Here is a 72,089-nt window from a genome sequence, read left to right as displayed (position 1 = left end):
TACCTCTGGGAAAGGAGAAAGTTGGGTGAAGCTTCATTTATCCCTGGGGCAATGAGGGCAGCTTGAGCCACCACAGTTTATAGCACCAATTATATCTTTGGCTTCTACTGCAGAACCAGCAAGGGAGAAAGGGCAGGAAGCCCTAAACTAAAGAGAAAAACTGCACCCAGAATAAATACTCTAGTAAGCCAGATGCCAAGACACCAACCAAAAATTACCATCCACACCAAGAAACAGGAGGCTATGGCCCAGTTAAAGGAACAAAATAAGCCTCCAGATGACATAAAGGAGTTGAGGCTACTAATCATAGATGTTCAAACAAATCTCCTTAATAAATTCAATGAGATGACTAAAGAGATTAAGGATATTAAGAAGACATTGGATGAGCACAAAGAAGAATTTGAAAGCATACATAGAAAAATAGCAGATCTTATGGGATTGAAAGATGCAATAAATGAAATTTTAAAAAACATTGAAATCATATAATAGCAGATTTAAGGAGGCAGAAGAAAGGATTGATGAGCTTCAAAAAATGACTTCTGAAAGTGAACATACTAAAAAACAGATGAAGAAAAGAATGGAAAAAACTGAACAAGGTCTCAGAGAACTAAACAACAGCCAGAGATGTGCAAACATACATGTCATGGGTGTCCCAGAAGGAGAAGAGAAGGGAAAAGGGGCAGAAGGAATATTTAAAGAAATAATGGTAGAAAATTTCCCAACCCTATTGAAGGACATAGATATCCATGTCCAAGAAGCACAACGTACTCCCATCTGAACAAAAACCAAATACACCAAGTCTGAGACACATACTAATCAGAATGTCAAATGCTAAAGACAGAGAATTCTGAAAACAGCAAGAGAAAAGCAATGTATAACATATAAGGGATACCCAATATGATTAAGCGCTGATTTCTCACGAGAAACCATGGAGGCAAGAAGACAGTGGTCTGATATATTTAAGATGCTATGAGAGAAAAAAATTCCCACCAAGAATTTTATGAATTGAAGATTATATCAATAAAATTATCAAAAAGTATCAAAAGAATGGTGAAAATAAAATATGACAGATAAAACTCAAGTAGTCAAGAAAAAACTTAACAAATGATGTAAAGCACTTATATTAAGAAAACTGAAATACAATGTTAAAAGAAATTTTAAAAGTCCTAGATAACTGGAAGAACAGTCCATGCTCATGGATTGGAAGACTAAATATAATTAAGATGTTAATTCTACTCAAATTGATATACAAATTCAATGCAACCCTGATAAAAATTCCACCAGCATTAAAAAAAAAATTGAAAACACAATTAGCAAATTTATTTGGAAGGATAAGGGGTCCTGAATAGCCAGAAATATTGTAAAACAAAAAGTGAACCCTCATCTCTGGACTTTAAATCATGCCACCAAGCTATAGTGGTAAAAACAGCATGGTACTGGCATAAAGACAGATACATAGACAAATGGAACCAAATTGATGTCTCAGAAACAGACCCTCACAAGTATGGTCAAGTGATTTTTGACTAGCCAGTCAAACCCACATAGCTCGAGCAGAATAGTTCATTTAGCAAAATGGTGCTGAAAGAACTAGATATCTATAACCAAAAGAAGGAAAGAAAACCTCAATCTCACACTATATCCAAAAATTTACTCAAAATAGATCAAAAACCTAAAAATAAAAGCAAGAAGATATTGTGGGAAAATATCTTCAAGACCTGGTGGTAGGTGGTGGATTCTTAATGGAGATAAGAGAAGGACTGAGATGGACTACTGGTGTTTAATGTATGTAGAAGTTGTAATTAGCTTTACTGTAAAAGTGTGGAAATGTATAGAAAGGATGGTAAAAATAGTAATAGCTAGTTTATATATAAGAATGTGGCTGAAGATGATAGTCTAGGGATGTGAATTCCAATTGACAGAATGCTAGAGAATAATATAGAAACTGAATAGCACAGTAAACCAAGAGGTGGATGAGAATTGTGGTTGATGGGACAGATGTAAGAGTGTCCTTTGTGAGCTAGAGCAAATGTATATCACTACTGCAGGGTGTTGGAAACGAATGGGAAAAATACAAGTGGAACGACCTATGGACTGTTGTTAGCAGTAATATTATAATATTCTTGCATCTATCCCAAAGTTGTACTGTGTTGATAATGGGGCAGTATGGAAAATGTGAGCAAAATGTATATTACGGACATGGTAACAATCAGATGATATTATCTTATCTGTAACAAATGTTCCACCACAGTGTGGTGTGTTGATAGAGGGGTGTTGCTTTGGAATTCTGCACATGTGCATGACTGTGTTATAAGTTTACAACTTCTGTCATAAAAAATATATTTAAAAAATAATAATAAGGTGTGTTGGGGGAAAAACACACCAAATGTAAGATAAGGACTATAATTAGTAGTAAGATTTTGAAAATATTCTTTCATAATTTGTAACAAATATCTCATGACAATTCAAGATGTTGGTGGAGGGTGGATGTATGGAACCCCTGTATGATGTTATGCATACTTGCTTTGTAAGTTTACAACTTTTACTATACACTTAATTGTTTATATATGTTCATATATAAATGACATAAAGATAATAAAAATAGGGAGGGTTGGGGAAAATACTTTGGTTAGTAGTAATACTTTGACAATCCTCTTTAATCATTAGTTAAAAAGGTTTAACAGCAATGTAAGGTGTTGGTGGTAGGGTGAGTTATGAAAGTCCTATATGATGTTATGTATGTTTGTTTTGTAAGTTCACAACTATTATATATACTTATTGTTTATGTATATTTGTGTGGGGGTGATATATTTCAATAATTAATTAGCAAATTTAAAAAAAATTTAAGTTAAATTTAGGATTACCACATGACCCAGCAATTCTACTTCTAGGTGCATTCTCAAAAGAATTTAAAGCTGAGACTCAAACAGCTATTTGTACAACCATGTTTATAGTGTTATTATTAAAATTGCTAAAAGATGTAACAAAAGTGTCCAACTACAGATGAATGGATACACAAAATGTGATATATACATACAATGTTGTATTATTCAGCTATGAAAAGGAAGCTTCCATAGGTGCGGCAACAGGGGTGAAACTTGATGATGTTAAGTTGAGTGAAAGTCACAAAAGGAAATATATGATCTCACTGGAATAATTAGAAGAAACAAGTTCACAAATCAGAAACTGAAATATAGGTTACAAGGGGCTAGAGTGGGGATAGGGGATGGGAGATAATGCTTAAATTGTACAAAATTTCTGTATAGGTTGATGGAAAAGTTTTGATAGTGGATGGTGATGGTGGTAGCACAGTACTGTGAATATAATTATCACATACTGGTTATATATTTGAATATGGATAAAGCAGGAAAAATTAAATAGTAAATATGTAATCAGAATAATTTTTTAAAACCATACAACTCTACAACAGAAGCAATGAACTCTAATGTAAACTATGAACTATAATTAAAAGTACAAAAAAATCAATTTAAAAATAAAGCACCCAACAATAACAACAAAAATAATTATATTCTCTTTGGAAAATAGTATATTATGTCCTATGCATTAGAATCTTCCCTCTCAACATGAGAGGGCAGGAAATCAGAAAAATTTTAGAAGTATATTGAACTGAAATAATAGTGATACTGAAAACAAAAGCTGAGAAGTGTCACAAAAAGGCATCCTAACTATCAAGTAGTCCAACACCTTCATTTTACAAGTTGGGAAAATGAGGACCAGAGGTGGGAAAGAAGCAGCTGAGCTTCTCTGGAGGGGCTTAGCTTGAGATAACAGAGTGTGGTCTGGCACACTTCCCTTCAATCTCACGTCTTCACAATTCAACCGATAGTGAGGTGACCTCAAGTATAGCTTTGCAGACATCAATCAGTTCAGTCAAAAACACACCATATATTTTCAAAAATTGAGAGAGCTGAGATCCAAGAGCGGTGCTCTGCCTTAAGCTGTTTGATTCTTCCACATTTCAACCTTCATTTGTATAAGCAAATGTGCAAATTCCTGCTAAAGCTGTGGCTTAGAGGATGCATCCTTATTATACATCTCTTGAGTGTCATACCAAATACTCTCTTCCACAGGGAAAGAGTCATAAGAGAAACTGCCTTGTTTTGTAAGAACTTCTACCCTCAACCCACCCTTTCCCCTACAACTGCCTCAAACTTCCCTGACAATATTGTATATATACCAGCAGCAGCTCTGCATACTATACCAAACCCAAAAACTGAACCTTGTTCCTTCACTGGTTACAGCTTACTAATTATTTTAAAGAGTATCATACATTAAGCAACCACATATGAGGAAGCAAATCCTTCATCTTTAGAAGAACAAATACACTGAGAATTTTCTTAACCTTTAAAACATGTCAAGGGCATGAATCAAAATATACCAAATTGCCTCCAGGTGAAAAGAACACTTCTTTAACACAAATGCCTTGGCAATTCCATAAGTAAGAGGTCATTTTCTTCAAAAATGTTCAGAATGGGTTGATTTTCTTTAAAGTGTTTTACAAAAAAACACATACACACATTTCATGCTGGTTAGATGACAATTCAAGGTCTGAGAGAAACAAAATATAAAGGAAACAAGGAAAAGGTTATTTTAAGAGATTTCAACAAGGGTAAAAAAGAAAAGTCACAGTGCATTCCCAGAACATTTGGAGCATTAAACATCACCTTGCACTTAGGAGGTTGCTGGATTTTCTTTTTCATCTTCTGAATTTGTAGGTACTTTTATAGTGGTTTAAAATATTACTCATTAATGCCTCACAATTCTTTAAGTTCAAAGTTCAGATGGGCTTGGCTAAGTTCTCTGCTTAGCGTCTCACAAAACTGAAATGAAGGTATAGGCCAGGCTGCCCTCTTACCTGGAGACTCTGGAGAAAAAGCAGCTTCGAAGTTAATTTAGATTGTTGGCAGAATTCAGTTCCTTGGGTATGTAAGACTGCAGTTCCCATTTCCTCACTGGAATATGCTGCTCTCAGGCCCTAGAGGCTGCCCACATGTCACACAGTCCCCTCCAGCTTCAAGCCAGCAAAAATGTCCCATGAACCGTCCTCATTATCGGGATCTCTGAGACTTCCCATTTTGCAACCAGCCATAGAAAACTCTTTGATCTTAAAGGGCTTGCATGATTAGATCAAACCCATCCTGATAATCTGTCCTGATGAATCCAAAGTCAACAGATTAGTAACCTTAATTATATCTTCGCAATACATCATGAGGGCATGACATATCAGCATATTCATAGTTCTGAGGGGACTGAGGAAGGAAATATTATGGGAGGGGAAAACTTTTTTTTTTGTTTTTCCCTACCACCTATGATAACTTGGGCTCAATAAAATGAGAAGTAATGTAAAGTTCATCTGGTTCATTTACAGACTTTGTAGATAGGAAGAACTGGATTCAAATCCTAATTCTGCCCATGGACAAATAATACTTTACATCCCAGAATTGTGGAGATGAAATCACCTGTGAAATCTACTGTTTATTTTTAAAAGTCTTTGAAACCAAACAGTCATTAAGTAGTTGGTAATATCAGTAGTCTTTAGACTAAATACTGGGGGTTTTAGAAACTTTTGACAGCAGTTGCTGCCTCTGAAATTCATGAAGACCACCTATCTCTTCTAAAACAGAGATAAAGATATATTCACCTAAAGTCCTCACATTTTAGATGAGGCAATTAAAGCTTAGAAAGGTGAAAACATTTGACTCAGGTCATGACCTTGGCTAGCTAAAGATCCCACACTAGGATGTTTTGATGCCCAGTGGGGTGGTCTTTTCACCATCATCATCTGAGTACTATGTTTTTAAAATTATCCTTATAAACGAGGGCAAACCCTTCTCATTTTTGGGACATAATTTACTTTTCTTTTTCCTTTCATTTCCTTTTAATTTTTTATCTCTTTCAGAAAATGGTTCATAAAAAATTTCCTCTCTGACATCCAGGATTCTTGAATAGATTTTGCTACAATTTTATTTTTAAAAATGAAGAAGAAGAAGAAGAAAGAAAATTACCTTGAGGGAAAAAAATACATTTAAACTAAGAGGAATTGTATAGGAATGATGGAAAATAAAATGAATACATATAACTACAAATTTCCTGCAATAAAACTCTCTAAGAGTCAAATGGCAGTTTCTTCAAAGCATGGTTTATTATAAAGACAAAATCTCATCCCAAATAGCTTTCAGATTCAGCCACAGAGCAGAGACCTTCTGAGTTAATAAAGGACAGTTGAGGTTGAATGTATTTAAATTGCCTCAGAATGCAGAAAGTGGTATATCAAGCTCATTAGCTCTTAGGGAAAAAATGGTTAAGGTAGTTCCATAAAGGAAGACAATCTATATGTGAAATAAAAAATGATTAAATGGTATCTCTAAGTCAGACATTAAAATATGGTACTGCTGTGAGTATTACTTTTAGGAGGTGGCAGTGATATGTGATAACTCAAGATGTTCCAAGCAATGACTTTTTGTGCCTTTGGACCCTTGTGCAAGGTTTTCTAGTTAATTCAGTCAGGATTTTATTGGAATCAGTTCTCAGGTGGGAAAAGAAAGAGGCCATTTCTACCTACTGTTCCATTCCAAGAGGTATCTTACTTCAAACTATCTTTAGTGGAAATCTGAAAATTTTAAGATTGCATCTTTATCTAAATGAGCCTAAAACTAAAGAGAGTGAAATATGAATAACAGTAGCTAATAGTACAAGTATAAGTACAAGAATGTTCTTTTATGGGTTGTAGCAAATGTGCAAAAAAAATACAAGGTGTTAATAATTGAGTGGCATATGGGGAAAAATACACTGAATGTAAACTACTGACAGCAGTTAATAGTACTATTTTAATAATCTTTCATCAATTATAACAAAGGTAACCACTGTTAAAAAAATAGTACGATTATGAAAAAGTGCTATTATCAAGTGTAACAAATGTTCCACACCAGTGCAAGGTGCTGATGGTAGAGCAGTATATGGGAATCCTGTATTTTATGTATGATTGTTGTATAAATACACAACTTCTCTAATTTAAAAAAATTCCCTTTAAATATCTAGGTAACTGAAGCATTTTCTATTTCACTTGGCTGTGCAGACAAGCCACATTAACTTAATGGACTTTGCAAATATTTTAATATTCTAATATGCATGCATGTCCTAGCAACAATCTTTAAAACTTTGACCACCCTTGAAACATTCAAGCATGTTCTTAACTCATGAAAGGGGTTAAGATGCTCTGAAAAGATCACTGTAGCCAAGTATCAATAGCCCAAGTTCTTGTTTTGGCTCGGCTACAGTTAGCTCTGTGATGGATTCATCTGTCTTTACATCATTATGCTACAATAACACATAATCTCCAAATCTCAGAGAGGTACAACCACAAAGGTTTCCTTTTGCTCATATTTCATGTTACACATTAACTGCAGCTCTGCTCCATGTGTTCTTCATTCCAAGACCCAGGCTCAAGGAGCAGCCCCTGTCTGGAATATGCTCTTCTTGTGAGGGTGGGAAAAGAGGGCAATTTAAGCAAGTCACATGCCTAAGCTTGACCTCAAAGGAGTAGAATGTATAGGTCTCTCACAGGGAGAGCAGCAGACAATTAAAAAAAAAAAAAAGATAATACAACCTATCCCAGGACACACTCTTGGGCACTAATACACACTTCTTTCCCTTTTGTCCCCCAAATACATTTATTCTCCCTTTTAAAAAGTCATGAAAGTCTCATAATAATTACAGCATAAGATGCAAAGCCCAGAATGCTGAGTATTCTATAACATCATCTGGATGTGACTTCTCCTGATTTGTACCAGTACACTAAAAAGACAATTAATTTGCCACTCTTACACCCAGCAGACAATGATAGAAGAGGGTTAGGATAACCGCAATCACCAATCCCCTGCAGAAAGGGGAAGGATGAGAGGCACCAGATGTCAACGGTCTATATCAATTCTGAAATCCCACGGGGCAGATGCTGCAAGGGCCCCCATTACCCTTGGGCTGGGGAATGATCTCTGATTCAGGCCAGTTGTTGTTCTTGGCTGCTCAGTCTGGGAGTACCTTCCTTCACATATATCCTCCTTGACCCCATATGAAAAGAACATTGAAGAATGTGCCATCTTAAGAGTCTGAAAAGCTTTCTCGGTGTGCTCCCTAGTTGCAGAAATTTGAAACTCTACAGATAATATTAAGTCTTGAACATTCGTAATCTCTTTTTTAAAACACATTTTTACTTTATTTTTTAAGATACTTTAGATTGCCTAAATGTTACATAAAAAATATAGGGAATTCTCATATGCCCCACTCCCTACCCCTCCCACATTTGTCCGCATTAACATCATCATTCATTAGTGTGGTATATTTATTACAATTGATGAGCACATTAAAGCATTGCCAATAACCATGGATTATAGTTTACATTATAGTTTCTACTCTGTCCCACAAAATTTTGGAAGTTATGACAAAATATATAATGGCCTCTATCCATCATTGTAAAGTCATGCAGGCAATTCCAATGTTCTGAAAATGCCCCCTATATTAGTCAGTCAAAGGGGTGATGACACAAAATACCATTGATGTTTATAAAGGGTATTTATTTGGGGTAGGAGTTTACAGTTACCAGGCCATAAAGCGTAAGTTACTTCCCTCACCAAAGCCTTTTTTCATGTTGAAGCAAGATGGCTGCCGACATCTGCGAGGGTTCAGACTTCCTGGGTTCCTCTGGGCTCAGCTCCTCGTTTTCTCCACAAGGTCAGCTGTAGACTATCAAGTGCATGGCTCTGTCTCTTTCCCCGGAACTTCAGTTTAAGACTTCAGCATCGAACTCCAATATCAAAAACTCTCAACTCTGTCCTTTGCCATGCCTTTTATCTGTGAGTCCCTACCCACCAAAGGCTGGGGACACAACACACTAATGACATGGCCCAATCAAAGCCCTAATCATAACTTATTCACACCCAGGTACAGACCAGATTACAAACATAATCCAATATCTATTTTGGAATTCATAACCATATCAAATTGCTACACTCCACCCTCTGAATTCCAAAAAGACATTATGATATTTGAAAAAACCTTAAATCAGTAACAGTGCAAGTACTAAATCATGTCACAATCAATTTAAAGAAATAGAGTTTGTCCTGGGGCAAAGTCTTGTCTGCTATAGACCTCTGAAACTTAAAAAACAATTTATCTGTCTCCAAAACACAAATGGACAAAGGATAAACATTTTCATTACAATAATGAGAAATTGGGAAAGAAACATGTGTCATGGGTCCTTTATATTTACAGTTCAGTAAACCTGCAAGGCATCCTCCATTCAATTTCAAAGGCTGAAAGTCATTCTTAAGATGATGGTTTCTTCTCCTTGAGGCCTTATGGGAACCCACCTTTTCCACATGCTTGACCAATGGTCATTTTCTGGGTTCCACCCTCATCAAGCATCTGAGTGTTGACCAAGGTCCTGACCTCACCCTCCAAGAGTGTTGGGGTGATTGCCACACCTTACCTAAACTTTGGGTTAGAGTCTTAACACCCCTAGTACAGTGATGTGAAGACAACATTCCCCCTAACCTTTGGCAAACAGGCTCAACCTACTCAGAGCAATAAGTTCACCACCTGGCCTTTCCTAACCTTTGGCATACAGGCTCAACCATCTCAGAGCAATGAGTTGGCCACCTGGCTTTCCCTAATCCATGGGGGATAGGTCTACTCCTCTCAGGCCTGGGGGGTGCTGACCTTAACTGCCATAATCCTTGCAGAATGTGCTCTACCCTCTCTGTACCCTGGGGCAGCAAAACTCTCCCAGAACATTGGGTGGGAACATCCACCCTCTTCAACTGCTGGTGCAAACTCACCCTCTCTGTACACATAGGTGGGGTTCTTCTCTTAGCCCAATTCCAGATCTCAGCTTCCCTGGGTTTCCTCTTAAAATTGTTTCTCCTTCAATCTCTCCTTTCTATGTCCTTTATTTCAGGCTGACAGTGGTTTTGTTCATACTGCTCTCTCAAAAAGTTTGTTGGTTTATCATGCAAGGAGCAGGGGTCCAAGTCATCAGACAGTAAGACTTTCTACAAGTCTTTCTGAGATAACTGCATCTTCAACCCAGATTTACAAGTTCCAAGTTTAGCTAAATCCTCCACTGGGGTACTTTTATCTGGGATCTTGATTTCCAGAAGTTTGGAATTTCCAGAATTTGCTTCTATTTTCTTTGTGCCTGACAGTTAAGTCCTCAGCATCTCTCTCTCATCTAGCATTTTGCTATAAGCTGCAAGCAGAAGCCAAGCCGCATTCTCTGGGTTTACTTTGAAAGTTCTTCAGCTAAATGTCCAGGCTCTCCATTTTCAAATTCTGCCTTCCATAAAACAACAAAAGTTAATCTTGCTAAGTTCTCTGCAACTTTAAAACCCAGATTACCTTTCCTCCAGTTTCCAATAATAGTTTCATTATTTACTTCTAAGGCATCATAAAAAGTCTCTTTAGCATCCATATTGCTATCAACAGTCTCTTCAAAGCACTGTAGGTCTCTTCTTCCAAGCATCTCACAATTCCTCCAAAAATTACCCCTTATCCATTTATAAAATTGTTCTAGCATTTTGATAATTGCAAAAGCACTTCCCTACTCCTTGATACCAAATTCTGTATTAGTCAAACTCCAGCATAAAAATGCCTCAACTCTGTCCTTTGCCATGCCTTTTACCTTTGAGTCCCCACCCACCCTAATGACGTGGCCCAATCAAAACCCTAATCATAACTTAATCATGCCTAGATACAGACCAGATTACAAACATAATCCAAGATGTATTTTTGGAATTCATAACCATATCAAATTGCTACACTCCCATATTATAACTATTTTTCCCTCTTCCTCCCTCTGAAACTCTGGTGGCCACTGCCTCCACATTAATGATAAAAATTTTCCACTGCTACTAATATTAATAGAATAACAATAAGTCTATAGTAGAATAACAGTAAATTTAGGACATCATTCATTCCCCAATCCTGAGGATTCTGGGATGGACATGCCCACTCTGCCTCTAATTGAGAGGGGGCTTACATTCCATAGTGTAGATGGATGGGACTATCTTACTTGAAGTTGCACTCTCTCTGTTCCTTAGGATGTGTGTTGTCCATCTTCATCTCCTTGTTAGTTATCCTAGGGAGTCCAGTGAACTGGAGGGTAGGTGTTGCAACTCTGATGAGATTCAGGGTTTAACTGGTACATGGACAGACCAAAGATTTAAGTCTCTTGGACATACAATTATCAAGTATAGTATTAACTATAAGTTCAAATAGAAGGCGCAGAAGAGCCACGTGTAGGGAAATCATGACTGAGTCCAATTCTGTCACACTGTGGAGCAAAAATTCCAAAGTAAGGCCCACTGGCAGGGTACCAAACTACTGAGCTGTTTGCCCTTCCTATCATGTCTGGATGTCTCTGGAGCCCTCAGGAGCCCCACTATTTGAGGCAATATTTACTGTGGCAATCAATGAGATCCTGCTGAGATGTGTATAAGCATAACTTCTGGAATGACCTACTGACTCACTTTGAAGTCTCTTTACCATAAAAACTCATTTGTATTTACCCTTTCACCCTTTTGGTCAAGGTCTTTTTCCAAGTGCATTACTAGTTGGTCCTTGGTAATAATCCCTCAGTGCCAGGGAGGCTTATCCCTGGGAGTCATGTCCCACACCGAGGGGAAGGTAGTGTGCATACATGCTGAGTCTGGCTTAGAGAGAGTCCACATTTGAGCAACAAGGAGGCCCTTGGGATAACTTTTAGGCAACATATAATACTAGGCTAAATTTCAATTTCAAAAGAAAAGGTTCATAAGTACAATTATCAATATCAAGGTCCCATCCCAATGGTCCATCCTCCTTCACTAGGCACTGTCCCTGTATTCAGGGAATTCTTGCTGTCCCATTGGAGAATATAGCAGAACTCCTCAAGATGGGAATTGATATTCTTTTGGTTATTGTGTGGATCTCCACCCACCATGACAATGTTCCATAAACACTTGAACACATTCATATGCCTTACAGGCCTGTCCCAGGTGAACCTCCTCCCATGCATTCCCCTATCATTGAAACCCTGCACCAGTGATCCAATCCTGCCACAGTTGTGACCCTTCTGTGACCCAAAACTTCTCCAAAAATAAAGCCAACAAAATAACCAGATAAAATTAATAAGAAAATGATAGTTTAAAAATATTTTAAAAACATAAAAAATTGTAATAATAAAAAATTTCAGACATTATGTCTTTCATCACTGTAAGATCTGCTTCCTTGTATTTACAGTGATGTTTTCTTTCATATATTCTGAGTGTCTTATTTTTTTCTTCATTTTATCTTCCAAGGAGCTTTAGGTTACAGAAAAGTCATATACAGAATATAGGGGATTCCCATATACCCAAGTCCCTCCCCCTTTCTCCCTCTCTCCTATTAATAACATTTTACATACAGATGGTATATTTGTTACAATTGATGCACAAATATTGAAGGATTGCTACTAACCATGATCAATGATATACATTATGATTTACATTTTGGACCATATACTTTTATAAATTTTGATGAAATTTAAAATGGCCTGTATCTTCTGCACAATTTGTAACTTATTTGTAAATTGTATATTAAGAGAAACAAATGTCACAATAGAATCAAGCTGTTTCTTAAAAAAAAAAAAATGGCCTGTATCTGTTATTGCAAGATCATGCAGAACAATTCTAAGGATCTAAAAATGTCCTATGTTCCATCTATTCTATTCTTCCCTCCCTTTCCTCCCTTGAAACCTAAGGTAACCACAAAGTTTCACTTTTTAAAGAATAAAAGTCATTGTTACTGGCAATAATATTAAGGGCTTAATACATTGGTCTGTTTTCTTTATTGGACACTGCCTATGTCCTCTAGAGACTCTTGCCTCTCTATTTGAGAATACAGCAGGACTCCCCAGGATGGGAGTTTAATGTTTTCTTGTTTATTGTGTGGGTCTCCACCCACTGATAAAATGTACTATGACAAGATAAGCACTTACATATTCTGTAGAAGCCTGCCCCAGTTGCACCCTGTCTTGTAAGACCTGGCATCCAACACCCTATACCAGTAACCCTCCCCTGCCATATTTGTCAAAAGAACATTTCCAACTTTGCAGTTTTAACCACAGACCTACAAATCCCCAGAGTTCACCTGCCTTTTCCCCCGACCTTCCCCCGAGTACCACAAATAGTCCAACCCAACCCCCACCCTGCCCACCTCACAGATCAGCACCGCCAATCCCAGTAGCATCACTGTACCACTGTCACACCCATCCATTGCACAATTACACCTTTCTACCTTATCATAGATTTTGCCCATATGGGCATTGGCTTACAACCCTCTATCCCCTTTCTGTCTCCTGTAAACCTATCTTCTAGACAATAGCTCTGTGAGTCTACTCAATTTGCTTAATTCATATCAGTGAAGTCATGTTATTTGTCCTTCAGTGCCTGGCTTAACAACATAAAGTCTTCAAGATTCATCCATGTTATCCTGTGTGTTAATACTGCATTCCCTCTTATAGCTGAGTAATATTCCATTGTATGTATATACCACAATTGCTAATTAATTCATCTGTTGATAGTTATCTGGGTTGCTTCCAACTTTTGGTAATAATTAATAAAACTGGGAATTCTATTGGCCATGTAACACTTTTTAAATTTAAATTAGCTTTGTATCTATTTGATTCCATTCAGCTTTGGGTGAAAATACCAAGCCTTGAATATTTTCCAGACTGGCTTCTCTCTCTGTCTCTGAACTTAATTCCATGCATACTGAGTTCATTCCCCTTCTGGGGAAGAGCACAGTCCCAGATTATTTTCCCTAAGCCATATTTTCCAAATGAAAGGATTCACTGGGAACTGCCTCAGTAAACAAAAAAACAAAATCTTTCCCCTTGATTTGGTCTTTGCCTCCAGGCTAAGTTTTAATTGATCTCTTGCCCAAAGCATTTCTCAGTATTATCACTTAACTTCTTTGAAGATGGGAGTGATGGTTAAGTTCATGTGTCCACTTGGCCAGGTAATGCTGTCCAGTTATTTGGTCAAGGAAGCACTAGCCTGATTATTCTGTGAGGATATTTTGTGGCTTTAAGTCATCAGTAAATTGATTACATCTACAATTACCTGAGGAGATTGTCTTCAACAATGAGAGAGGTCTCATTCAATCAGTTGAAGACCTTAAAAGGAGAAGAAATGATTTCAGTCACCACAAGAGTGAATTTCCATCTACACTTAAGCCAGCCAGCTTCTCCTGGGGAATTCAATGAAAACCTTCATCAGAGTTCACATCTTGAAGCCTTGCAACCTGCCCTTGTGGAATTTGGACTTGCCCATCCCCAAAGTTGCCTAAACCAAATCCTATATTTAAAAAATCATAATGTTTACATAACAAATGTCTACATATACATATATCTCCTGTCAGTTCTGTTTCCCTAGGGAACCTTCACTAATACAAGGAGAAACAGTTCCATCTTTCAACAATGATTTTTTTTTAAAGAATTATTTTTTATTTATTTCTCTCCACCCCCCCACCCCCAGTTGTCTGCTCTCTGTGTGTTCTTCTGTGACTGCTTCTATCCTTATCAGTGGCACCAGGAACCTGTGTTTCTTTTTGTTGCATTATCTTGTTGCATCAGCTCTGTGTGCGTGGCACCATTCTTGAGCAGGCTGCACTTTCTTTCGCGCTGGGCAGCTCTCCTTATGGGGCACACTCCTTGCGCATGGGGCTCCCCTACGCCAGGGACACCCCTGTGTGGCAGGGCACTCCTTGCACACATCAGCACTGTGCATGGACCAACTCCACATGGGTCAAGGAGGCCCGGGGTTTGAACCGTGGACCTCCCATGTGGTAGGCGGACACCCTATCCATTGGGCCAAGTCCTCTTCCCTCAACACTGATTAATGAACCTCTTACCTACCCCACCCCCAAATGTTAGGACTATCCCTCAAAATGCAGAAATTATACTTACCTTATAATTTTAAAAAATGTTATAAAGTCTATTATTAATTCAATGTCTTCATTTACATTTCATTTGTCATCATGGGATCACACAAATATGTGCAAGACATAATTATTCTTCCTACAGAAAACGCTTAACGAGCACATGGATTCAAGAATGTACTCTATGGTCTCACAATGGCCAATGGTGCACACTTTGGGAACTAGAAATCTATTCAGTGTTTTCTCTACATGCAAAAGGAAACTGCCTCCAAGGAGAAGTAATTTATCCAATATTGCCCTGCTTAATTGGAGTGTGCACAACAATACAGTGCTTAACTGAATCCTGACTCAGTCCATTTTCTTTTTACCCAATGTGCTATGATTGTATAAAAAGAAATTCATGGAGATTACTGTTTATTATGCTGAGCCATAAGACATTGCCAATAATTGGTCATTTTTGACCTTCAAAATCCTCAGCTACAGTATACAATTCAACATAATACTTAATTTTTCCCATGTGTTTTGGAACTTAGACCTGTTTTCCCGAGTCATGTGTGAAAAGTATAATACATGATTAAGTGGTACATGTGATTATGTGTGGTGGTACACAATATACAAGGTTAAATAAAATTGAGGAGGGATACATCTCTGAAATGGAGAGAACTAAGGGTATCACTGTTCTTTAATGTCATTTATATCATTGTCCCTATGGAGGGGGTTCTTGATTATAATTTCCTCCCTAAAATCAACATAGATTAGAGGCTTCTTGTCTGTTTTATTGATCTTATCAGTCTTTCAAGTTGTTGTGTTGTAGATATAGTTGGGCCAGGACTATTTACCCACTAACATTCACTCAATGCCCATGATGTAAAATTTAATGCCCAGCCTTTACTTTAACTGCTGAATTACTAGTATATTTGCTTATTATTTAGAACATAGCCAAGTTATTTTTGCAAAGTTGTGGGAGGGGGGAGGGAATGTATAAGTCTAGCAGCCTAGGAAGAGACTCCAAATTCTTTTTGGTATTTTTTTCAATCATGGGAGAATCAGGAAAAAGCAGGATGGCTGAAGATGTGTGAAAGCATACTGGCTCACTATCCATGTAACAACTTGCAATAAACTAAATACCCTGTGGTGAGTGTTATTGCAATTATTTTGAAATCTTCTAATATGTCAATAAGAAAACCTCAGTTTGATGCTCTTCTGCCTTCAACATCATTCTAATATTGGCTGACAGTAATCAAAAGAAAGCAAACTTTATCTTCAGAAGTTCTGTGGGCAACAGTACTTCGCTAGACTCTTAATAGATATGTCATTTCAATTGTTAAAATTATTATCTATGCCAAATATTCATGTTTCTATTTTTTTTAATTTATTATTATTTATTTATTTTTATTTATTTATTTTTTAATTTCTCTCCCCTTACCCCTGGTTGTCTGCTCTCTGTGTTCATTCGCTTGTGTTCTGATCCACTAGCATTTCCCAGTGGTACTGGGAAATTGCATCTCTTTTTTATTGCATCATCTTGCTGCACCAGCTCTCCATGTGTGCAGTGCCACCCCTGGGCAGGCTGCACTTTTCTTGTGCAGGGCAGCTCTCCTTGTGGAGCGCACTCCTTGCTCACAGGGCACCCCTATGTGGGGACGCCCCTGTGTGGCATGGCACTCCTTGCACGCAGCAGCACTGCACACAGGCCAGCTCATCCCATGGGTCAAGAGGCCCTGGGAATCAAACCCTGGGCCCTCCATATGGTAGGCAGATGCTCTATCAGTTGATCCACATCATCCACTTCCCTGTTTCAATTTTTTAAAAATAAATAACATTTATTTTAAAAATACATTTACTTACATTTTAAAAGTCATATTAAAGAAAAATATAAAGGAATAGTCCAGGTGGCATAAAAATTACTGAAGCTTCTGAAACCTCATTTAGAATACTTTTCAATCCAGCGATTCTCAACAGAAATAGTCTTCCTCCTAAGAGACATTTTAAAATTTAGTGTATTTTAACTGTTACAGTACAAGGATTTGTTGGCAGAGACCAGGGATGTTAGAAGCCCTGTAATGCATGCAATATTTATGCCCAAAAAGAACGTTTCAATGGACATTCAGATAGGTGAAACTTCTCTTTTGTTTTGCTTTTGTAAACATTTTTTAAGTCAAGTTCACACCCTTGTCCCACCTAATACATTTTTACAAATGAAGATGCCCATGTAACCACCTCCTAGAATAAGATATAGAACATGATCACTCTCCCAGAAACCTCTTTTGTAAACCCTATCCTTTTCTGTCCCAGAGTTAAGTACTATTCTGCCTTTTCTCACCATACATTAGTTTTGTCCCTTTTGAGCTGCATATAAATGGAATCATGCATTACATACACTTTTGTGATTAGCTTCTTTTGTTTAACATTAGCCTATGAGAGTCATCCATGCTTTTGTACATAGCAATAATTTGTTTATTTTCATTGCTATAGAGTCTTCTATTGTATAAATATAAATGATTTAGCCATTCTAATAATGATGGACAATGGCTTGTTTGCATTTGAGTCTGGCTTGAATATTCCTATTCAAATCAAATATACTCCTTTCTGTTGAGTAAATATACCTGAAGGTAGAACTGTTTTTGCAGCTGCCACATATGCAATGTTTTCATGTACAGATATAACTATAGAAATCACTATTCATTATGCCTATTAGTGTGTATTCCTGAACATGTTAGAGCCTTTATACATTGAAATACATATTATTTCATCATAAATATTTTCCTTTTATCAGTTCCTATATTATAGTTAGGACATTATCATCATTCTTTTATTTAGTGTGTTATTAGGTTATATATACATATGTATGTATATTACAGGAGAATAAAAGATACTCCTGTAACCAATGAAACAGATTCTTGAATGGCAAGTCATTTGGAGGTAAAGAAATCTGGGAGAGAAAACAAACAAACATGTCTCAAAGAAGCCTTCATATCAGTGGTTTGTTTGGAAACTTAATACAGTCATCTGCTAACACAGAAGACCTAGCAACTTCCTTTATTTTCAGGCCTCAGTTAGTTTCTGCTGCACTTCCCATCTTCCCTTCCACCCCAGCCACAAAGCACATGACACAGGTGCTGTAGTGGTTCCTCTACAACGAGGAGTCATTGTCACCCTACTTGCTAATCTAATTGAAACACTTCTTTCAGTTTTTTTAATTTTTTTTTTTTTAAAGATACTTAGATTACATAAATGTACATAAAAAATATAGGGGATTCCCACATGCCCCGCTCCCCACCTCTCCCACACTGTACCACATTAACAATTCCCCCATTAGGAGACACTTCTTTTCAACACTCACTTTTATGCTGCCAAAATAACATCTCTTTAGAAGTAACATTTTGTAAAAGTAGGAACTGTTCCATTATAATCTCAGTATTTGTCCCATGAGATCAGAGAGAGGTGATATGAGGCCTTCAAACTACCTACCTGACTTTCCACCAGTTCAACTGCACCAAAACACTGTCTTTCATTTAAAAATGCATTCTAAATACTCTTGACTCACCTTAAATAGCTATGCCCTTGGAAAGTCTGCCTGAAGTAGCACAGACACTACATGCTACAGGTAAATCCATTAGCACTACAAAAATGACTCACGAGCCCTAGGTTTATTAATTTGGTTGTCATGGCTGGGTAACATTCATCCAGGCATGTTTTTGTCTAAGTGCAACACTGGAAAGATGTAAACCTATCTTTGAAATTTCCAAAAGAGAGGGAGAGAAAAAGCAAGAGGAATCGCTACAAGGGAAACTAATGTTACAACCCATAGGCACTGGCTGATGACCTGGGATCATGTTAATAATTTCTTAATACAAGTGGTAGCTTGGAGATATGTACCCCCAGAAAAGCATGTGATTAAACTTAATTCATTCCCATGTTTGTGAACTCATTTTAAGAAGGACTTGTTTCAGTTCAGGTGTGGCCCACTTCAGTAATGATGGGGCTTAATCTTATAACTAGGGTCCTTTAAAAGCAGAACAAAATGCAGACTAAGAGAAGGCCACAGCAGCAGCCAGAAGCTGATAATTCACAGAACTAGAAAGGAAGGGAGAGGACATCACCACATGAATCACCATGTGACAGAAAAGACAAAGCCTTAGGATAGCCAGCTGCCAGCCGGCGGGAATGCCAGGCTTCAGCGAGGAAGCATTGCCTTGATTTGGGGCTTCTCCCAGCCTCAGGCCATGAGGCAGTAAATCCCCATTGCTTACGGCAGCCTGTTGCATGGTATTTGTTTTAGCAGCCAAGAAACTTAACACAGAAAGCCTCAATTGTGCAGAATGTAATTAACATCCAGACCTTCAATTCACCAGGAACTTTTCTATAGTTGATTTTAGAGACAAGGAGGTAAATCGCTCACAAAACAAAGAAAAATGGTTAACAAGGAGAGATTTTCTACCAATGACAAGAATGAAGAAATCAGAAGGTATGCTTCTCAGATTTAGGTATAATACAAAACCAGAAGCAAGAGATGAAATGCTGTGTAACAGAACTTTAACCCAAAGTGGTTCTGACGAGGTGAAACTCTGGACCAGTGGTTCACAAATCTACCTGCACTTTATCATCATCAGGGGAGTTTTAAAAGATGCACTATGACTGGGACCCACCTTCAGGGATTCTGAATTCATCTGTCTGGGTCAGAGGCTAGGTAGCAATAATTTATAAATGTTCCCCAGGCAATTCTAAAATGTCGTCAGGGTTGAGACCACTGCCTGAGATCATGCAACGGTTCACTTTCCTAAAGGGTCATGTCAGGAGCCATGACTCTTGGCAGGGGTGGGCAAGAAAGAGAAAAGTAACACAGCGCAGGACCCAGCACCTCACGCAGAGTAACAAAAGGAATGTTCAGAGTGAGACATAGCTAAAATCTGCAGTAATAATAGATAACATCATTGAATGTTTTCCACAATGCGTGGAGCGGAGCTAAGGTGAAGAAAAAAAGGGAAGAGTAGGTTCCTGCTAGGCTTTTTAAAAAGACAGATACAAAGATGGAGAGGTAGAGAGATGCATGGATATGCATGGAAAATTTGGGGAATGATGGCCAAGAAAATAGATGATGACTTACCTCTGGAATTTTGGGTTAGAGGAAGACTCATTTTTATTGTATAACTGTATACTTGTTTAAATTTCTTTTTCATTTTTACTATGTGCATGTGTTATTGTCATAATGATCTTAAAAATATGACTCAAATGATAGTCTCTGATCTTGGTGAGGACTGTTTTATTCTCTATGCTCCAGTTTATGCTGTTTCCTCTCTCTCCGACTCCTGGATAATCCCATTTTTCCATTGCCTATTCATAGCACATACCAAAACTGAGTTTTGCTAATCAGCAACTTTCAACTGACATTGGATTGAGATATGCTGAAGGCCAGGCTAGTCCAGATCAATAGGGAACATTTTGCCATAGAAAATTTAAGTTCATAAGTACAATAGCTACAGATCTACCCAGAGATTTTCATTTATATTGTCCATGTGTGGGTTAGGGGATGAACTAGAAAGAAGCCTAAGACTGCTGTTAGGTAAGATGACAGGATAAAACAGAATTTGCATTCACCTGCAAACGCTCCTCTTTTTGCAACTCTCTTGGGTTATCAAAGCTCTATAGAACTTTCAGTTCTCCATTCTATTGATTAAGTCTGCCTTTGATGTTATGTTTAAATATGTATTTCCCGGAGTAGAGATGGGAGGGTGGGATAGGGATGAGAGAGGAGGAGGCTGCCTAGAGCCTAGAGTCCCTCCCCACAACCTCCACACCGATACTCTCCCCTTCAGAAACATCCCTTCCTCTCCAAACCACTTGCCAGCAAGAAAGCACTTTTCCTTTCACAATGAAAAAAAGGAAAAAAGCACCCCACCAGGGCATCAGGACCCCGGAGGGCTACTGCTAGTTGTATTGTCTATTGTACAGCCTCAGGCTACCCCCTTCATCTGGGAAAGAAGGAAGCTTGAGGGAAAACTCCAACTTTTTAGCTGTATTTCACCTCTTTGGAAGGTGCTGAAGTCAGTGAAGTCTTACTCTCTATATAATAGTAGCTAGCAGTTCCCAATTTCAGTTTACTTAGGAGCAGCGGCCAATAAAACAGACCCAGAAGAGAGAAATTGTGTGAGATGCCACTCTGGGTAAGGCAGGCACCAAATATCATCATACAAAATGGCTTTTTGTATACATCAACCAGACCATCAATTCCTCCTCTTAATTGTCTGCTTGCCCTGGAAAGGTGGACACTGAAATCATTACAGTGTCCTCACTGCCACGATAATATTTGGTCCTGTATTCCAATTGCTGAATATTCTTGTTATACAACTTCTAGGACATAGCTAGAGGGCTTTATAGGTACATGTTCAGATTTATCTGTGTGAAAAGTGTAGAAAACAATGCTAAAGAAATATATAAGCTGCCGTTCCATTCTAACATCATATCTATATATAAAGGAGAAATCAAATCCCTGCTTTCAAATAAGAGATCTTAATCTTTTTGAAGTTTTCTTTCGAAAATGACCATTTATAACTTAGATTAAAAACTGTCCAAAATTAAATAATTTCAAATACTTGACTGGAAGAGTGACAGTTCATTGAAGAGATAATTAAAATAGAAAAATCAATTTTGTTCTTCAAAAAATGAATCCATGTTCAAAATTTATGTTAAGCTTTTTTTTACAAGAGATCATTACTAATGAAATGATTTTTTTGTTTCCAGAATATTATCAGAAATTATTGACATTATTTCTCTATTCTCTGACCCAAAGGAGAAAAAGAAAACTAAAATGGGATCAAAGAAAAAAAAAATTACATGATTTATAACTCTTATTTTCTGATCAGACTTACAAATCCACCTAAAATGTTTAATCAATACAGAGCACTTAAAAATGATGTCAGCTGTAGAATGCTTCCACCTGAAAGCAGTGCTTAAACTAAATTCTTGCTAAGAAGAAAACAACTTGCTTCACCTTTGTATTTATTTCCCAAAATTAAATCTGATGCCTAAGATATCACATCATCTAACCTGCTTCTCCAATTTTTATTGAAGAGATTGCATAAAATAAAGGAACAAATATTCAAAAATAGCTGCCCATGTATTAATAGACTGATTCTTGACACTTTGAATAGACAGTTCAAGGACCTCTCTCTTTGTATTTAGAAGTCATATTTCACTCAGACTTACCAGAGGTGACTGAGGGCTGCAAGGAATACTCCAGTGACTTACAAGGTATAGGGCATTGAAACCTGAGCATCTAGTTTTCCATATGTTGTATATAGAAATTAGACTCCTTTAGTTCAGAATAGAAAATGGAGGTCTTTTGTGTAAGTCAATAAGGTTATGAAGGGTACAAAATGAAGTAAAAATGAGCCTAGTCATTAAACCTTGGAATATCATCTGTATAGGTCACCCCTTGAAGTTAGAAAGAAGTCAAGATAACTAAAAGGAAACACAGGTTTGAATAGTCAATAGTAAGATTCTAGATTGATGGGTAGAAATAGAAAAAAATTATAAAGAGTTTCTACAAGTGTTTAAATTAATTTATGGATGATCCAGTCATAACAGGTTACTAGGGAAATTAATGATACATTTAGATCAAAATCAATAATTGTGCCAAGTGCTTACAGGTAAAATTTTCACTTAATGCTTGTAAGAACTCATAAGTACTCCTATCTTTAGATTACAAATAATGAAGAGAAGGCCAAACATGTTAAGAAAATCACATTAGGTCACAAAGCTAGTGAGTGAGAAAGCTGGGATTTGAAACAAACTTGAACCGGTTCCAGAGCCCACAATCTTTCATTTTAAGCTAAGCTGTCTCTCAAAGACAAAAGATAGCTATAACATGGAAAATTCATCTTGGGTCCACTGTCAGATACAAAATTATCTATTGCCACAAGAAGGCTGCAATAGTAAAATAAGGGTCAGATGGGCAGCTCTGTTGATCTGGGCTAAACTTGGCCAATCTCATGTATGTCTGTGGTCAGCTAGCAGATTGGCTGGAGGCTGGCTGGTCTAGAGTGACCTGAATTGGGACAATTCATCTCTGTTCCACTTGGCCATTTGTCTGCCAGGAAGCTAATCTGGGCTTGTTTTCATGGCAGGCTTCTAAGAGAGAGAATAGAAGATGGGAAGGCCTCTGGTGGTCTATGTCTAGAATGACATACTGAGATCGCTGCTGTATTCTATTAGCCAAAGCAAGTCAAAAGTCTATCTAGACCCAAGGTGTGAGGAATAGACTCCACTTCTTGATAAGAGGAGAAGAAAAGCCACCTTGCAAAGGGCATGGACAGAAAAGCGTGATTAATTAGAACCTTTTATATAATCAATCTACAACAAGAATACAGAGATGAAAAGGAGAGCAGTGCAGGCCAGGGTTGATTTCTCGTCCTTTTATTTATTCATTTGACAAATATCAATTGATCCCTACTGTGCTTCAGGTACTTTATAGAGTTACAGGGGTGAGTGAAACAGATGAAAAACCATAAAAATCCTTCCCCAAATGAAGGTAACAATATAATGAGAGAGACAGGTAATAAGAAAAATAAATGAGCAAAATATTAGTATATTAGAAAAAAAACAAATTTCTTTAAAAGGCAGGAAGAAAGATATGAACTGTTGGGTTGAGTTAAAATTTTATCTAGATAGCTGGGAATTTCCTCACTAAGAATATGACATTTGAGGAGTGGAGCTGGTCAACTGACTATCATGGGCAAGAGCATTTCAAGCAGAGAGAACAATAGAGCTCCAGGCAGGGCCTGCCTGTTGTGTAGAGAAGCATAGCTGGAGAGGCCAGAACAGTGGGGACAGCACGAGGATGTGAGTGAAGAAGTGATATGGTCCAGATCCAGCCCTATGAGTAGTAGGTTAACATGATCACATTCACATTTTAACAGGCTTTTCTGCCTGCTTAGCTCAGAACAACCAAGGTAATCGGGTAGGAGGAATGAGATGGTGATGGCATGGAGCAGTTGGTACCAGTGAACCAGGTGAGAATGGTCAAATTCTAGTGATACTTAGAAAATAGAGCCTACAGGCTATTCTAACAGACCAGGTGTGGGATGCAATAGAAAGAGTGAGGTCAAAGATGATGCAAAGATTTTTGGTCTGGCAACTTGAAAGAAAGGAATTTCCATTGACACAGATGGGGAAGATCCACAGGATCTTCTGAGCCACTGGAGTCACTGTTGTTTGTTTGCTTTTATTTGATTGATGAATGAGAAGCCTATAGGTTATCACAGTTGGGGACATTTAGTGTTAAGGTGACTATGCCAGGGGTCCCCAAGACTACCCCCAGGTTCAAAAATTTTTTAGAATTACTCACAGGACGCAGCATGCAGTCTTATAGCAAAGACTTATTACAGTAAATGGATACAAAGCAAAATCAACAAAAGTAAACTATGTCTTGGGTAAAGTCCAGAGGAATCGACTTATAAATGTTCAAGAATCCTTTCCCAGTGGAATCACATAGGATGTACTCACTTCCTTCAGAAGGAGTTGTGACAACACATGCAAAGTATTGTCTAACAGGAAGCTCATTAGAAAACTTTGCCCAAGGTATTAATTGGAGGCTGCTCACATAGGCATCCCTGCCTAGCACACAGACAAATTCTAGATTCCCAGAAGGACAGCAGGTTTTCAGCATAAACCACATTGTTGGTACAAACAATTCAGGCACAGTGAGCCACTCTGATCAGGCAGCTATTGACTGGAAAACTTGGAAAGCCAAGTTCTCAGATGCAAGCAAGGGTCAATTTTGAAAGCAGACCTTTGTAAGGACAGCAGTCTCATGTCTGCTCTGTCAACTCTTCTCTGAACAATAAACTTTGGACATTTTGGGGGTAAGTATCAAATAGACAATTGTGTATACAAATCTTGAGTTCAGGGGAGAAGTCTGGATTAAAGGTACAAATGATGGTCAGCATAAAGAAGATATTTAAAGCAATGAAATTAGAAAAGGTCCCCTAAGAAATAAAAGAACAGAAGTCCATGGACCGACTTATGGAGTACTCTAACACATAAAAGTCAGGGAGATGAGAAAGAACAAGTACAAAAGGGGGGGAAAGAAAGAAAAATAAAACAAATTTTAAAAAACTGAGGCATGGATAGAGATAGAAAGATAAGAGGAGAAACAGGAACCTCAGACATCCTGGAATCAATGTGAAGAAAATGTTCAATAAACTACAACTCAGGTAAGATGAGGAATGAGAAAGGATGATTGCACTATGTTTGAATGTTTATAGAAAATCTAGACTACATATTCTGAAACATTTGCTGAATCCATAGCCCATACTCCTGGCTCTTCACTTCTCTGCAGTGCCTTGAGAAAGGATACAAGGTCAGTGGAAATTAGTTGAGCAAGCACAATCCTCATATAATTCACTCTGCCCCCAACAACCAACCCTCACTGAAAGCCTGGCAAAGACAGTGGCAAAGAAGCCTGTCTTGGAGAGAATGCAGAAAAAAGTGGGAGGAGAGCTGTCTGGGTGTGATGGAAGAATACCCAGCTGGATGGAAAAGAAAGAATAAAGAAGCAAGCTATTAAATGACCTAGTAAATGTCAAGCATTATCGATGGTGCTGTATTATCATCATCAACAACAACAACATCAGCATGATCCAGGATTAAACTTGTTATAGCAAATCTCACCAAGAGAGAAATAAATCACAATATGACTTACTTTGTTAAGCTTTTCAAGAGCCGGATACAGCCTTCTTATTCCAGACTAATCAGTGTAACAATAAATCCCAGTGTAACAAGCCATCCCTAAATGCCCTATGCTTATTCTATTTCCTCCCAAATAACATATATCATATCCTGTTAGAGAAATGGAATTCTATTTTTCTGTCCTGATATCTGATCATTTTTTAAGTCCCAGCTCCAGCTTTATTTATACAATGAACTCATTAAGATTTGTTTTTTGGCCAATTTGAAATAACTTGAGTGACTTCTTAAATTTAGGGCCCTAGACACCTCACTTGCCTCACCCCAGTTCCACTCTATACATAATATGTGCTCAATTAATAGTAGATAATAGAATGAGGATTAAAGAACTAAATAATTGGGACCATAATTGGAATTATGTTTTCCTTCCTTCTCTCCCTGTCTCCCTCCTCCTCCCCCCCCCCTTATTTTTCTTTTGTTTTTGCTATAAAATTTTAGGATTTATCCAGTGTGATGGCTTGAGATTATTTTTGTGAATCCCCAAAAGAGAAAGATATGTTTGCAAACAAATCTAATCTTCTGGGTGTAATAACCTTTGATTATACTGGATTCAATTGAGGGGCCCTTGATTAAACTGCCTGTTAAGATTAAGTGTTGATTTGATCAAGTCAGTAAAGTGTGACTCAGATTGCTCCCTAACCCCTTGGTGGGCTGATTTAAATTGACACTCACTCAAGAAGACATGCTGGAAGAGAGAGCTCTGTCATTTTAAAATATATATATATTTATATATTTTTAAAGATAGTTAGATTACATAAGTGTTACATAAAAAGTATAGGGATTCCCATATGCCCCACTCCCCATACCTCCCATATTTTCCCACATAAACACCATCATTCGTTACTGTGGTACATTCATTGCAATTAATAAACACATTTTGGTGTATTGCCACTGAGCATGGATTATAGTTTACATTGTAGTTTAGACTCTCTCACACATAATTCTATAGGAAATAAGAAGACATATAATAGCCTATATCCGTCATTGCAATGTCATTCAGGATGATTCTCAAGTCCCAAAAATTCCCCTGTATTATACCTGTTTTTCCCCCTGCATGCTCTCAGAGACTTCAGTGGCCACTGCCTTCACATCAATATCTTAATTTTTTCCATTGCTAGAATCATAATAAGTCTATAAAAGGATACCAGTAAGTCCACTCTAGTCCATAGTTCATTCCCCAATCCTGAGGATTGTGGGATGGTGACGTCCACTCCATCTCTAATAAAGAGGGGCATATAACCCATTCAACTGATGCTTGGGACTCTCTTGCTTGCAGTTGTAGACTCTCTTGTTTCCTTGGTATGGTGGTTGTCCATGTGCACCTCATTGCTAGTTGTCCTGGGTGGGCCAAATGAATTGGATAGTAGGTGTTGCAACTCTGCTTTGGCTCAGGCCCAGCTGGCACATGGACAGCCCAATGATTTAAGTCTTTTGGATGTACACCTTCCAACTCCAGCACCAACTATAGGTTCAAATAGAAGGGACGGATGAGTCATGATGTGTAGGGAAGCTGTAACTGATTCCAACTGTGTCACTCTCAGCAGCATAAACTCCAAAGTAGGACCCACTGGCAAGGCACCAAACTCCGGAGCTATCTGCTGTAACCATAGGATCTGGGTGTCTCCAGAGCCCTCAGTAGCCCTACTATTTGGAGTAGTATCTACTTTGGCAGTCTATGAGATCCTGCTGAGATGGGCATAAGTGTTACCTCTGGGATGACTGCCTCACTCACTTTGAAGTCTCTTAGCCATATAAACTCATTTGTCTTTACCTTTGCCCCATTTATTCGAGGTCTTTTTCCTGTTGCACAGCTAGTTGGTGCTTGGTAGTAATCCCTCAGTGCCAGGAATGCTCATCAATGCTGAGTTTGGCTTAGAGAGTGACCACATTTGAGCAACATGGAGGCTCTCAAGAGGTAACTCTTAGGCACCTTATAACACTAGGCTAAGTTTCAATTTCAAGAGCAAAGTCTCATAAGTATAGTCATCAATATCAAGGGCCAATCAATGGACCATCCTCCTTCACTAGTCATTGCCCCTGTACTTGGGGGATTGTTGTTGTTCCACTAGATAATGTGGCAGAGCTCTGTCATTTTGATCATGAGGCTCCAGGGAAAGATGAGGCATTCACCTGATAGTTTGCAGTGGACCTTGTGAAGAGAACTGAAGAGCTGAGACTAATATAGAAATCCCAGAAAGATATGAACCCTATTCCCGGAGAGAGAGGAAGCCCTGAGAGACAAACCCTATGCCAGCCTGCAGCTAAGAGAGAGGAATCCCAGAGGGAAAGGCTGAACCCTCTCAGATATCAGCAACCTTCTTGCTTCAAACACGGCAATTGACTGTGGTGAGAAAGCAACCTTGAGTTGGACTCTTTAGGGCCTTGTAACTATAAGCTTTTACCCCAAATAAATACCTTTTATAAATGCCAACAGATTTCTGGTACTTTGTATCAGCACCACTTTGGCAGACTAACACATCCAGCATTTAAATTTCTTAAGCCCTTTTACATCACCAGTTATTGCTAAGGTATCAAATCCTTCTAAAATGTTCCAAAAAAGACAATGAGTACTTGTATTTAATTCAAAATAACATGGAGTCTTTCAGAGTAAAGCTTAGGTTTTAAATGTGTGAATATACAGAACTTGGACAGTTAGGCCAAGTGGTTTTTTTTTGGAGGTACTGGGGATTGAACCCAAGACCTCGTACATGGGAAACAGGTGCTCAACCACTGAGCTACATCCGCTCCCCAATGAAAGTTGGGTGTTTGTTTTTTACTTTTTTAATTAATTAGTATTTTTAAGGAGGTACCTGGGATCGAATCCAGGACATTCTATATGGGAAGCAGGTTCCCACTACTTGAGCTACATCTGATTGCCAGAACAGTGATTTTGAAACTGGGCTGTAACTCAGTACAATTAACATCTTTTTCATGATTTTTGTAATTGAATGGAATAGTTTAGGCTAGGTTACTCTTTAAGACAAATGAAAAAATAAGATAGTAAAATAAAATACCACTGAACTGTTTTATATAGTAAGAATATACATTGTTTACTGACATATTGTTTCTCTGCATGATTACAACATAAAATATGTTTCATGCTTGCTCATGGTCCAAAATATTTGAGAAACACCACTCTAGAGATGTTGCAACAAACAAGTGTTTTGTAAAGCAGAAGTCTTTAGAATCAGCCTTAGCCAAAGTCACAGATAAATAATAAAGGAACAGAGCAGAATAAATACATCTGCTGTGATTTCCCCACAGGTTCCAGAAGCTGCAGAAGGCCTGCAATGTGAGGTCTCACCCAATTGATACCACAATGCTGGGCTTGAGTTCTGCACTGGCCCTTATGCCATGCACAATTTGTTCATTTTATCATCTGGATCAGAGACGCAAAATGCTTCCAATCCATAACAATGGGTTTAGCATTTGTATTCAAACCTCAGTGGATCCTCGCACTTCTTTAGCAGCATTTTGGGACATCTTGGGCATGATTATTGTATTGTCTGGCTGGAAACACATTTGAGATTTGGAGAGAGACATATGCCAAATCAAATTCCCTAACAGGAGGCTTACTGGACATAAATTTTGCAAATCAGTACCAAGCTAGTGATGTATTGCTTGCCATCAGACACAAGAGCTCCCAGGAAGTCAGTGGATAGTTAATGGTATCTGGTTATGATCACAGAGTTCTAGCCCAAATGGCCAGGTATTCCTCCAAATGCTCACTTCCTGGGCATGCCTGAGTCATCTAGCTCCAAAGTTCACAGACTGAAGTCAAGGTCTAAGTGAGGGCTTCTGTCATGTTTTGTGTGGCTGATAGAATGTTTAATAAATTGGAGACAACATTTACAAATTGGAAATTTTCATATGGAATGTATAGTCCTATTTTCTTACATAGAAGGGGATCAGAATTCCTTTATAGCAAGATTTATGTGGGTTTCTCTATAAGGCCAACCTCCAGGTGTTCAGTGTAAGCATATGCACATCCACCTGCTTTACTCACATGCTTTACCTGCCTGGTCCACAAACATTACTCTGCTACTCATAAGCTACCTGCATATGAGTAATTAAAGCAAACCATTTTGTATGGGTACAGTCAGAGTAGATAAACGTGGGAGATTATTTAGTCAACAATTTACAAGCATACTGTTTCTTTTCCTGAGTACCCAATTTCTTGATTGTTGACTGAAAGAAAAACCCAGTGGGCAGTCTACAGCCATGAAAATTAGAAGGCATAGTCTTCTGGCAGGGAGGAGGCCTGGAAAGTAACATAATAATCCCCTTTCCATACAACTATATTTCCCTCACAAATGAACTTAGTTCTCATGCCACATCTCTATAAATTCAGGGAGCTTGTATGTGGAATTTTGCTGGTGCTACAGTTCCAATATAATCCAGGAACCCTACTCAGAATAGTAGAAGAATGCCTACGTCTTCAATGCCCCCTAAATGTCCATGGTCTTCCCAAACTGGAAGTTTTTCTCATGCTTTACAGCAGGGGTTCTTAACCAGGGCTCCATGGACCTCTTGGGGGTCTGTGGAAAGATTTCAGGGGGTCCTTGAGCTTGAATTGAAAAATTCAAATACACATTATTCTTGTGGGGACATGTTGGTGTGGATGTGATATATTTAATTTTTTTGTATTTGTTTTATATTCACTTTTTTTGTCTTTTTAAAAATTGAAGATACATAGATCACAAAAACTGTTACACTAAAAAATATAAGAGGTTCCCAGATACTCCCCCCACTCCTCCCACATTAACAACCTCTTTCATTGTGGCACATTCGTTGCATTTGGTGAATACATTTTGGAGCAAGGCTGTACTGGGTAGGTTATAGTTTACATTGGAGTTTACACTCTCCCTCAGTCTATTTAGTGGGTTATGGCAGGGTATATAATGTCCGGCATCTGTCCCTGCAATATTATACAGGACAACTCCAAGTCCTGAAAATGCCCCCATATTACACCTCTTCTTCCCTCTCCCTGCCCTCAGCAACTACCATGGCCACTGTCTCCACATCAATGATACATTTTCTTCCATTGCTAGAGTCACAATAGTTCTATAGTAGAATACCAGTAAGTCCACTCTAATCCATATTTTATTCCTCCATCCTGTGGAACCTGGGATGGTGATATCCATTCCACCTCTAAATTGAAAGGGGACTTAGATTCCACATGGCTGATGGATGTGATTCTCCTGCTTGCAGTTGTAGGCACTCCCGGTTCCCTGGTGTGGTGTTTGGCTATCTTCACCTCCCTGTTAGCTGACCTGGGTAAATCCAAAGAACCGGAGATTAAATGTTGCAACTCTGCTGAGGCTCAGGGCTCAATTTATTAAATGATACACAGTACACTGTAGACTTGGTAAGGAGTCCATGGTTTTCACCTGACTGGCAAAAGGTACCATGGAACAAAAAAGGTTAAGAACTCCTGCTCTACAGCCTAGAAACCACCTCCTTTCTTCCCATATTTTGTTCAAACCCCTCCTCTTCTGGCCTAGCTTCCAGCCACTCCAACCTCTGAAGACTCACTCTTTTCTGGACTCCTGTCACTCTTCCTGTCTATTCCACTCTTTGGATTGCTCTTCCTGCACTAATTCATCAAATAAAAATTAATTTGACAATTATATCAAGGTATACTAGTCACTATCAAGGTTATGACATGTATAAAATCCAGACCTGGTACTCAGTGGTATATAACACAGTGTTCCACAGATGAAAGTTCAAAGCTGAGCACAAAACAAGTCCCCCACAAACATGTGCTAAATAAACTATTCATGTAGAAAATGAATGAGTGAATGAGTGAATAGATAAACAAATAGATGAACTGGTAAATGATATATATCATGCTTTTTTTTTTAATTTTGTGTCTGCACCTTTGTGTGCCAGACCACATCCGTAACCATGAATTGCTCCAAATCTGAGTCGTGCACCATGCTGTTCTATTTCTGTGGCTTCCATGGTAACGAGAATAGATCCAGAAAACAAGAGAAAGGCAGTCTGATGTGGTTGAGAAAGCACAGAGAATTAGGTATTTGGAAAATGATTCTGACCATTCTGTTATTAACTGGCTATATTGGGCCATAAATTCCACATGGACAGTTTATTGATGCACTTTAGGACTCAGTTTCCTCATCTGCAAAGCAACAAGGGTAGATATGAATTCAATCTCAGGATTCTTCCAGCTGTTAACAATTAGACTTGGAAAGCACCAGGAATAGGATTTCTCCTGATATTTAAAGCATCAAAAAGACATGATAAACCCTAACTTACAACAAAAGAGGAAGGAAAAAAAGAAAAAAAAATACCATTGTTAGGTCCCAGGTTAATGAGGCTCGGAGACAGACCAAGACTCAGGCAGGAGTTTATTAGGTCACCAGCATGGTGGGGGTCTGAAGAGTCTTCAGCTCACTAGTCAACATTGAGAGTGCTCCTTTTGAGCTGGTAAAACTGGGCAAGGTTACATAAAGGGTGTGTAGGTGTGGCGAGAAGATATTGGATGGGAAAGTACCAAGTTAGCTATTTCAGAGTAGGGCTTAATGTTCCAAGAAGTGTCCAACCATTGGGGAAGGAATGTTCTGTGGCCTTTCAGGGATGGTGATAAGCAGGGGCCAGAACAGGGCATCCTGTGTTTGAGCACGTATGAACTCAGGGAGCCAGAGGTCACATCCTAACATTCCCAACTTTGCTTAGAGAAAATTAAAAAGTTTGGGGGGGGGTTGGGGGGAGTTCCATGCCACTTCTTGGTAGGTAGAGGCTTATAAAGTTACTACAGCAGTGGGTAGAAGGGACAGTGCATGGAATAGCTACAGAAATGCTACAGGTGTATGCTTGTGCACACTATTCTCAAGACATTCTCACCCCTCTCTCATCTTCAAGGACTGAGCTGCCAGCCAGTTCAACCTGCCCACACTCCAGGGCCTCAGGTTCACGGGAAGGACATTTTGCCTTCATTTACCCCACACTCCACCCCAAATGCTTTTCGTGCCATACAATCTGCCCATTAGATCTGCCGTGATATCTGAGCAGTCAGGGCATTACTACATTGCATTTAGATTCCATATAAAAAACAGGAGAATAATAGGAGTATTATAAGCACAATATTAAACATAAATGTTTGACAGTGAAATTCCATAATTTGGGGGATTTTATTAGGAGGTTTTTAATACCATACATTTTTCCCCTTTTAAATTCTCTGAGTTTTCTTTAGTGACATTATAACAATGTTTTAAGCAGAATAGTCCATATAGATATACATCAGGTTACAGTGAGAATAGGACACCTTGGTGGGTGACTCTTATTCCCCATGGGCTTAAGATTCCCAACCACTGAGGTTGCATAGGTCAGGACCACAGCCAAGGGACCTTATTTCCCCATTTGCATTGTTTGAAGCATAGGCAATAATAGTTTATTATTACTTCCCCTTTGGAGGATACAGGGCAGCTGACCCTTTAACCTGTGATCTCAATGCCTGTATTGGTTCTGCTAACAGCATTTTAGCTGAAGCTGTGGTGCTTCATGGTCTGTGGTGCTATTAAAAGAATTAAGGCTGGATGTGGGCATTTAGTCCATTATTGTGAAGATCCCTTATCACTTTTTATTTGTTCCTTTAATAGGTCATTCATCCTTTCCATAAAAAGCCCAAATATTCTTGGGTTCATAGCCCAAGACTGTATGAGGTGACCTGTAAATGGAGTTCCTTGGTCACTGTCCATTTGGGCTGGCACCTCATATAGGGCACTTACATTTCTAGACAGTGGATACTAGCTGCCTAGTTACAAGAGTCCCGTGGCAGTGTCTGTAGCAGTGAAAGCATACCTTGCCCATTCCAAGAGTGGGAGGGAACCAGTGTAATCCACTTGCCATCGTGCTACTGGATTCTGTGCTCACCCAATGTATTCCATCTGGTGAGGTAATTATCGTAGTCATTGGAGTGAGCACACTTGTGGGTGATATCCACAAGCTGCTGGTGAGTGACAGGCAGCTGGAACTGCTGGGCTAGGCATCACAGGGCTGGGTAGACACAATGTCCACTTTTCCAGTGGAGCCACTCTGCGGCTTCTCAGGTTTCAGTAATATGGTTCTGAATCTTCAGAAGGCATCTGCCTCAACATTCCTGAGAGGGGTGTTAGGGGAGTGGGCAGGGATGTGATAAACAGCCATCCCATATTTTGTTCTTGTTATTTTTATTGTTTTAGATTTATCTCTTGTTACTTTTGGTCATAGTGTTAATTATAATCAGAGAAGAATTCTTTGCATAATTTGTGAATAGTAAATTACAAAATTATCTTTTTCTTAATTGAGTTATTTAATCTGACCAATCAACATAGGGGCTTGCTGCTTCTTGAAATGGATTTGGCAGACTGGACTCAGAATTGTTAAGCATATAGGATAGACTCTTGTGCTTTCATTCAACCCATACCTTGTTCAGAGGAAGGCAAGAGATAGTCTTAGAAAGCATCCTAGAAAGATACTAATTCTTTCATATGAAGAATAGAAAAAGTGGGGATTCTCAAATGTTAGCATGAATCAGAATCACCTGGAGAACTTATTAAACCATGGATTACTTTAGTAACATCCCCAGGATTTTGATTCAGTACTGTGAGTAGGGGCCTGATAATTGCATTTATAGCATGGTCCCAAATAATGCTGGTGCCTATGTTCAAGAAACAATACATGAGAACCACGTTTCAATAATGTATTGACTTCCTTTATAGCTATTATTTGCAGGCCCCAAAGACAAGGCCAGGATTAGTCAGTAAAAGATACCAAAATAGAGTGTAGTCCAATATAATTAGAAGGTTTCTCAGGTTTTAACTTGTCCAATGATAGAAAGGTGTAGCTTCCAAGAAATGGGAATTTCCTAGTACTTGGAGACAAAATGGTATGCTAAAGACGGAAGGTCAGATTAAAAGATATCTGAAGTTTTTGTTTGTTGTTTGTTTTTTTTTTTTTTTACATTTCTAAGCAGCTACAAAATTTTGAACAAATGAAGGGATGAATGAGAATCAGAAGTATATTTAAGCACTTTTTGCAGCAAATATATACCCTAACCCAGATTTCCTTTATTTAACTTGAGATTGATCACTTTACAGCTGTTGTTTTTAAATGTACTTCAAATATTGAGGCTCTATATTCCTCACATGCACAGATTTGAAATGATGAGAATGCAAGAGAACCAGGTTTGGAAGAAGCTTGCTTTTATCCATCCATAGCACACTTCAAATGAGCAGGGAGTTTTTGAAAAAAGTGTTTCACTCTCTCTGGCCTATACACTGACCAACAGAGAAATAAAAAATTCAAATAAGAGAATTTCAATTATTGATTCTTTTTTGCAGACACTTTTGTACAATTATACTGGGGTTGAAATTTCAAGCAATTTTTCAAGCAAAAGGCTCATAAGCATAGTCGTTAGTATCAAAGACCCATCAATGGACCATCCTTCTTCACTGGTCATTGCTCCTGAACTTGTGGAATTGTTGCTGTTCCATTAGAGAATGTATCAGAGAGCTCTCCAGGATGGGAATTCAGTGTTCTTTCAGTTGTGTGAATCTCTACCCACTGTGGCAATGCTCCATGGACATTTGAACATATTTATTTACCTTCTTTGTATGCCCAGGTGAACTTCCTGTCATGTAACTCCCATCACTGACAGCCCACACCAATGCTCCTCCCTTGTCATAGTTGAACCTTACTGTGATCCAAAATTTCTACAAAAATGAATTCAAATATATAGCCAAATTCAATTAATAGGAAAATGAGAGAGTAATGATAGTTTAAACATAAGAAAAAAATACATAATAGTTTAGAAAAACTAAAACTAAAATAAAGTTTTTAAAAATGGGGTATTAAAAAATGAAAAATATATTTTTTAAAATTTTTGATGTTTTGCTTTTCATTTCTGTAATAACTGTTGTCCTGCATGTACAGTGGCAATTTCTTCCATTTCTACCTCAGTGTCTTACTTTTTTTTTTTTTCATTATGTCTTCAAAGAAGTTTTAGGTCATAGTAAAGTCAAGTATAGAATATAGGGGACTCCCATATACCCAACATCCTCCCCCTCTTCCCCTTCCCTATTAATGATCTTTTCACATGTGGATGGTACATTCATTGCAACTGATGTACAAATATTGAAACCATGGCCAGCAGTTTACATTATGGTTTATATTTCAGAACATACAATTTTATAAATTTTTGATGAAATTTAACATGGCCTATATCCATTATTGCAAGATCATGCAGAACACTTCCATTGCCCCTTAACTACCCCCTTTTCCATCTTTCTGTTCCTCCTTCCTCCTCCCCTTAACTACCCCCTTTTCCATCTTTCTATTCCTCCTTCCTCCTCCCCTCAGGGCCCACAGTGACCACCAGGCTTCACTGCTTAAAGGACTAGATTCCTAGATACTTGCAACAATGCTGAGGGCTTGACATACTAGTCTGTCCTCCCCATTAAGAACCACCCATGCTCTTGAGAAACAACTTCCCCTCTGTCTGGGAACATATCGGGCCTCCTCAGGATGGGAGCACAACATCTTCCCATTCATTATATGGGTCTCCACCCCAATGATATAACACACTATGACAAGATGAGCACTCACTCACTCCCTAGAAGCCTCAGCATATAAATGTATCACCTTCCCCCCAGCATGGGACATGACTCCCAGGGACAAGCCTCCCTGGCACTGAGGGATTACTACCAAGCACCAGCTGGTGATTCAAATGGAAAAAAACCTTGAATAAAAGGGGGAAATTGTGAAAACAAGTGAGTTTATATGGCAAAAAGACTTCAAAGGGAGTTGGGAAGTCATCAGAGAGGTAATGCTTATGCACATCTCAGCAAGATCACATAGACAATGTAGATACTACATCAAATAGTGGGGTTGGCTCCTGAGGGCTACAGAGATACCTAGGTCCTATAGTCATGGCAGGTAGCTCCACTTTAGTGCCTTCCTAGTGGGCCTTACTTTGGAGTTTTTGTGCCTGAATGTGACAGAGTTGGATTCAGATATGACATCTCTACACATGACTCTTCTGTTCCTTTTATTTGAACCTGTAGTTGGTGTTAGAGTTGGTAGGTATATGTCCAAGACACTTGAGTCTCTGGGCTATCCGTGTGTCAGCTGGGCCCTGAGCCTCAGGAGTGTTGCAACACCTACTCTCCAGTTCATGGGACTCACCCAGGACAACTAACAAGAAGGTGAAGATGGGCAACCACCACACCAAGGAACTGAGAGAGTCTACAACTGCAAGCAAGAGAATCCATCCATCAGCCATATGGGATGGAAGTTCCCTCTCAGTTGGAGATGGAGTGGGCATCACCATCCCCAAATCCTCAGGATTGGGGAATAAAATATAGACTAGAGTGGACTTACTGGTATTCTACTATAGACTTATTGTGATTTTAGTAATGGAAGAAATTATGTCATGATATAGAGACAATAGCCTCTAGAGTTGCTGAAGGCAGGGAAAGAGAAAAAGAGGTGAAATATGGGGGATTTGGGGGACTTGATATTGTTCTGAATGACATTGCAAAGACAGATACAGATACAGGACATTATATATTCTGCCATAATGGAGTGGGAGAGAGTGTAAACTACAATGTAAATTATAATCCATGCTGTGTGACAATGCTCCAAAATGTGTCCATCAATTGCAATGAATGTACCACACTAATGAAAGAAGTTGTTAATGTGGAAAAAGTGGGAGTTGTGGGGAGAGGGGCATATGGGAATCCCCTATATTTTTTTAAAGTAAGATTTTATGTAATCTATGTATCTTTTAAAAATAAATTTAAAATATTTTTTAAAAATAAATAAATAAACTTAGGTTGAGTGGATATCAACAGGAAGTGTCATACTAATTGAATTTTGTTTATTGAAATAAAATTATAAATTTACTAGATCTACTTTAACCCTTTACTTTCAATAAAATGTTGTTTATATTGAGAAAAGAGCCAAGATATATCATAGGTTAACTGTCTTTTGAAATGTTACTGACCTTTTCTTTTCTGTTTAAAAGAAAACCCATTTTAGGAAAGCCTTTTAGAAATGTTTCTATAAAGGAGGGGTTTTTAGCTAGTTTTTAATACCTAAGTTACAGAGATTTATTTATTCAACAATCACATATTGAAAGCCATTGTTTTAGTTTTCTAGGCTTCTCCAGCAAATTCCATTAAATACTTTGGTTTAAACAATAAGAAACTATCTGCTTACAGTTTTAAGGTCAGGAAAATGTCCAAATAAGGGCATCACCAAGGTGATGCTTTCTTCCTGAAGATGGCTGTCAGGAATCCTTGGCTCCTCTGCCATATGGCAAGGCACATGGCAGCTTATGCTAGTCTCTTCCTTCTTTTCTGAGTTCATTTTCAGCTTCTTGCCTCCTGTGGCTTTCTTTTTCTCTCTCTGTAGTCATTCCATTTATAAAGAACTCCAGTAATAGGATTGAGACCCATCCTGATTGGGCTTGGTCACACTTTCACTGAAGTAGACTCATCAGAGGGTCCTACTAACAATGGGTTTACACCCACAACAAGGTATATTTAAGAACATGTTTTTTCTGGGGCACATAGAGGTTCAAACCACCATAGCCACCTCTATGTTTAAAGTATTAAATTACTGATTTTGTTCACTAATTTGTTCATCAAATATTTATTGTCACAGACAATATGTATTTTAAGGGAGGAGAGAAGCTGAAAGCAGAGGAGGTACACGGATACATTGCAGGCTTTGATGCAGATCCAGCACTTTCACTGTTGCTTGATATTTTTACACACTTTTCTTTCACTTGACTGAATGAGAAGTGTTAAAAGACAATGTGAGGCTCAAAACATTGATAGAATGATATGATATGAAATTTACTTTCCTGTTTAATATACAGGAAAAACTAATTACAATCTGTAATTAATTCTCAAAAGTAACAGAGCATATGGGAATGAAAGACACAATAGATGAGATTAAAAATACAGTGGAGGCATAAAATAGCAGAGTTTAATTGATGGAATACAGAATTAGTGAATTGGAGGACCAAGCATCAGAACTGGAAAATATGGGAGAACAGAAAGAGAAGAGAATGGGGAAAAAATGGAACAGGTTTTCAGGGAATTGAATGACAACACAAAACGCAAAAGCATACACATTATCAGAGTCCCATAAGGAGAAGAGAATGAAAAGTGGGAAGAAAATATTTGAGGAACTAATGACTAACAACGTCCCAACCCTTATGAAAGACATAAATACCTTGTGTATGTCCAAGAAGGATAACACACACCAAACAAAATAAATCTGAATAGACCTGCTCAGAGACACCTATTGTTGAGAATGACAAATATCAGAGATAAAGAGGATTCTGAAAGCAGCAAGAGAAAAGTAAAACATCACATACAAGAGAATCTCAATAAGATTAAATGCTGACTTTGCATCAGAAACCATGCAGGTGGAAAGAAGGTGGAATGATGTATTTAAGGTACTGAAAGAGAAATACTGGAACCAAGAATTTTGTATCTAGTAAAACTGTTCTTCAAAAATGAGGATGAGTTTAATATTTTCACAGACAAATAAAAACTGAGAGAGTATGTTACCAAAAGACCAGAATAATAAGAGATACTAAAGGGAGTGCTGCAGCCTGAAAGGCAAAAATAAGGGTGAGAGACTTGGAGAAGAGTGTAAAAATGAAGATTATTAGGAAGGTTAAGTTAAAGGATAAAAACACAAATAATAGTAAGATATGACTATGTAAAGTCAAAGGATAAAATGGATGAAGTAAGTAATGCCTTTACAAAAAGAAAATTGAATGTTAATGGCTTGAACTTCCCAATCAAAAGACATAGGCTGATATAAAGGATTAAAAAATGTGCTATCTAAATGCTGTTTATAACAGACTCACCTCAGACATAAGCACATAACCGGGCTGAAAATGGACAGCTGGAAAAGATATTCCATGCAAATAGTAACAAAAAAATAGCTGTAGTAATGATACTAATATCTGACAAAATAGATTTTAAATGCAAAACTGTTATAATGGATGAAGAAGGTCATTATATATTATAAAAGGGGCAATTCACCAAGAAGAAATAACTATAATAAATACTTATACTCCTAACTTGGGTGCCCCAAGATACATGAGGCACACACTGGCAAAACTGAAAGGAGAAATAAATGTCTAAGATAATAGTTCAAGACTTCAATAGACCACTCTTAGTATTGTCTACAACATCTGGGCAGGGGATAAAGAAATAAACAGAGCTTGAATAATATGAAAAATGAACTAGACCTAACAGACATCTATAATATATTGCACCCCAAAACAGGATATATATTCTTTTCAAGTGCTCATGGATTCTTCTACAGGGTAGATGATATGTTGGGTACCAAGACAGCTCTCAATAAATTTTAAAAGATTGAAATTATACAAAACACTTTCTGTGATCTTAACAGAATGAAGCTGGAAATCAGTAATGAACAGAAAAAGGGAAAATGCATAAATACATATGGAGGTTAAACATCACACTCTTAAGTAATCTGTGGGTCAAAGAAGAATTTGCAAGAGAATTCAGTAAATATCTTGAAATGAATGAAAATGAGAACATGCCATATCAAAACCTATGGGAAACCACAAGGGCAATGCTGAGAGGAAAATCTGTAGCCCTCAATGCTTGCATTAAAAGAGAGGAAAGAACTAAAATCAAAGCTCTAACTGCACATGGAGAAATTAGAATAAAAACAACAACAACAAAACAGCAAACTAATCCCAAACCAAGCCTAAGGAAAGAAATAGTAAAGATCAGAGCAGAAATAATTGAGATAGAAAACAAACAACAACAACAAACAAAAGAGAGAATCAACAAAACCAAGAATTAGTTCTTTGGGAAGATAAACAAAAGCAACAAACCATTAGCTAGAATAACAAAGAAACAAAGAGGGAAGATGCAAATAAATAATATCACAAATGAGAGGGACTCAGAAATAAGAGATATTGAAAGAGGATGAACAAATGTATGCCAAAAAACTAGACAATGTAGACGAGTCAAACAAATACCTAGAAACACACAAATGAACTACAATGACCCTAGAAGACATGGAAGACTTCAAAAAGCAAATCACAATTAAGGAGATTGAAACACTCATCAATAACCTCCCAAAGATGAAAAACCCAGCACCAGTTAGCTTCAAAGGTGAATTCTATCAATCATTCAAAGACAATCTAATACCAATCTTGCTCAAGATCGTCCAAAAAATTGAACAGGAAAGAATGCTTCCAAAATCATTTTATGAAGCCATCATCACCCTAATATCAAAACCATATAAAGATATTACAAAAAAAAATTACAGACCAATCTCTCTAATGAATATAGATGCAAAAAATCCTCAACAAAATACTTTGCAAACCAAATCCAAAAATACATTAAAAGAATTAAACACCATGATCAAGTGGACTTTATCCCTAGTATACGAGGGTGGCTCAACACAAGAAAATCAATTAGTGTAATAACCCACATTGATAAATTGAAGAAGAAAAATTACATGATCCTCTCATCTGATGCAGAAAAGGTGTTTGACAAAATACAGCATCCTTTCTTGATAAAAACAATACAAAAGATAGGAATAGAAGGAGGTGTTCTCAATATGATAAAGTGAGTATATGAAAAACCTATCACTATCATTGTACTCAATGGTAAAAGATGGAAACCTTTTAAAATGAAATTAGGAAAAAGACAAGGATGCCAAATGCCACCAGTTAATCGATACTTGTGTTGGATTTTCTAGCCAAAACAATTAGGCTAGATAAAGAAACCAAAGGCACCCAGACAGAAAAGGAAAAAGTAAAACTCCCACTATTCACTGATAACATGATCCTATATCCAGAAAATCCTGAAAAATCCACAGCAAAGTTTCTAGAACTAACAGACAAGTTCAACAAAATGGTAGGACACAAGATTAATAAACAGAAATCAAAGAGTACTTTTATACACTACTGATGAGCAGTCTGAGGAGCAAATCAGAAAAAAAATCCATTTATAATAGCGACTAAAGAAATAAATACTTAGGAATAAACTTTACTGGGGACATAAAGGAACTGTATTCAGAAACATACAAAACATTTATAGAAGAAGATATAAATAAATGGAAGGAATTCCATGTTCATGTACTAGAAGACTTAATATCATTAAGATGCCAATTCTACACAACTGATTTAAGACACATCTCAATTTAAAAATCCCAACAGCCTTTTATATAGAAATGGAAAAGCCAATTTTCAAACTTATCTGGTAGGGTAAGTGTCCCCGAACAGTCATAAATATCTTTAAAAAGAAGAATGATGTTGGAGGATTATCACTTCCTGACTTGAAAGCATATTGCTTAGCTGTCATGATAAAAACAGCAATGATGCTGGCATAAAGATACTACAATTCAACAATAAAAGACAAGCTACCTGATTTAAAAAAGGACAAAAGACTTGAAAAGACATTTATCCAAAGAAGAAATACATGGTGAAAAAGCACATGAAATAATGTTCAACATCACTAGCGATTAGGGAAATGCAAATCAAAACTACAATGGGATATCATTTCACACCTTTCAGAATAGTCACTATTAAAAAGTCAGAAAACTGCAAGTATTGAAGAGGATGTGGAGAGATAAGAACACTTATTCGCTGTTGGTGGGAATGTAGAACATGCAGCCAGTGTGGAGGACTGTTTGGCAGTTCATAAGGAATTTGAATATAGACTTGCCATGTGTCTTGGCCATACCGCTGCTAGATATATACCCAGAAGAGCTGAGAGCAGTGACACAAACAGACATTAGCACACCAATGTTCATAACAGCATTATTCACAATTGCCAAAAGATGGAAACAACACAGTTGCCCATCAACAGATGAATGGATAAACAAATTGTGAAGTATAAACACAATGAAATATTATGCAGCTGCAAAAAGAAATGAAGTTGTGAAGCATATGACAACATGGATGAACCTGGAGGACATTATGTTGATGGAAGCAAGCCAGACACAAAAACAAATACTGTATGATTGCACTAATATGAACTGAATATATTGTGTAAACTCATGGAGCTAATAATTAGAATATAGGTCACCAGAAAATAGAATGAGGGTAGAGAATGGAAAGCTAGGGTTAATTTGTTCAGAATTGCCAAAAAGGTTGTTTGTAAATCTTTGGTAATGAATAGAAATGGTGAAAGCACACCCTAGTGTTTGTAACTCTCTGTACTTTATATGGGTAAAACAGTGGTTGACAGGACATGGACATTATGAGAAGGAAAGTTAAAAAATGTAACATGGATTGTCTCATATAGTGAAAACTCATATGAAATATGAATACGGAGAATACTGCATATATAAAACTGTTTTGGGAGGCGAACTTGGCCCAATGGATGGGGCATCCACCTACCACATGGGAGGTCCGCGGTTCAAACCCCAGGCCTCCTTGACCCGTGTGCAGCTGGCCCATGCACAGTGCTGATGCGCACACAAAGTGCCCTGCTGCGCAGGGGTGTCCCCTGCATGGGGGAGCCCCATGCGCAGGTTGTGCGCCTCGTGGGGAGAGTCACCCAGCGTGAAAGAGGGTGCAGCCTGCCCAGGAATCGCCCCACACACACTGTGAGCTGACACAGCAGGATGACACGGCAGAAGGAGACACAGATTCCCAGTGCTACTGATAAGGATAGAAGCGGTCATTGAGGAACACACACTGAATGGACACAGAGAGCAGACAACGGGGGAGGGTGGGGGGTAAGGGGAGAGAAATAAATAAAAAATAAATAAATCTTTTTTAAAAAATGCGTAAAGCAAAAAAAAACCTGTTTTTTTACAAAATATAAACACAAATAAACTAGAAAGACAGAAACAGAATAGCGGCTATGTATGGCAGGTGAGGCATAGAGAGATTGAGAGGTGATAAGTTGTCTTTTGTTTGTCTGTTTTTCATTATTTTTATTATTGGAATAATGAAAATGCTCTAATAATGATTGGAATAATGTGATTGTATATTTTGGATGAATTTATGCTTTATTAATATGCATCAATGAAATTGATTTGTTAAAAAATACATTGTGAGGCTCAAAACATTGATGGAATATGATATGCAATTGATGTTCCCCTTTAATATGCAGGAATGTCATATTAAATATACCTAGCAGTAGGCAAACAAGTGACACTTGACAAGTGAAAAATTACAAGGAGATTGTAATGTTGTTATGAAGCCATGGATTTATTCAGTGATTAGAAGAAGCAGGAAAAAGAAAGATTGTAAAATGATTCTGGACCTAAGAACTGAGGCTTCATACATGTTTTTATGCATGTGTGTATATATACACACAAATATATAGATATACATACATATGCATACAAACATAGAAATATATATAATGCATAAATATGTTTGTGAGTATATAAACACATACATTATATATTGCTGAACCATTTCAAAGTACATACATCAAAACTTTACCCTTAAGTTGATAAACATCCATCTCTAAACACTAATAATTTCCAAAATAACTGTAATACTAATATCACACCAAAAAGAATTAACAATAATTCCCCAATATCCAATATCCTTTCCCCAGTTGTCAAGACCTGGAAATTTTTAATGGCAGAAACCCTATCAATAAGTGATATAGAAGATATTTCCTTAAAACTTAGGAAATTTAGTTAAGAAGTGGTTGATAATAGTTGAGTATAATGACAAGTGTTCTAGTCTGTCCTGGAACAATTTTATTCCGTTCTATAATCATACATTATATCTTAAATTAAATCTGTAAAAACAAAAGTGGTGATTGGACATTTTTCTGAACATTTGTTATTATTTCATAAAGCTATGTTTTTATAAATATACTTATAAATATAAAAAGTTAAATTTTACATATTTTGTTGATGGTGAATATACTCTATATCCAAATCTTTATTGTCGTAATGAGGGTTCCCAAGAGAACTTCCAGTCAATGATCTTGGAAAAGTTACCTCATCCTTGGAAGAGTAAAGCTATAAGAACTTAACTGGGCCCAGAAATAAAGCTGAAAAACAGTAAAGTAAAGAGGCAAAAAGACAGACAAAGCAGTAGGAAATATCTGTAATGACAATGAGAATATAAATAAATCAATCTCAATACAATTAAAAGGTTAGAAGATATAGGGAAATAAAGAATGAGTAAAAATTCAGGAAGGATTCAATCCAAAAATAAAAATAAAATATACAAATATTATTTATTATTTGAAATAATTTAGTTGGACAATCAGGCACAAAGAAAATTATTACTATTAACATGTAACCTACCAGAAAGCCTTACAGTCTCTCTTTTCTCTACTCTGCACACAAAATACTACTGTCAATTATCTTTTCATGTGTTCATGTCTCTATAGACCATACAATACTTGGCACAGTCTTAAATATTTTTGTATCTACCACACAAATTAGCAACACAATACCTTTCACATTGCAGGGACTCAATAAATAATTGTTGTCTTTCCATTTAATTAGGATGGAAAACCTAATTTCTTTTAACTCTAGTGATGTGAAATCTAGGCTTCCAATAAGATATCCCAGGAGTCCTTAGAAGATTTAACTTTTCTTTTTGAGAATTTCTGAGCTGTAAAAGAAAATGAGCTTATCTTAAAGGAATGGGGACTAGATGGTATATGCATTCTCACAGTAGCCCAAGATTGCTTTGGGGTTTCCCAAGCTCTAAACAATGACAAAAAGTACATTAACCACAAGATCAAGATGCCTAATCAATTTGCAAACACATGGAAGGACTCAGGATGATGGGTAATAACCAGCATGACTTTGTGACCAACAAATCATGTTAGACCAATTCAATTGCCTCCTCTGACAGAGTGGCAGACCTTGTGTGCAAGGAGGAAAGGACAGACATAATATATTTTGACTTCAGGGAGTCTTCTGACTCTGTTCCACATGACATGCTCATCAACAAGGTACGAAAATATGGCTTGCTGTCAGAGATGACTTAAATTGATTAGAAAGGTGGCTAATTGGGAAGAGAAGGAAAGTCACAGGCTGCATAAAAACACAAGTGTGAAGCCAATATATCCAGGTCTGGGCCTGAATAAATTCAAGGGCAAATGAGTATAGCAGGCAAACCAGAATAGTGCCTATAAAATAGACTAGCTCATATTTTTTCATGGATTTTGTCCCAATTCTTTTAGCTAAATGAATGGACATTCTGTTCCTGTACTCATAGCAAAGTAATTACTTTAGATTAAAGCTTTGTATTTCCAAAATGTAATACGAAAATGAAAAAAAATAACTAGGCATAATCATTTTCTGTTAAGATACTAAGAATAAGAGTCCATCAAGAACAAATATGACAGATCTCTTCTGACACAATGGATAAAATGGTAATAGAAAATAGGATGGCTAGTTTCAAAGGGAAGATTATGACCAAAAGTTTGGAGAGTGTTAGATGACCAAAGGCAGAAATAATGGAGGCCTCTAATTGTCTGAGAATAATCAGAGGTGACCTGAAATTAATTTCCTCTACCTAGCATTTGGGTGAAGATCAGACCTTGAATTCAGTATTTAGGACAGACCAATCAATATTTTAAACTAATCAGATCAACTGGAATAACTTACACAGAAATTTTGCAGGAATTGATGTCTTATTTTATCACTACAAATCAGTCAACCAGTAAGTCTTTAATTAACACTAATTTTTTGTCCATGCCAGCTAATCACAGTCTTTGCCCCTAAAGAGTCAAAGCTCCTAGAAGAAAATGTAGGAAAACATCTTCAAGATCTTGTGGTAAATGGCAGTTTCTTAAACCTTATGTCCAAAGCACGAGCAACAAAATGGGACCTTCTCAAAATACAACACTTTTGCACCTTAAAGGACTTTGTCGAAAGGGTGAAAAGTCAGCTGACTCAATGGGAGAAAATATGTGGCAATCACTTATCTAATAAGGATTTAATATCCATGATACATAAGGAGATCATACAATTCAACAATAAAAAGACAAAGTATCTGATTAAAAAATGGGCAACAGACTTGAAAAGACAACTGTCCAAAGAAGAAATAAAATGGTGAAGAAACACATGAAAAAAAGTTCAACATCAATAGTGATTAGGGAAATGTAAATCAAAACTGCAGCGAGATATCATTTTGTACCTATTAGACTGGGTGCTATTAAAAAGTCAGAAAACTAAATGTTGGAGAGGAAATAGAAAGATAGGAACACTTATTCACTGTTGGTGGTAATGTAGTGGTACAGCCACTGTGAAGTACTGTTTGGCAGTTCCCCAATGAAGTTGAATATAGACTTGTCATGGGACCTGGCAATACCATTGCTAGGTATATATGCAGAAGAACGGAGAACAGTGGGCACGAGTAGATATCTGCATACTGATTGTTCGTAGCAGCATTATTCATGATAGCCGAAAGTGGGAAACAACCCAGGTGCCCATCAATGGAGGAATGAATATAACAAATTGTAGAGTAAACACAAGCTGGAATATTATGCAGTGGTAAGAAAAAATGAAGTCGTGAAACATGACAACATGGATGAACCTGGAGGACATTATGTTGAGTGAAGCAAGCCAGACCCAAGGGGACAAATATTGTATGACTGCCCTATCATGAACTAAATATAATATGTGAAATATAAACACATTATGTAAAATATGAATATGGGTAGAAGTAAATATATAAGACCATTTTTCTTTGAAGCTGAACAAATGTAAGTTAGTAGTACAAAATGTTAATATCGGAAGAAAAAACACTCCACATCATACTAAGTGAAAGAGACCAGACACAAAGTACTATATATTGTATGATTCCATTTATATAAAATGTAAATATAAATCAATTTTTAAAGATGAAAGGAGATTAGTGGTTATGTAAGTCTGAGGAAGGAAGGCTAAGGGGTTGTGGAGTCTTTCTTTCTTTTTGGAGTAATGAAAATGTTCTAAAATTTTTGAGATGATGAATGTATAGCACTGTGATTATACTAAAAGACATTGATTATACACTTTGGATAGAATAGCTAGAAACAGCATACAGTGGGGGGGGGGAAGTGTATAGAGATTGAGAGGTGAAGAATTTTCTTGTTGGTTTCTTTGTCAGTTTTATGCTTATTATTATTATTATCAAAATAATAAAAATAACTACTAGGAGATACAACTATATACCCTTCAAATGAGCTAAAATAAAGAATCTAAGAAAACCCAATATTGGCAAGGACATGAAGCATTATCTGCTAAAGTTACATGTAGGCATAATCTATGACTCAATAAATTCCCTCCTAGATAAAAATACCATAGAACATGTGGACACATAGGCACCAGGATACATGTACAAAATCTTAGCAGCAGCATTGATTTTAATAGCCCAAACCCAGGGAAATCATTTCAACAGTAGAATAAGTCTTATTTATAAAATACAGCAATGAAAATAAACAACCTAAAACACCATGCAACAACTTGGATAAGTCAAATAAACTAAGGTTTAGTGAAAAAAGCAAAACACACACACAAATATATTGTGTAAGTCTATAATAAATTCAAAATATGCAACACTAAATAGGTATGTCAGTGGACACATAGATTAGTGCTAAAATTATTAAGCAGTGCAAAGAAGTGATTACCATAAAGTTCATCAGAAGGAACATATTAGGAGCTTCTAGAAATCTGGCAACATTCTATTTCTTGACCTGTGCTTCACGGGTTTGTTATACTTATCCCCAATATCCTGTTTATTTATGTTCACTTTCTGACATATTCTATTTCATAATTTTAAAAATTATAAAACAATAATAACAAATGCACAGCAGAGCCCCATAAACCAGCGTTAATTGATACCACTCTATAGAAATTGTTCTCTGGGATGTTTTCCCAAGAATCACATAAAATAGTGGGAAAAACCTTTATACTACACCTATCCTGCTTCATTTAGTTACAAATACTTTAACCAATGTTTTTGGGTGTCTACTATGTGACAAACACTGTTACAGACATTCAGAATTACATCAGTGAAACAAAATAAAAATCTTGGCTCTCACACATGAAATTCATATTCTAGTTTAAGTTTAAAAAAAGTTATTTTAGCAATTATGATTATAAGAACAAAGTGAAGCTAGGCTCAGAAAAGAGTTCATTCAGGGATTCAAATAGCATTAGGATTGTCAGTCTCCACTTCTTATCCCTCACCTTGCAATAAAGTTGTATTTCTACCTCTTTCTTCAGGCCTTTCTATGAGTTAAGGGCCATGAGCATAATTACCATGGCTGCCACATTCTTCCAGCTGTGCACCAAGGGTAAAGAAAACCATCTGTCATCCAGCACTATATGTAAGAATCCCAAGGAGACCTCTAATTACCCACTTTTAAATCATTGTTTCATTGTCTAGTCAATCACTGAGGACAAGATCGTGGCGTTCTCTGACTGGCCATGCCTGCATCTCATATCCAATCCAGTTATCAGAAAAATCAGTTCTGTAATTGGTAGTGGTAGCCCTATGGAATGGGGAATTTCCAAAAGAAATAGTGCTGAGAATAGTTAAGGTTATTGGGCTGACAAAAACAGTTGATTGACTCTTCAACAATTAGGCATAGTAAAAATTAGGTTATGAAAAGGGCAATCACACACACAAACAGTAATAAAATGCTGCAGGTCACAGAGAAAGGAGTGATTATTTTTAACAGACGGGTCAAGGAATGCTTCATTGACCTGCACCCGTGATTATTTTTAATAGACGGGTCAAGGAATGCTTCATTGACCTGCACCCATCCTCCTTCCACCCCTCACAGGCAGATCTCAAGGCCCCCCACGAAGGAATCAAACTGAGCATTTTATTCAGAATTAGAGAAACATGGATCTAAGGTCATGCTTGCTATTCTCTCATATTCTGAACAGAGAGAATGATTGGTGAACCCATAACTTTATACAATGTTCCAGAAAGGCAGCCCCATAATCTATCTCTGTCCCAGCATTTAATAGTCCTTCTAGGCTATTTCAGGATTAAAGGCTGCTCTCCTTAACCAAGCTAATGTAGTGTGGGTTTATAACCAGTCAATAAAGGACAATGATGCAACTAGAGAGAGAAAACTGGAGAGCAGGGATGAAAAGGACTTTGAGTTTGAGCTCTGCGTTCCTAAATTAAAATTTTAGAAAGTCTTTCCTTGCAAACTGCTAATGGATCTCTAACAATGAAATCTTCCTCTCCCCTACAGTGGGTAATTTGGGGCTAAAACTTTGAGGCTTTTTTTCTGGAAGTTTAAGGCACCATCACAAAATGTGGTTACTTCCTTCAGACTCTATGTTTACACTTTCATTCATTCACAATATTCCAGAACTAATCTTCTAATTATGGGAATAAATTGAAAATAAGCCCCCATACTACCCCTCTTCTTCTTCCCATACCACAACAGAACGCTCTACTATCAACTACACTGCTACAACATAACTTTAATATGTCCACACCCTGTCACCAGCCTTCTCCTTTGGCTGCCTTAAAGTTAACAAATTCCACCCCCAGCCTGTCTTCCCTTGATGACATTGTACTGTTTGTACACATCCTCCTCCTGAAACCCACTGCTGGTTGTAAAGCCCTTTTGGATTAAAATAGTGTGTTTCCTTTACCTTTGTTTTTCTTGATGCCCTAATGTAATCTTAGACTCTTAGTGTAATGCTCTGTACATAGAAAATATTTGATAAATAATTAAGATTTTCAAAAATTTACATTAAATAACAAATGATTCTACCATCACTTTTCTTTCCAACATCCATTAGAATCAAAGAATAAACTTTAGATCTCTCTAATAAGAATGACATCATGGGATCAGGTGACCAGAATTGGGATCTAACTATGGAGGAAGTAAGTCTGGCTATGGAGAGACAGGATGCATGGCATCCAGTATCAGATACCTTTGAGTCAAACCTTAGCAAGCGGCTTAAATTCTTTGAGCCCTACTTTCCTATTTGTGAAATGAGTATAAACCCCATCTCTCTGTGATACTGTGGGGATTGAATGAAATAATGTATGTAAAATACATATCACAATAAGTCTTTTAGTTTGTCCCTTCCCCTCTGGGGTTTGTGAAGTTGGAGGAGGATGCATGACACAGGTAGAATGAAGGCACACAAAAGAACACTGGGAGGAAAAATCTATGCAGCAAGTGGCATTGTTATTACTAGTTCAGTAGCTGGTATGGACTGACAGAGTAATTTGGGTGCTTTAATCCTTTGGTTATTTTCTAGACACTTTCCCTGCACCCCGTGAAAATAGGTGTTCCAAATTGGACATGCCATCTTTACAAGATCATGACCAAATGGTACTCACAATTGTTACAAAGCTGGAGAACAGGTTTTCGGGAAAGAAGCAAGTACAGTGGACTGTGATCAGAGTTTGCCTTCCAAGCACTCCTTTCTTCCCTTTATCTTTGTCTTCTTACCCATCATCTGGAAACCGCTTTATGCCTTCATCCAAGCATTTGTTTTCTTCACCCTCCATAAAAGCCCATTCAAATCCTCCCTCCTCAGATAGCACCTCACATACCAACAGGTTCCACCTGCTACTATCTTTACCCAAAATCCCATTCCCTCCATATCCTGACTCAGTCTTATACCCAAAACCAGTCTCCGAAGAATATTTGCATTTTAAAGGAGGATACCAAAGGAAGGTCTAATGTATTCTCTAGCAGATACCATGGACTCTTGGGCACTTGGAAATCTTTTCTAAAGCCTCCCAAATAAGAGCATCTAACAACTACAGAATACAGAAAACATTTTCTTTTTAGGGACGTAATTTACAAAATTATATATATGTATATATAAATCAAGTCACAACAAATTTTAATGTAATGAAATCACACAGATCTTATTTACAATCATGATGTAATTAAACCAAAGATCAATAACAATATGCAGAAACACTACATATTTTCGAAATTAAGAAAACTACCTCTAACTAAATCTATGTATCAAAGAAGACAATGTAACAGAGAAAAAAATGTTAATGTGCTTGTACCAGATTGTAACAAAAATGCTGCAAAATTTGTGGGGTGCAGAGAAAGCAAAATTAGAGGGAAATTTCTAGGCTTTTGATGCACATATCAGAAAACAAGGGAATGTGAAAATTAAGGCACACCCCTCTGACATGGAGATATGCCGCCCAGATCCCCTTTCAGAGAATGACTTGCAGGCACTCTTCATCTGTCAGCTCCTACACGGTCTCTCTCAGCTACAGAAGCTACACAGCCTGAAGGCATGTCCCTGTGTAATAAAGGGGTTTAAAGGCCCAGCCCAATGCTGAAAGCCCAATGCAGGTAGATTATGACAGGAACTATTTCTCCAGAGCTCTGTACCAGAGTTCTGTGTCTCAGTTCAACTTGTTTTTTTTTTGCTTTAATTCTGCTTCTTCCCATCTTTCACCACAAAGTTCATCTCAATGTTTGCATCCTGAGATCAGCAATCTGTGATATCATCTCAAAAGGTAAAGTACAGAACACTACACCAATGAAAGTTATGGAATTAAATAATAAAATTATGAACTAAAACAACTAAAAAAATCATTAGAGGGAACCAGCTGTGGCTCAATCAGTTGGGCTCCCATCTACCATATGGGAGGACCTGAACTCATGACCCGGGGCCTCTTTGTGAAGGCTAGCTTGTCCAAAAGATGCAGAGAGCCACCTGGCCTGCAGACCCCGCCCCACCCACAGACACTGCAGAGCACTGCCCAGCCCAGCTGGCAAGCACCGCAGAGAGCCAACTCAGCATGGTGACACAACAAAAAAGGGAGACAAGTAAAAAAAAAAAAACAAAGAAGAGCGCACAGCGAATGGATACAGAGAGCAGACAGCATGCAAAATACCACAGAGTAGGGTGGGATAAAAAAAAATCATTAGAGATAATTAACAAAGTCTTTCTTTGAAAAGACTGATAAAGTTGATAAACCCATAGTAAGCCTTATTGAAAACAATAAAATCCAAAAAGAATATACAGATAAATTATTAAAAGTAATATAAGAATCTAACAAATTGCTGGATACAGAATCAATTTATGGAAACAACTGATAGTCAAAATATCAGAACCACAGAAATTGAAATTAAAATGCCCTTAATAATAGTATCAAATCTAAGACATATATGTACAGTACTGCAACTAAAAACGTATATTTATATATATATAACCTTGATGAGATATATTAAATAAATTGAGAGATACACTATGTTCACAGATTGAAAGACTGTTGTAAATGTCAGTTATTCTCAAAAGTGATGTATAGGTTTAGTATAATGCCATATAATATCCCAGCAAGATTCCTTTTCACAGAACTTGACAAATGTATTCTAAAATTTACAAAGAACTAAGGATAGACAAGACACTCCTAAGAAGAAAAATGAATTGGGAAGTCTTCCTCTCCCACATATTAAGGCTTAGTTTTAAACTATGATAATAAAATACAGGTAAATAGACCAATGTAATAAAGGGGTCAAGAACAGACCTAGAGTGAATTCTTGATATAGGTCAGTGATGATATCACAGATCAGTGAGGAAATGGCATATATTATAATAAACAGTTTTCAGACAATTAGGTATTCAGATAAGAAATGAAAGAAATTCACATGAGGAATTTCATAAGAAATAGAATTGAGCCCTTGTCTCATTTCATACATAAGAATCAGGTCCTGGTAGACTAAAAATCTAAAGGTGAAAGATGAAATTTTAAAGTTTTTATAAGATATTTCTTCAGTATGTCAAATGAAACACAGTTTCTTAAACAAGATACAAAAACAGCAGAGGAATGTTCTACACCAATGCACGTTATTAGTGGTGGTGTGATGTGTGGAAGTCCTGTATTTTGTGCATGATTGTTCTATAAACCAGAAGTTTAGAAGTCTGATACTATCAAATGGAGAGGATATTGAGAAAAGGAACACCGTATATGTTTGATGGAATGGAAAACCTTTGGCATTATCTAGTAAATTGAAGATATATGACAATATTGAGTAAAAGTAAGACATAAAAATATATACAGTAGGATTCTATGTCATAAAGTTGAAAATCAGGGAAAATTAAACTACATCACTTTGTTATACACATATAGGTAATAAAACTATAAAATGATTATCACAAAAGAAAGGGAGTGCCTATGAAGGAAGATGATGATGATATTGAAAGACAAATGGAGGCTGCTGGGTTGCTAGTAATGTATTTCTCAACATGGGTGGTGCTTCCATTCGTGTTAGTTTTTTAACTATTTGTTAAGCCATACCCATAAATTTTACTTAAGTTTTCTGCATTTATTGTATTTTTCAACTTTAGGCATAAGTGACAATTTAAAAAAATGAGTGATGAAGAAACAGAAGCAATAAGATTTCATAAGTTTGTCTCTTAAAAAAATAGGAGAAAAGGAGCATAAGTAGTATGGAAGGTAGAGACAAAGGAGCTATTTTTTAAGAAGAGAAATATCTGTTCATATTTAAATTTTTAGTAGCAAGTGCCAGTATTAAAAGAGAAGTTAAAGATATAGGAGTATAGCATGAGACCATTAGAAAGCATGAAGTCACAGAATCAGAATACTCATAAAAGAAGAGCAGGAAAGAATGGACGTCGATGAAGATAATTTTGTAAATGCCAGACGAATCATCTGATAACTTCATTTACTCTGAAAGCCAGAAAGTGAGACTGTGCTTCAAAAACTAGCCCTCTTGGCAACAGTAGGCTGACAGTACTTTTCCCCTCTCCTGCACCAGCTTGCTAGGTGAAAGCCAAGAGACGCAGCTATGCAGATGATGGCCATTGCAGATGCCAGCAAGTCCACCAATGCCAGTGTTAACGGCATTCTAGCACTGCCAAGAGGCATGGCACTGTCTTGTGTAGTTGCCAAAGCTGCATGCACAAAAACTGCAGGAGACGGGTGAAGTCAAAGCCCAAACAGATCTTAATTTCCACAGGTTGCTTTATTTAAACTTAATCTCCAACTCTTGAGAAGGGAGCTAGAGGGTTTCCAGAATTCCCTCCCTCTGATAATCCCTCACGTATACTTCAATTCTTTCTTTGCTTAGGATGTATCTGTTGCAGGAATCTCCCATTATAGAGCTTCTCAAAATGAAATGTGTTTATGATCCAATAGGACAGAGGGGGCGGCTAAGATTCCACACGCTAACAAGCTTCCAGGTAACCCTAATGCTTCCGGTCCCCAAAACACACTTTCAGCAGCAAGGCCTTAGAAACTTCATGTAAATAGGATAAAAGGGCGTCACATCTTTAGCCATATAACATTTCAAAACATGTCAGAATTGTAGGTAAATACAGGTTATGTTCATGCTGGGACACTCTGCAAGGCTATCTTTCCAAATGAATGATAAGCACTTCAGCTGGTCAAAACTAATTGAGCATCCTCTATGTATCTCACTATGTGGGATGCAGACAATTAGTGAGATTTGTTTCTGCCTTTGTGGAATATATTTTTGACTCAGTGAGAAGCATCATACTTGAAAAATACCAGGGGCACTCAGACTAAAAATATTCAACTAGTCATAGTCCTATAGAACTGTACATGAGTTCTTTTTCTCTTTACGGACACATTATCAAATCCTTGGTATACCTTGAACAAATTTCATGAAACTAGAAATCACAGCCATTCTTCATGTATTGGTTCCTCCTACACAGAGATGGTCAAACAAAATTTATCTGTTTAAAAGCCATAGAAATATTACAAATCTATGGAGCTTATATCCTTTATTTGACATGATGGTTCTTTACTTTTGAAAGTTACTTTCATTTCTTGAAAAATATTTCCTCTTTAAGATTAAAAATAGGTGACTTCCAAGTTGGAAACACGGGCCACTGATAATACTTGATTTGAGATTTGTTCCATTTCATCTTAGGCAAATCAAAAGGACTCATGAAGAATTTGAAAAATTTAATAAAATTAGACTTAAGTGAGAAAAGTTTTAAATTTTGTATCTAGAGGAGGAATCTTACAGGTTGTTGATCCCAAAGATCAACAAATAAGCCATAAGGTAACTAGATTCTATCTGAACTCAGACTACCCTTTCAAAACACAAAAGACCAGAAGAAAATGAAAGATGGTATAGTTTTACATAAAAGTCTATTAAATAAAGAGTTCTATATTCCCTCAATTTTTCATTTGTGTAGAATAACTATAGACTGTTATTTTCAGATACAAAAGGGCTCAAAAACTCAAATATTCTTTTTGAGAAAATTACTGAAAGATGTAAAATAGCCAGTGGAAATTTTACTCAAAATTAAACATTCAAGAATGAGAAAGCTATGGTTTTAGTTGGGGTTTTAAAAGGAAGGACTATATTGATGCTAAAGGTCAAAAGAAAGAATATGGGCTTTGGTTTTGTGAGATATAAATATAATTAAGCATTGTTTTTTCTTCTTCATGTTTTCCATTAATAAGGAGACTCTGACTATGAAATTTGATTAATCTGTGTTCATCCATGTAGCTTTCTGAATACCAAAGGAACAATTGAGTTAGTAGCTGGAATTAGATGGAATAAAAGTACCTGGACAGAACTATTTTGAAGTAATGCTTCCATAACTTGTTCAGCTGCCTTTTTCTGTTATTTTTTTATTTGAAATAAAGTTAATTGTAAAAAAGACTATGATCACAGAAATGAATAACAATACATAAATAAAACAAAATAATAGCAATAAAAATAAAAATCCTGATATGAAATTCCAAATATTTAAACAGAAACTAAGAAGCATGTGAATGAGAGGGAAAAAAGCAAAAGAGGACTAATAACTTCATTAATCCAACAAATAAGTTTTGAGCCTCTACTATATGCCAAATAGTTTATTAAATGCTTTTTCAAAAGATATTTTATTCTTAACTTTAAAAAGTAGAGAAATAAGGTAGAAATTTATTTTCTTCTGACATTCTTTTTCTTTTGTTTATAAATTTGTTTTGTAAATTAAATGCTTTAATTAGTTTTTGTCCAAAATAATACATACGCAGAGTAAAACGAATTCAGGACTGCAGCAGGGTTTTCAATAAAAAGTTAACATTCCATCTCTCCAACTCTTCCCGATCTCAATACCTGTAGGAAATTATTTTTAATCATTTCTGTTCTGTTTTCCTAGTTTTTAATCTACATGTTTCAAAATAAAATGCTTATTCTCTTATGACTTGATCCTTCAATATTTGATATTATTTGTTAACTCCACTATGAAAGAGAGGAATTTAGCTAATTCCCAGCATCCTCTGAAGTTCTGTCCCTATTTCTCCTTCGGGTTTCAGAGCTTCCTCCAAACGCAACCATCTTTGTGATCTAGGCTCACAGATGAGGAAGGGCGTGGCTGGCCCTCCTCACAGACCTGTGCATCTAGGTGGGGTAGCTTTGCAGTGACAGTGGGGATCTGGTCACTGGTCTAGTCACTGGAGGATTTCCCCAGGAAAGCGCCTGTTTTGCCTGCACTCTGAGCACAGGGGTGAATGGGGGATGTCCTCTGTAAAATTATATATATTGACCTTTGTGCCTGCTCCTCTCAACCTCTGTCTCACTTATCTTTACCTCCCAAATCTCAAAGTCCTGGTGCTTTGCTAGAATTCTGCCAGGCAGAAAGACACTTTCCTCTGAGGCAGCTCATGTCTTATATTTATTAATATACTGTGACTTTCTCCACTTCATGATCAGAATACTTTTTCATTTGTTTTCTGTCTTCTAGCAATGTATTGAGTTTTCTCATAAATGGGTGGACCCCTTTGCTGCTCTCTTGATCTTCTAGCTCTATCACTTTTCTTGTTCCTTACTATTATTTTAATTGGGGTGTTAAAAAGGAGAGAAGAAAAACGTGTGTTTTAATACACCTTGAACCTGAAGCATAAGTACAATTAAAAATCAAAATCTATAACATAAGTTAGGATATTTTCTGAGTATTAAAGGGAAACAAAACACAGAAAATACAGCTCACATAGAAAAATACATTTAAAAAAGAATCACCTTCTCTCACCACTTTGCAGGTGTACACCTGTGGAAAAGACGGAATTGTCAGGCTCATATAGCCTGATTTCATCCAGTATTTAAAGTACATAACACAAATCCCTCCTTCTGACTGCAGACTTAGAAAGCATTCCTCTGCTCTGGTGTTGCCTCCCCTGAGAGGGTGCCAATGGGGCAACAGTTTTCCGGTTTTATCTGCATGTACTTCCTTTTTGTAAATCAGAGAACTGAGATTCTAATGATATACATATTGTATGCATCAAGTTTCTGATAACATTTGATTTTAGTCTATTTAAGGCATATTAGCAAAATCTCTTTCAAAGCTGAGAGCTAGACCCTGTGAGAGATCCTTAGAGTAATACCGGTACTAGTAATACTAGTATTACTATGTACTAGCAGTACATATTGCTAGCTGCCTTCTTCTCCTCACACACAACTCTGCTTTTATCTGTGGAGCAGTACATTGCTGAGAAAAGAGAGGAAGACTGGAATAAATCGAGATGCGTGTCACTATCTTGGAAGTGAAGACTGAGTATTATCATGTCAACTAATTCCCCCAAAATTAATTTATAGGTTTAGTGCAATTATATTACATAAACTAAGTGATTTTTTTGTTTGCTTGTTTTAATTTTTGTTTTGTTTTGTATAAGAATGCAGAAATTGGTGGAAATTTTTAAAGTTCATTGAAATAAGAGATAGCTAAAAAGAGTTAATGCAATTTTGAAGTTGAAATGCAGTTGACTTTTAATACAGTCTGTTATTATAATAAGATGCATTAAAATGCAACATTTGAAATGGTCCTCTTACAAATGTAGATGCATAAGAGGAGGAATGAACACTCAAGAATAGCTGTTCTAAGTATTTAAATTTAATACATTTTTACTGTGGTATTTCAAATAAATATGGAAGGTAAATATTATAAATAACTCAGCAGTTGTTTAATTATTTTGGAAAAATAAAACAAGCTATCTCAGAGCCTACACCAAAATGAACTCCAGAAAAATGAAAGGCTTAAATACGAATAATGTAGCCATTTAAATGTAGAAAAAAATTGGAAAATATTTATCAGATCTAAGCATTTTCTAATTGTAGAAGAAACCAATGAATTTAAAAAGGTAGAGAAATTTCACTAAAGAAATTTTAAAACATTTAAATATCAAAACATCAAAAAAACTTTAAAATTCAAGTAACAAACAATATGTTTGTAACAAATATGACAACGGTTTGATATCCTTAGATATACACATTTCTTAAAAATAACAAGAAAAAAATTAAAGTGAGTAATGTGAATAAGACAAAAAAGTAGAAATGCAAATGGTAATAAGCATTCCTTCTCAATTATGATTTAAAAAGCAAATTAGAAAAAAATTATGCTTACAATATTAACATATATTTTAAAGCAAATATTAAAATATAATAGTCTGTGTTACTAAAGAGATAATAAAACGGTGTCAGGAATTGAACATACCTCTCATAAAAGGAACGTTCAAGTCCTAAACCCTGGCCCTGTGGGTATGAATCCCTCTGTAAGTAGAACATTGAAGATGTTATTATTAGTTAAGGTACAGATTTAATTGTGACTAGGATCTCTAAAGATCCTATTTAGATGAGGTCAAATTGAATCAGGCTGAAATTCAAATCTTAATCAGATTATATTGCTTATAATCTGAAATCTCTATAGCAAAGAAAATTGGGTACGAAAGCAGAAGTCAGAAGTCAGCAGAGGGAAGTGGACTTGGCCCAGTGGTTAGGGCATCCGTCTACCACATGGGATGTCTGCGGTTCAAACCCCAGACCTCCTTGACCCATGTGCAGCTGGCCCATGCACAGTGCTGATGCATGCAGAGTGCCTTGCCATGCAGGGGTGTCCCCACGCAGGCGAGCCCCACGCACAAGGTGTGCACCCTGTAAGGAGAGCCGCCCAGTGCAAAAGAAAATGCAGCCTGCCCAGGAATGCTGCCACACACACACAGAACTGACACAACAAGATGACGCAACAAGAAGAAACACAGATTCCTGTGCTGCTGACAACAACAGAAGCGAACAAAGAACATGCAGCAAATAGACACAGAGAGCAGACAACTGAGGGGGAGGGGGAGGAGAAGGGGAGATAAATAAATAAATAAATAAATAAATAAATCTTAAAAAAAAAAAAACAAGTCAGCAGAAACCGGAAGAGCAGACACAAGGAGAGAGAGATGCCATGTGATGGAGGACTGCCAGAATGCTAGAGACTCTAGGAGAAAGGAAGCCCTGCTAATACCTTGATATTGGACTTCTAGCCTCCAAAAGAGTGAGATGATAAATTCCTTTCTTTAAGTCAACCTCTGTGTGTCATTTGTCATAGCATCCCTGGAAAACTAGACAAACAGGTACCCTGAAGTCTCTTGATGAGTTTGCAAATTAACCCAAATTTTCTACCAATGAATCTGACAATATAGTATTAATGGGTTTATAAATTTACATGTTATAAAAATTGGTATTCTTTAAAAAAGTCTATCTTAAGGAAACAATCAAAAATTTTAACGAAGGTTTAAGTGATAAAAATTATTAAATTATTGATTATTAGATTGGAAAAAGGATAAAAAGATGGTATAATTACTATAAATACTATTTTCATAAAGATGGTTATAGACATAGGAGATTACCTACAATATATTAAGTCTGTAAGTGTGGTTTTCACCTGGCAGAAATTGGACTATAAAATATGTATGTATACTCATACATTCACACACAGAGATTTAAAAATGGAAAGAAATGCACTAATGTTAACATCGGATGTTTCTGCTGGTGAAATTATTCATTTATATTTTATTTTTGTACCTTTGTATAGCTTTTATATCCTTCTCAATGAACATAAACAATATCTATAATTAGAAAGATGCCCAGTATTAAGTGACATGAAATTTTTGTCCTTTTTCTGATATATTCTAATAATTCAACAACTTCCAGGTTTGGTAATGAGATTAGTAAGTTAATTTTGAATTATAATACTGCAACAGAAAATGATCTCTGCCCATTGGTAGCTTCAAAGGTGATATTCGTATAAGATTTTTTACAAAAATAAAGTAGACACTTTCTAGAATGGCAAGAGAAACTATGAAAACAAAAAAGGGGGGAAAATGGTAATTATAAAAAATGTTGAATGGGAAAACCAATAGTCAGGTTTTCCCAACTGCAATTACCCAAATACATCTGGTTATTTTTAAAATGTAAATCTTCAAATCAAGTCCCATTCTGATTGCTTGCTCTAGTCCTTTGTTTTTCATCCTTTGTTTTCAGAACTCCAGAAATTCTTCTCTGGATCTTAGCATTAGCCTAGCATTACAGTTCATTCATAAAATGTAACAATTGTGAGACCCTTATCAATCTGACAAGAAAGGGATCAGATCCTGCTACTTGGGTGAAATGATGAAGAAAAAGAACACAAGGAGAAATAAAAGTTAACACGTTGGTAAATTATCCTGCCACACTTTATTTAGACTCCGCTATGTGACAAACACTTCATATATATTATTGTAGAGGACTTACACTTCAGGGAAGATGTAAAAGATGTACTTTTCCTTATTCCTCCACCAAGCACTACCAAAAACCCTAGATATTATACCTAAAACAAGTATAAGAAGATGCTAAAAGGTGAAGAGAATAAAGCAGACTAGCCAGGGACCTTAGGAACAGGAACTACAGAGGTGAGTTCCCTTGGTTTTTCTTTTTGGTCTTTTTGTTCCAGATTTGCAGCTAAAGAAGCTGGCAATGCAGATATTCCAACAGATGCAGACAAAAATGGCCCCATCAAAGACTGCTCTCTCTAGGCAAAGGGCCAAGAAAAGGACAGCCTAGCAGGGCAGTAAATGTTTATACAATAATCATTAATTTCCAGCCAAACACCATAGAAAAAAATTGAAACTGTCACGTCAACACATATTGCCATCAAAGACCAAGGGAGGAGCCTAGATTTCCACCCTAGCAAGGTTATAACAAGGCAACCAATACCTCCAAAAGGACAACTAATGAGACAGCACTTTCATCACCACCAGGTGGTAATGAGCCTTCCCCATGGTGTCAGTGGAGACCTCACAGGTATGTGAACTTTCATCCTACCTGGCACTCCTACTCTCCACTGGCATAGTTTCAGTGGAGGCCTACTAGAGGACTTTTCACCATCACACTACATTCACAAGGCTTCCCTGCTGTAATAACAGTGGAGACAATGTGGGGAACCTCACACCCCTGCCCAGTAGTATCATTTATACACTCTTGAGTATAAATGGAGAGCAAGTAGGGTCCCTGGACTTCTTCCTCCACATGGAAGTAACAAGGTGGTGCAATCCTCTTCTCTTGCCACAGTGATGATGAAGGAAACCAGCTAAAAGCCAAGGTTTAGAAAAAACCCTGATTCTTATAACAAAAATATGAAAAGGTCTAGGCTTCTATTGAAAATCACTTGTCATACCAAGAGCCAGGAATATCTCAAATTGAATGACAAAAGACAATAATAGATGACAACACCACAATGACATAGATGTTAGAATTTCATAACAAAGATTTTAAACCCTCCATGATAAAAATTCTTCAATAAGCAATTACAAACACGCTTGAAGTAAATAAAAAATAGAAAACTTTGGTAAAGAAATAAAAAATCTTTGAAATAAAGAGAAAATATAAACAAAAAACAAATGGAAATTTTAGAACTTAAAAATACAATAACTGGAAAAAAAATTTAGTGGATGAGCTCAACAACAGATTGGAGAGGACAAAGGAAAGAATCAGTGAACTGGAAGACAGAGCAATCGAAATTGCCCAATCTGAACAAAAGAGAGAAAATAAACAGGAAAACATGAGCAGAGCCTCAAGAATCTGTGGGGCTACAATAAAACATCTAAGATTCATGATATCAGAGTCCTAGAAGGAAAGGAGAAAGATGGCAGGCTAAAAGTACTTGAAGAAATAATGGCTGAAAATGTCCCAAATTTGATGCTATATGAACTGACAAATTCAGGAAACAGTATAATTAACCTTCTGAAAACTAAAGCCTAGATAGTTAGTTAGTTAGATCAATTATATATATATATATATATAAAATTATATATATATATATAGAAAGAGAGAGAGAGAGAGAGCGTCCAGAAAAATAGCATCTAACCTATACAGAAAAATCAGTTTGAATAATGGTGTATTTCTCATCTGAAAACACAGAGGCCAGAAGACAGTGACATTTTATTTTCCAGGTATTGAAAGAAAACTCTCAACCCAGAGTTCTCTACTTAGCAAAAATATTCTTTGAGAACAAAGGGAAAATGAAGACATTCTCAGATGAAGGAAAATTAAGAGAATTCCATTGCCGTAAGTCTACCTTAGGGCTAAAGGAAGTTTTTTAAACAGAAAGGAAACTATGAAAGAAGGAAACTTGAGAGGAAAAGAAAAATAACACAATAAACAAAAGTATGGGTAAATACAATAAGATTTCCTTCTCTGTGGTTTTCTAAATTATACTTGATGATTGAGGCAAAAACTACTCACTGTCTAATATGATTCCAAATACAAGTAGAGGAAAATTTTTAAAAGATAAGTATATAACAAATGTGAAGGGCAAATGGGACATAAAGCAAGTTAAGTTTTCTACACAACACTTGAACTGGTAAAATGATGATACCTGTAGATTGTGATAAGATATATATATAACATAAGATCTAGAGCCACCACTAAAATACCATACAAAAATATGCAGTCATAAACACTATAGATAAATCAAAGAGGGGGGGGGTCTTTAAAAATGTTAAAAAAACAACAAAGAAAAACAAGAAACAGAAAACAGAAATGAAAAAATTGAGAACAACAACAAAAAACTTATTTAATTCTCACATGTCAATATTATGTTAAATGTCAATGATCTATTAAAACATATCAATTAAAAGACAGAAATTGGCAGAGTGTATTTAAAAACATGACACAACTATATGTTATCTACAACTATATTCTGTCTACAAGAAACTCATTTCAAATGTAATGATGTAGGCAAGTTGAAAGTAAATGGATGAAAAAAGATAAATCATGCAAACATTAACCAAAGGAAAGTAGGAGAGGATATATTAATATTCGATAAAATAGACTTCTGAACAAAGAAAACGACCAGAGACAGAAAGAGGCATTATATAATGATAAAAGGATCTATTCAGCAAAAAAGATATAGCAAATCTAAATATATATTCACCAAACAACAGTGATACAAAATATGTGAGGGAAAAACTAATAGAACTGTAAGAAGAAAATCAGCACATTTATAATTATAGTTGGAGTTTCCAACACCCTCTCCTAATAATTTCTAGAACAACTAGACAGATAATCAACAAGCATAAAGAAGAAATCAACAACATGATTAAACAATAGGATAGAATTGGCATTTAAAGAACACTCCAATAACAATGGTAGAACATGCTTTCTTTTCAAATGCCCATGGAAACATATACCAAGAAAGACCATATCCTGGGCCACAAAATAAACCTCAAAAAATTTAAAAGAATTGAAATTATATTATAAAGTCTATGTTCTCTGACCACATGGGATAAAACAAGAAATTACTAACAAAAGATAGTGAACTATCGAAACAATTGGAAACTAAATAACACATTTCTAAATAACTCATGGATCAAAGAGGAAGTCCCAAGGGGAATCTGATAACACATCGAACCAAATGAAAATGAAAATAAAATATATTGAAATTTGTAGGACATAGGCAAAGTAGTGCTAAAAAGGCAATGTATAGCTATAGAGGCACATGTTAGGAGATAGGAAAAGACTCAAATGAATAATTTCCTAAATAATGAATTCATGGAGACCTGTACACCAACATTTTTACCCCTTTATTCTTTCCCTGGAAACCAGTTTAGATGTGTGGTTTTTAATAAAGTTTGACCCTGTTTGTCTCATTTGCTAATATGGAAGACATGGTAATGAATCTTTAGATTATAATTACATTTCAATTGTTTCAAACGAGATACTTTTCCTACCTACATCTTTACGTGCACACTTGGGCTTCCTCTTTGTGGGAGATTTTATGACCTTCTACTCAGGTACACTACATATATATAACTTTAGTGATAGTTTCTCAGTCTCCATTGGGTTGATTAGCAATACTTATTGATGTACAAACAACATAACATTTCTGCACTCTCCATTTCATCAAGTCAAATACTACTGCATGATGCATTGTCCTGAGCCCTCACATAACCCCTGTTATTGAAGTACGTGCCATTACCACGCCTTAGGGAATACAAAGAGAAACTTGTCAACTTTTTAAAATGTTGCCAATAACACTGTCCCCAGCATCAAGTCAGTGTTTCTTCTCTGGAATCAGAAGTTAAGATACTCAGACTCAAAACCAGAAATAACAGGGCTTTTCCTGCCTTTTAGTTTTCATTTTATGGACACTGTAATTTTTGCCACAGTTTGTTTCCCCTTTGCTGTGGCTATTCTTAAATTTACAACCAAATTTAAGGCTGGTTCTATCAGTTGAATAGTGTCTTGTGGTATTCGTTATATGTTCTCAAACCTTCTCTCCATTCTATTTTCCTCATTTAATTCTCCCTTTGTTGCCATTTCCTCACCTTTCTTTTTTATTTTCTCTCCATTATATGTATGTAGGTAGAAAGATTAATAGAAATAAGCTGCCTCAAATCACTTTCTAGAATGATTTGGAAGCATGAATAAATCAGCAATGCTTTTCATAACATATCAATAACACTCACTCCAAAAACTGGCTTTTTCTCATGCTTGCTTTAGGGTTTGCAATTGAAACTCAGAAAAAATGTTTAAGGCTCAATGCATTCCACTCTTCGGTTTGTTCCGAGTAAAATATGACCTCTGCCCTTAAGGCCCTTACATCCTAACTCAGAGAAAGGAAAAAAAAAAAAAATCAGTTTTTAAAGACTTAGAAACAAAACTAAGGCTATACAAATGTAAGTCACATATTTCACAGCAAAATTTGGGGGATTATGGATGTTAGAGAAGACAATACCTGTGTGCTGTGCTAGGCTTCACGGTGAAGCCGAGACAAAGTGAACCTTCTAAAGTGGCTGAGATCTGCACTCTCATCTCTTCTTGTTTTCTATTTTAGTGCTTTCTTTTTCTTTACCCAGTTTCTAGCCTCATGCTCAATCAAGTTTGAGGGAGCATTGCAAATGATAAAACATTCTGTACCCAGTAGCAGTGCCTCAGAAAATCAGCATACAAATTATTAGAGCCTGTGGGACTAACAATAAAAATGCTTTGACCCACTTCCCACAGGTAAAAAGCCTTATTTCTGAGTCATACTGAAACAAGTGGGGAGAGTCACTTGTTTACATGAAAGTCTGCTTTTATTGGCTCCCCACTGTTAGTTCTCACTTGTCGCTGGGTGGGATGAGAGGGCCTTAAATGGAGAGAGGAACATTGTCCAGAAAATAACGTTGTTCATAAAGAAATGAGAATAGCTATAGTTATTAATTTTCTGGAAAAGGGAGAAATTAAAGAGGCCACTGAGACGCCAAGTCTCAACAGCTGCCAGGGAGAAGTGTTTGGGAACCCTTTGACAGAATTAGAGAAATCAGGAGAGGTGAAGGTCCCATCAGTGTGTGCTGTCGGTGCTAATGGCAAGTGACACCAAATCAGGAAAGGAAGGAGCACGGCTTCTAAGGTGAGCCCTTTGCTCATTCTCCCTCCACTGATGACAGTTGCTCTCAGCGCAACTGACAGTAGCTTCAGCCAGGAATTCCCAAACAATGCAATCCATCACTTCTACATGGAGACAGGTCCTGCCTGGAGAGCCACAGTTCTGGGGAGCACAGGAGTCTGACCCCGTGAGGCAGACGATGAGTTAGCAAGGGAGACAGCTTGCCTAGAGGAGCTGCCACCTTCCACTCTCCAGCCACATATATTAATTCCACAATGACAGCAGGCGATTGCCCTGAATTAGAATGTGGCCATGAGCACAAAGCAGTGTGGGCAGCAACTGCAGGCACTCAGAACCTGGGAGGGGAACCCAGGCTCCAGGCTGCAGCAAGGCCTTAGCAACCTCAAGGTCTTCAGTGCTAACAAGGACCAGCAGCTATTAAAAGAAAAACAAAATCCATGCAAATTACCATGCCCGGGCTATTAAACATGTTCTTTAGATTAATGCTGCCAAACCAAATCAGAAAGGCGATACGTGCCTCTGCGGGGAGGCAGCATCCTGGGAGGAAATCAAACTAAAAAGCAGAACAGGCTGAGAAAGGATTAGCCTCTGCTCAGATCCAGGGATCTATTTTCCTCTGTGACTGCAGGTGGGAGCCAGTTATCAACCTGGCAGAGACAAAGTTGCAGGCTGCTGATGCATATTCTCATTCCCTACCCATTTTCTTAATAGCCTCTCTTCCATCCAAGGGAACCCTCGGCCAAGCCCGCAGTCCAGGGCAGTCAGGGTTCGATGACCTGACACCGGCTGCCAGGCAAATTCCTTAACACAGTTTTTGGCAATAACGGGGAGGCAGAACTTGCTACTGGCATCTTTGTACTTGCTAGATGCAAACACAGGCAGCCAAAAAAGAAGGAGGGACACTGGGTAGATTTATCATCCAATGGTCTTTTAAAACCAATATTCTTTAAATATTTATTCAACACTTATTTAGTAAAGAAGGGAAAAAATGGCTTTCTATTATACAAATTGTACAGCTAATTTAATTTCAGAATATAAATCAGATTATGCTTAGGAAATTTTTTCAGAAACCTAAGATGAAAAAAACAAAAAATCTTCTTTATTTCATTTCCAAAGATTTGACAAAAACCTTTCCCAATATTCTGTAGTTTCTACTTTTATAATTTCTCAAATAATTTATTGCTTAAAATATATATAATAAATACCTTTTCCTAGTTAATGACACTGTGTGTGCAGAATTTTGATGAACTTTAACAGGCTCTGACTACATTGTGCAGTTACAGATTCATGGCATTGCCTGAATTGAAGAATTGAAGAATTTGAACAAAAAGACTTAAAATTTAGCAGAGCTGATGGTATGTGTTTGAACCAAATATTCACATAAAGTCAAGGCTGGGGGTTGTAACATGTAATTCAAAGTTTCTCATAAATTACACTAATTGGGAAGCAGAGAAGGTCTGCTTGAGAAACTAGGTCTGCAAAAAACAAACAAAAACAAAAAGCCCTACGAAAATGGAGCAAATATGTAGAGAAATTCTGAGATTGTTTTGCATAGGACCTAATAAAGACGGAGAGAGCAGTTTCAGTTCCTGACTTTCCAGTTTCTGACCCTTTGAAGGTTAACAAAGAGGGCCTGTTATTTCCTTAAAACAACTACCTCCTTCCCAATCATCTCCTTTACCTGAATGAATTTGAGTAGGTGTCAAATACTGATAATCAATGAACCTTTTATAAGACCCATTTCTGTATGTGTGTGTATATGGATATGCATCTTGAGTGTGCACATATATTTATGTGTATGCGTGTACGTCTTAGGGATTCAGAAGAGGGAACTTAGGAATCAGTTCAAGGAAAAGGGTTGGCTGAGGGGTCCTCCTAAGTCTTTGAAACACAACAGCCAAAATGTTAAAGAACACAGAGATCACATATTCTGAGCACCTACTGGGGATCAGGTACCGGTGCTGGTCATCACTCACAGAGAGGTACAATACCCAAATGCCTGAGATGCCAGAAGCTTGGCCTGTCTCCCTACCAGTCATCAGTAATGGAAAGAAGAGTTTGCTCACTGGTAGTTCTGAAGCTGAAAGGAGGACTTTAGAGAGTGTGGCTGCAAGGGCATGTCACGCTGAAAGCAGAAACCATGCTGGATGGTGTGCCAAGGCTCTATGCAATTTATGAGCTTCCAGAACACTGTCCTCAGAAGATGAATGGGGAAGGCAGTTGGATTTCAGTGGGGTGCTCAGTTTTCCTCAACTGGCTGTTACAGTCAGGTAATAATCCAAAGATGGAAAAATGACTCAGAATCACATAAGCCCCAAGCCACTGTCCAGTATCAAAACCCTGTACATGTCAGATCTAACTTCTGTTTCTTCTGGAGCACTAATTACACCATGCTCCAGGGCGTTGACATCAATGCCTATAATGAAATACACAGATATATTCGTTGGCAAATATGTAGAGTAAGGACATTTCCCATGATCTAGGGGCAAAGTTCTCTTGGTGGAGGGGGAAAATATTAAAGTCATCATCACCAACCTTTCAAGAATTCAGAGATTCTTCCTGGGGGAGGTAGTACATCTTTGCACACGCCCTTAGTTCAGCAGACTAGCCATGCAGGTTTCCATGTTAAGTCAAAGAAAAAAATATAACTTTGCCAAGGCATCAGAAATGGGGTCACTGATATCGTGTCAAGTTCAAGGTCTATCCAAAATACAAACAAAACTTTGGCCGTTGTTCAAGATGAGGAAACTAGCTTCAGTGTGCCATCAATTCCTGCGAGACTCAGACGTTTCAAATTAATTAATAATATAATCTTACTTCTGCCTTTGTGAATGGGGCCCAAGAACTAGAAATCGTCCTGAATGTCAAAAGAATGCCTTCACTGTACCAATGCTGGAGGTGTTTCCATGAGGACCTATTAAAGAAAAAGAATTGGCAACCGAAAAGTTGTTTCTTGTATCCTGTGTCATTGCTTTCCTCTTGTTTCATCTATATATGATTCTCTGGGACAGGCAGAGGGTCAGGGAAGAAATTGGTTAGCTTTGCCCAAAATAGATATCCTTTGGAAGCACAAAACTTCATTTTCAATACACCACTTTATCAACTAAATGGCCCCTCTACCCCAGGTTTTAACAAGCAGTCTGACTTTAATATTTGGAAACAAAAATTACTTTCTATTTTAATCGATGAAAAGCAAGCCTGTAGCTTACAAATGGATTTTTTCCTGAATTCTTTATAAACCACTGAAAATGGATGGAAGTTCACTGGTTCTCCATCAAGCTAATTCTGGCTGGATAATTCCTTTCAGGAGCCAGCAAGCATTGTTCTCCTCAGTTCCTTTATAATTAATATCAAGATACAAACATATTCTTATCTATTTCAGAGGGAGCAGAAGTGATGGGAAAAAGAGAAGGGAGATGATACCAGTGTCAAAAGAATTCTCTTATGCATTTCCCCACTAGAGGGAAAGATAAATTAAATGTGCAATAAAAATTTAATAGCAAACAGTGATTGCACTATAGGAACCCTGATAGAAATAAGCATAATGGCATAATAAATTTTCTTTTGTGAAGAATGATTATTTGGAGTTTTAAGCTTTGACAATTCTTGTAAATCTTATCTGTTTGTTAGCAATTAATAATATTAAATTGCTTCACATCTCCCTAGATAAACATCAGCAACCTTTCAAATCATTGTTGAAGAAATGCATAATCTAGTGCACACCATTATAGAATTTTCTAAAATTTCTAAGTGGTGTTTAATAGCACTGTTCCAAGGAGAAATAAAAGCAATTTCATCTTTGCTGCTGATATAAACGTATCAACAAAGATTTGTTAAGCCCTGCTTTGAGCTTAGCAGAGACAGCTGGCTTTCCATCAAAATCCATTTTTGCCTTCTAGAATATAGAGTTGTGCCAGGGAAATGGCTGTCCAGGGAAAGACTACATCTAGTCCCCCATGCCTCCAGTGTGACCATGTCACTCGTCTTTCCAATAAGACCCAAAAGTGATGTTTGCATTTGTGAGTCAAGCTTTTAAGAAGGGGCTGTAGATTCTCTATGTTCTTCCAGTTCTTTCTGTCTTGACACAGGAGACAACAAGGTCCAAATGGAGGGAGTACATGTTGGAAGGAGCTGGGTCCCTGAATTTACATGTAAAGAAAAGATGTTCTTGAGTCAGGAACACATGCCTTGTTGAATGAGGAAGATATAAACTTTTATTACATTTAAGCCATTATACATTTGTGGGCCTATTTGTTACAACATTTGGCCCACCCAGATTAATTTAGTTGGTATGTGTAAAACATGCAAATAAGTGAAAAACATTGTACTTCTTACAAAAAGTTATTTTTTTTTTGGTTAGAGAAACAAAGAACACACCCCAAAAAAGTAAAATAACACAAAGATATGTAACAGTTTAGGAGATGCCAGAGGATCAAATAAGAGTATATTGACAAACAATTGGTGTTGATAACTAAATACTAAGATTTCAAAGGAGAAAACAATATTAATTAGAAAACTACCCATTCAGATATGGTGGGTTTTTCTGATAGGAGTTATAGTTCAAGTTATATGGTGTATAATAACAATAAAATTCTTTATTTGGACAAATATGCCTAAAATTCATGGTATCCTGCACTCTTTTTAGATGTGTTGCATTTCTCATTTTCACTATTTACAGGATCTCTGATTTGCGTGTAATTTTAAGCTGTTTTACTTGCAAGGCCCACCTTTGAACTGACAAGACCACTTATACTCTTACTTTTTGTAGTATCCTTAAAACAACACCTCATGAACAATCTTTTCCCATAATATAGAAAGGTTCCTATTTCACTAATTTTATTCTGTTCAGAAAGTAAAGTTATATATTCTAGTTAAGGGATTCAATTCAAATTCCAACCCAAATTAGAAGAGCTCCAAAAATTGGCAAGATTTATTCATATCAATTTTCAACAAATATTTATTGAATGCAACTATTTCTTAGGCACTGGAGATATAATCATGAGAAAACAATATGATCCCTCATCATCTGGCACTTATATTCTAGTGATACTTCCTATAAATGATGATGAAGTCAAGTCATAGATAGAAGAAATGTATATATTAATATTAAGTCTGAAAAAAATACTAAGTCTATAAGCTTGGAAATGACTCAATGTTAAAAAGATAACTGTCTTCAAAGATTTGAAGGTTTTCCTCACAGCTTCTGTCCATCAATATATCCCAAACAACTAGACCAGTGCTTGACACACACAAGATGTACAAAATGTGTTTTTGAATGAATGAGTGAATGAAAGAATGTCAACCTGAGCCTGAGAACTTCGCTTAATTACAAGTCCTTCTAATTTGCACCAGTGAGAAATGGTGCTTAACTCTGTCATCTACTAGTTGTGTGATTATGAAAAAAAACCACTTAACATTTCTGAGAACCTGGACCAGAAGGTTAAACCTATGGAAAGGAAGATTTAGGCCTAGTATAACGAAGGAATTTCCAAAGATCAGAGTATTCAAACACAAAGAAATACCTTGATTTCTGAAGGTAATTAATCACTGGAGATTTTCAAGCATAGTAGACTAGATGACCAGTAGGCCATTACTGATAGGAAACATTCAGACATTGCCTGTTCTTGAACAAGGGCTCAAGTCATTATGAGTTTTTCATTGGAAACTTCAGTTGGTTGGAAACAAAGGAGAACAAAGACCCTAGAGTACCAGGGGAAAGGATAGAAGAGAGAGCTACATAGGGAACCAGG

This window comes from Dasypus novemcinctus, chromosome 7 (assembly GCF_030445035.2).
Source record: "Dasypus novemcinctus isolate mDasNov1 chromosome 7, mDasNov1.1.hap2, whole genome shotgun sequence".
NCBI classification, from domain to species: Eukaryota; Metazoa; Chordata; class Mammalia; order Cingulata; family Dasypodidae; genus Dasypus; species Dasypus novemcinctus.
This window is presented reverse-complemented; position numbering follows the sequence as displayed.